Genomic DNA, 72,089 nt, shown 5'->3' with positions numbered 1-72,089 from the left:
AAGTTCCCTTTGTGGTCTCCCAAGTAGATTCACTTATGGGTATCCTTGTTTCCCAAAATAGTTTGCTTTTGGTGACATAAAATTTGATTATAAATAATTCATGGTGGTCAATATGAAGATTCAAGTTCAAAAGCCCCAAAATTCCTTAAGAAATTTAAATACTATTCTGTTATAGTATATGCAAAGGGAAATTTAAGATTTTTGACAACTTTTAAATATTTTTGCCAACAAAAGTTTTCTTTAAGATAATTACTTGCCAAATATTTTACATTTTACATACAATGTAAGTGTAATTGCTAAAAATTAGAGAAATAAAGCTCTGTTATATATAATTAAGTTAAAATACTAAAGATATTTGTTAAATATAAATTTGCATATTCTTTAAAATTTATAAATGATAATATATTTAAATATTATGCATATTTCATAGGTTTTTGGTATATATATCTGATATATATACTAACATAACTAACATAAGCTCAAATATCTAAAAATAGAGCTTTATCAATCTACAGGTCAACTAGTGAAAATGAGCTTAAGAAAATGAGTCTCAAAGTGATCGAGGATTATATCTGTTCATCATTTTTAATTATTTATGTAAGCACAATTTATTTTATATTCTAATAACATTGTTTTTAAATTCATTAAAAAATCATTTGATATAAAGAGTTAATAGCTTTAAATTACCTGGTCTGTTAATAGGTTTGCTCATGCTGACTGATGCTAACAGTTGTAAGAGATAGTGAAAGGCTTGCTTGCTTCTCTATAATCAGTAACGTGCTATTATTTTAGTGTCTATCTTGTCTTTGTTTAAATTAAGTGCTTAAAATGAGTTTTTATTTTTAAGTCTCTTTGATTTTACTAAAACTCCTTATAAGTTCAAAAGGAATGATTTTGGGTGTTTCCAACCTCAAATATGTTATATGTTCTTTTTTAGATATCCAGTGCTTGCATCAATATGTAATAGTTTGAGACACAAATATGATCTAATAACAATTTTAAAATATGATGATCCAGTACCATATTTTATTACATAAAAGTTATATTTTTGTTATAAATTGATCATATATATTAACAGTATAACCTTTGAGTAAAATGTTTCTAGCGACAGTTTGTTATAAAAATATATATTTTAAATTCACAAAAACAATGTGAAAATCTATTTAAAGGAAGATTAAGGTAGAGGTCTGTTCTTTATAAAATTTAAAGTTCATTTTCCTTAAATATTATGCAGGGCAGTTCCTGCTTTGTCTGCAAGTCAGTTTACAATAACTGCTTGCTTTCTGTTTATACAGGAGGAACATGAAACTAACATTTAGCTGCCCACTGTGATTCAGCTACCTCACAAATAAGTTCAAATGATGGTTCAATGCTAACCCCAAACACTGGAGAACTGAGATAGTAGACATTATGTGTTATCTTTAGAAGATTCAACAATTTAGCCTGAAAATGTTGACTTTTTCTCTTAAATTTTCTTAGAACTTTCCCTCTAATTTTGCTAGACTGGCTTCCAGAAGAACTCCTCATGTGAAAGTTAGTGTGAGAACTATATTCTATTGTACCATACAAAGTTTTGCTACTTGCATACACTGAAGACAGTCAGTTTACTAAATAAATGGTACTGAAGAAAATCCTGACCCAAGTGGCACTACATGTGCAAATGTTTCTGACCAAAGAAAATTATACAACAGTATTTATACATGGCTGACATTAAACTGTGCATTTCACAGGCCAAATACATAGTCTAAGGGGTTATAATATAAGTTAATGCATTATCAACTAAAAATATCATGTACAAGATAAATTCCTCATAAGTACTATGACAGCATTACAAGTGGAAGCAGACATATATATAAAAAAAAATCCAGGTTCTCTGCTGTTAAGCATAAAATTTAAAGAAATCTCAGAAAATCTTAGTTCATTCATGAATGATGGAAAATGTTGATTTGTGGGATTTAAAATGTTTCCTTTAAAAAAAACACCAGGAATACATAACCTCTTTACAAAGAAAAATATAAAAACTCTGTATGACCACGTTTGATTACATTACACAGGTTAGAACTGAAAGTCACTGGTTGAAAGTTTTTCTACTTTACTCATTCTCCTGACAACACTGATTTGTGAACTAACATTAATATTTAGTTGGACTGCATTTATGGAACAAGATGTTATTTTCAAAATGGCATAAAGTTTCCTTTAGTGTAAGGACTCTATTTTTAGCAGCCATTATATCTCTAAATGTTAACAATTTATAGAGAGAATGTTCTCACTAATATACACTTTTTCTACTTTGCACTCCCCATTTCTAATATTTGCAAAAAGAGCCGGGGATTTGGCTCAGTGATTCTGCCACCTGCCTCGAAAGCATAAGGGCCCGAGTTCGATCCCTGGTATCAAAAAAAAAATTTACTTTGTAATATTTGCAAAAGAGTAAAATCAATGTAAAATTTTTTTCACTCTCCCAAACCCACATCTTAGTCAAAAGTGTTTCCTCCTCATTCATCTCTGATCTAATTGAGGAAGTGTGGGAATTCCAGACAGGGTATGTACACACTTTAGAGGGGACACCTGACTTTAAGTGGGTATAAAGACAAGTAAAAAATGAGATCATTCTTAATTCAGGCATGTTCCAGTGCCTCAAAAGTTATTTGGCAAACTGTACTCACTGGCAATCTAAAAAGGATAAGACATTCAAAGATGCTCTAACAATCTTAGGCCTGTAACAGCTGAACAGCAAGAAAGCCGTTTTACTCCACTGTGACAGTCATCACTGACTGGCACTGAAGTTTAGACATCAATCCTGTGGTTCCTGGTAAACAAGAAGTTTAAACCAAGAGTGTTGGCACACACCTGTAATCCCAGCACTCAGGAGGCTGAGGCAGGAGGATCTCCATGACTTTGAGGCCAGCCTGAGCTACATAGTGAGTTGAGGGCCAGCCTGAATTACAGAATGAGATTCTTTTTTTAAAAAAAAGTTTAACTGAAGTGGTGTGAAGTGGTGTCCCTAAATTTAAAAACTGAAAAAAAAATAGTCAGGGATTTAGCTCAGTAGCAGCATGCCTGTCTTGCAAGGGAAAGGTTCTGAGTTTGATCCCAGGTACCAAGAAAAAAAAACTGAAAATACATTTTAACAGCATTTTACACTGAGAGAAAATGGTTCTGAGGTATTCTATATAACAGAGATTATAAATAAAAGAATTTTCAAATGAGTATACTAAAGAAATTCCTAGAAATATAATTTTCATGACAATATACCACCTGCACTTTGCTAATAATATTTCCCTAAAAATCAGCAACTCTATAGAGTTATATCTCATGTTAAACTGCTATTGACTTTGGGGGAAATAACTATATCTATTGATTGTGACATAATGCCAGTTGTGAAAATTCAGACAAAGGAGTTGACAAATTCCCCAAACAGCTCATTGAAATTGTCAAAACAGAGGAATGTAAAGAAATAGCCTGAATCTCCAATTTATGAATTAAAAGTTTTCTCCCAGGCAGGGTAAGTGGTGAAAATGAAGTGGGCCTAAGAATTGTGTTTTCTTATAAAGATTCCGCTCATTTCCTCACAGAGCTGACCTGATTGTAGGCAATAATCCTAACAGTATACCAAGCAATAATACAAACTGCAGCATAAATACTTCCTCACAACTTGAAGTTAATGTAAAACTAGCCTGACCAACACCTAACACCAGCGCTAACCCCACAATTCATCCTAGCCTAATCCTAGCTCCTGATTGTGGGTGGCCCTTTTCCAACCAGCCTCCCTGTCCATGCTGGCCTCTCTCCACACATCCAGACCCCTCCTTACTTTCTGAAACTCACTCCTGCTGCTCAGCATGAGGGACACTTAGAGCAGGCTTGGTGGCAAGGTGACGCCTGGGATTGGTGAGGGTGGGGCAGGCTTGAACGGAAGGTAAGGCCTGGAGTTAGAGAGGCCTGGGCATGCTTGGCAAGAAGGTGAGGTCTAGGCCTGGTGAGGCCTGGCACCGCCTGGAAGGAAAGTGAGGCCTGAAGAGGGTTTGGCCAGAAGCTGAGGCCTGTGGTTGGTGAGGTCTGAGGAGGGCTTGGCGGGAAGGTGAGGCCTGGGGTTGGCAAGGTCTGAGGAGGGCTTGGCGGGAAGGTGAGACCAGGGGTTGGTGAGGTCTGAGCAGGGCTTAGCGGGAAGGTGAGGCCTGGGGTTGGCAAGATCTGAGGAAGGCTTGGTGGGAAGGTGAGGCCTGGGGTTGGTGAGGCCCACGGGTGCTTACGCCTCAATCTGCCCAGGGGGGAGGGCCAGGTTATGGTAGGACGCTCCTCAGCTGCTGAGGAGAGACAAGCATTACTCTGTGGTGACCCCTCTAGAAGGCTCTCTGCTTGACACACAGCATGGCTAAAATTTTTCAATATTTAAAATGCTGCTGTAACCTATCACATAAAACTTGACATCATAGAAGGCACGAGTGGGAGCTGTTAGAGAACTGGGCTTACTTTTGGTCTCGTGGTCATGCTTGGTCACCACTTTTTGGAAATAAGGTCTCTGTTAGGGAATTGATCATATTAAAGTATTTTGTGACACCACCATTTTGGGCTGGATTTCCGGGTTCTTCTACCCCTAAACCCTTGTCTTTAGTCTCCTTTTCCCAAGACCACGTCAGTATATAGAATTGAAACTTAGGGCTTCTGCAAGGCCAAACTTTAAAAGACAGCATGGCTTGCAATAGGTTAAGGACAGCCTACCCCACCCTAATAGGAAGGTCATTAGCTTCAAGCCCCATAAATAGGCCAGCGCTCCCTTATTGGGGTCTCTGCTCTTTCCCTCTGCTCCACTCCCCTGAACAAAATCTCCAGTCGGACCCCTAGTTGTTGATCGTCTTGTTCCCTTTCGGTCTCCTATTCAGCATGTGTGACTGTTGTTCTCAGGATTTAAAGCTTCCAAAAGACATCAAGATGCTTTCCACTCAAAGTGGCTGCCAAGGATACCTTTGAGCTCATTGACACCAAGTAAAACTTCAGTGGGAGAAGTCTGAACTACAGAGAATTACTTAAATATTCCTTTGTTCTTTTCCCATGGATATGTTACCTAAGTTTTGAGCCATAATCCAGACCAGCTTCACTTGGTCCTGTGGATTCAATTTTTACCTAGTTGAATCTTGCTTTATCAGCTTGGCATCAATACATTTTAATGACACAATATTATGATACACAAGGCTGCATTTGCGGTAAGAACACTGTGATGCTTTTAGGAAAAGCTAAGAGGAAAGTTTCTCCCTCACAGCTTTAATTTTCTGATTTCCTCGAACTCTATTTTTTCTGTTTATTTGTTCATTTCTCTCTCCTGCACCCTTCACTATATAGTATTTATATCCATCCTCCCTTGTACCTCATGTAACTTTGCCTTTCTTTCTGTGATGATTTGATCTTTCCCTGAGCTTGCGATTTTTGCTGGGTTACAGTTCACGTCTTGTTTTCTTAAGTTGAGTTCTCCGAACTTTTGGATCTCTTCACTATTCATGCCTGTCAGAAGTGATTTTTCCATTGTGTTTAAAATTATCACTTTGTCCTTATTAATACTTTTCCTAACATTCCTTTACTCCTTAGCAACCTTTGTTATATGTTTTAGGTATCTGTAATTTATATTTTCTCATTTTCAGATCATATTTTTCTTCTGACATTTTTGTGTAGGTTCTCTGTTACTTCCTTTTGGTTACCTCATCATTGAAGGGGGTGTGTTTTTCTTTAATAACTACTTGCATGAATTTTGTCACAGGGACCTTCAGAGCTTCCAAAAAGATACCTTTTTTTTTCTTATGGTCTAGGATTTTCTGTTTCTTTAGCTTTTACTTTTCCTAGCCAAAACAGATATGTTTCAGAGCTTATTAAATATAAAGATTGTCTTTTCTTCACCTGGTACAAAGACAGACAAACACTCCTTATAAATATGATATCTCTGTATTGTCATGAAGAAATCTCTTGTCAAAATAAGCTTTTAGGGCCAGGGATTTAGCTCAGTGGTTTGGTGGCCTGCCTTGCAAGTGGAAGGACCCAAGTTCAATCCCGGGTACAAAAAAAAAAAAAAAAAAAAAAAAAGGCTTTTCCAAGGAAAGTTTATTCAAGTAAACAAAGACTAAAACTTAGGAGATTCTAGCAGCTACCTGGGAAAATCCAAGTTTATCACATGTGTGCATGGATGGCCTGACATTGGGAGAGATATAGTGGCAGCTAGCTGGGAGAGATTTCACCCTGAGTGGAAGGGGTGACACCAGGGGAGAGAGAGATCAGCAATAAACTGGGAAAGGAATTAGGCTTCTATAGGTGTTGAAAGAGCTAAGTAATCTGGGGTGAACTGCTATGACTTGGATGCCCAAGGATGGTCTACTCAGGTGTGTACACAATTACTGAACTTCTTGGCTTGGGGTGAGGGTATATACTGCATTTTCAGCACATTTGCTCTCTTTACTAGGCAGCTGCTGTTGTTTACTGAGATCAGCCTGTTTACTCTGTCCTGTTTGTTTGTGAAGGACTCACTTAAGTCAGACCTGACATGTATGATCCTGTATTGGGCCCATTTGTTGGCTTTACAAAACCAAACTTTGTCACCACCCTGTACGTGCCCTCACTTCCACTGAAATAAAGCTTTTGGACCTATGAGTGTACTTCTCACATTTGAAAAATAGCTTTTGCTGCCTCTTTCTAAGTATGCAGATACAAAATATTCTCTTCACACTTCATTATGCTCAGCACTCATTGCCACCGTATTTGGCAGTCCTTGTCCACATCTTGTAGCTCACAAATTTAGCTTATGCTCAGTTTCTCTGAAAATGAGCATTCAAATTCAGTTTCTCCTGTAGACTTTGAATGACTTTTTCTACAGAAAGAGAAAAATGTTGGTTTTAAGCTGCAGTTTCAGCTATATTTATTGAGGTAAATTTGTAGTGCTCATTTGTTTTCAGCTTCAAGTTCTTCTTCTGAATTTCTGCCCTCTGTGAGATGGCAGACCAGAGGTGAGAGTGCCCTTTGTGCTGGAACAAATTTCAGTGGCGTCATTTTTCCATTATAAACCTTATTGACCTAAATGGCATTCCAGCCTTCAATTTTGTTTTTATTAGAACCATGTCTAAACATCTAGAAAAAAGTTAATGATAAAATAACATTTTCATATATGAATATATGGGAAATTTTAAAATCATACTTTAATAGGTTAAAATGTTAATCTATTAAACTATATTTAATTCCATTTGATTTCTTTGTAATCAGTAAACATTTTTCACACCTCATGTGTATATGTCCTATGCAAATGTGTGCATAAATATATAAACACAATGTGTGTAGAAATGCTCTTAAGTATCTGTGAATAGTTAGCTCATTAGGCTGCTGTCAATTTGCACTGTGAGATGAAGGAGTAGGGACTTGGAAGCCTAGGGCTGATAAGCTATGCAAACCAGGGATTGTTCAGATCCTAGGAGTGTGCCATCAACTGCTTCATTACTTTCTCAACACTGTAAGATCTCTATCATAATTCTTCATCAATCTTCAAATTAAGTATTTCGCTAAGGAAACACTTTAATATTTCTTAACTGAATGGCTACTCCATGAAAGAAACATTAATGAGTAGTCAGAGCAAGTAAAACTTGTTTTTTTTTTTTTTTGCTACTAAGGATTGAACCAGGCCCTTAGCACTTGCAAGGCAGGCACGGTGCCATTGAGCTAAATCCCCAGCCAAAAAGTAAAATTTCTGACAGTGATTCTTGAAGTGTCCTGAATGAGACCAGTGTCTCATGAGTCCCAATTCAGCAGCACCAGCAGCACCTGGGATCTTGTTAAAAGCAAATTCTTGAGCCCCAGATGAAACCTGTTAAGCAAGGACTCTGGGGTGAGAACCTGCAATATGTGATTTAACATGGCTTCCTGGTAATATTAATGCATGTCTGTGAGAATCACTGATATCATGCAAATTCCCTGAACTTTTCTCCTCATAAAAAAGTGAATCACGGTGAGTATTGAATGAATTTCCGATGCAAAGTTTACAAAGTATAAATTAGTATAAAATTTAAGGCATTTTGCCAAAATAAAAGGAGATAAACTGAAATAGAAATTGCTAAGAGATCAATCTTATTTTACACAATTAGGACAATCATGAATTAACCTTAATATAAAAATCAACACCTAAACCTAAGCCTAAAACCTAAACCCTAATGCTAACCATAAAACCTAACACTAACCCTAACCCTTAATCCTTAACACTGAGTATCCTACTGCTATCCCTAACCCTAACCCTCTAGCCCTAACTCTACACTTAACAACCCTAACCCTAACAACCCTTAGGCTAACCCCTAACCCTTACTACCTAATTTGCAACAGGAAAACCATCCACAGCAAGTGTTGTTGGAAAGTCAACAGACCAAAATCCTTGTCCCCAGTTCTGTTTATGTCTATTGGTAACAATCTTCAGGTGGATCCTCCATCCTCAGAATATACTGATTCATTTCAGCTGGATGGTACAAGTTGACCAATAGTCAATCAACTACACCAACCCTAAACCTAACCCAGGCACCTGCATTCCTACACCATTCCTAACCCTAATCCTAACACTAACGTTAACCTTCAAACCCACACTCCTGTATGTATTTAATTAAATTCTGATACTATCCTAACCCTAGGACTAACCCTAACCCTATCTCTAACCCAAACATTACCCATCATAGCTACACTACAATGCTCAGATACTTGAAATCCAACACTTTTCCTCATCCTCATAAAAATCCTTACCTTTACCTAACCTATATACTAACTTACATACTTACCCTAAACTACATACTCACTCTCCATTTATCAGGTACTTGAATTCCATCCATATCCCTAACCCCAATCCTAAACCTCACCCTAACCCTAAATGTTATTCCCAGGTCCAGTATAGAGTAACTAGAAATCCTACAATTCCTAACCCTAAAGCCAAATCTAATGCTGATATTATCAAACCCACTCTCCAATACACAGGAACTTAAATCCCAAGACTATCACTTGACCCAACCTATGGTAGTTAGCAGGATTGGCAAAGGAATACTTTAAATGCAGGGCACATAACTTATCAAGTTATTTTATGATAATTACCCAAGCATCAAATGCAAAGGAGTTCAACAGATTAACCACACACTAGAAGCCCAAAACTGTTATGCCCAAGTCACGAAGTCCCAAAGACCACCAAGTAGTCAGGTCCGATGCAATTACAAGAGGAGTTTATTGCAAGCTGGAGCCTGGACCCTTGGGTGTCGCCATCACAGCGGCTTCAGACCAAGAGTCCAGATCCATCTTTGAAGTAGGATTATATAGGGTTAGGGAGACTCTTCCTTTTTATAGGTTCTATTTTTAGCTCTCACTTACTATTGGATATTTGAGGGGTACTGGGAGGGCACTTAGTGGAAAATTACTAATACCTACGTTCACAGAATCAATTCCTCTTTTTAAAGAACATCAGATTAAACAAATTCTATAATTAACAAAGACTACATGTATAAACAATGATATCAGCAGGTGGCTGCCTATGTCAGCTATGATTAATACCTATGTTGGCTAAATCAATTATCTTAGGCAGGGAGAATTCATCTTCGGATCATAAAAAGAGGAACAGAAACAGGGTGGAGATGCCCTAAGACAGCTTGCCCTAAAAAGAGGAACAGAACACAGGGAAACTGTCATACAGAATGGAATTTTTGCAGCTGTGTTCTGGGCAAGGGGCACAGAGGTGGGCAAAGGGCACAGAGGGAGCCCACCTCTACCTGAAAACTCGGTTCTTACAAGTTCATCCAAGGGTCTATATCCCAGAAGTTTCCCACATAAGTCCAGCTAAAGGCTTAGAGTCTGAGGCAATATCCTCCTCAAGGCCAGCCAGTGTCCTCGAGCCCATGGCAATGACTCATGCTTATCTATATAGAGGATCTGCACCTGGGAGGCCCAAAGGCCAGTCATAGAAGCCAAAAAACCTATGCTTGTGAGATGAAGAATCTGTGCCATCAGGCTGAGGGATCCACATTGGAGCCAGAAACTGATACTCACAGTAAAGATCAGAGCTCCCCAGATGAAAGCAGCAGCGCCATTCTCAGGGACACCAAGGTCCTGAGCATCTCCTCAGATGAGAACAGCCTAATTCAAATCAGGAAAACCATGCACAGCAAGCTTCTCCGAGAAAATCGAAAGGCCCAGAACTTCCTCTGCAGTTCTCTTTTTACAGCTATTGGTAACAATCTTCCAGTGCATCATCCATGTGCTGACTACACTGATTCATTTCAGCTTGGCATTATAAGTTGACCATTGGCAATCCACTACACCAACACTAAGCTTAATGCTAACCCTGACTCTAACCCTAACCCAGGTACCTGAATTACTACACCACTCCTAACTCTAATAATAACACTAACCTTCAAACCCACACTCCTGTACACAGGTGTTAAATTCTGACACAATTTCTAGGCCTAGAACTAACCCAAACATAAATCATAATAACCACACTACAATGCTCAGGTATTTGAAAGCCTACAAAAACAACCTCATAAAAATCCTTACACTAACCTTTATACTCACTCTCCAATTATCATGTATTTGAACATCATCTGTATCCCTAACCCCAAACCTAACCCTCACCATAACCCAAACTATTTTTTCCATGATCCAATAAAGAGGTAATTGAAATCTTACAAGATTCCTAACCCTTTCACCAAATCTAAAGCTGGTATTAACTGTCAAACCCACACTCCAATGCATAGGTACTTAAAATCCAAGACTATCACTTACACCAAAACTAACTCTAAGCCCAACCATGACCCTAGTCCTACTGATGATACCAGCATTCCTACACCATTAATAACCCTAGTCCTAAAACTAACGCTAACACTAACCATTAAAACCACACTCCAGTATACCAGTAGTGAAATTTTAACATTATTCCTAACCATAACCCTAACCCTACATGTAACCCTAATCCTAACCTTGACCTTTAACTCTAACCTAATTCTAACCCTAAACCCTAAGTGAAACAATTTCATTGATTATAGGAACTTTTCTCATTTTAGATTATAGATTCTATATATGCAAATTGTCAACATTTTTATTGTAAATTACCATCTTTTTTATTGATTAGATGGTTAATATACAGTTATTCCATGTTACATGGAAAATATATGTAAAATTCTTCACATCATGTATATTTCTTCATAATAAAAATCTCCATGAAGAGATTTTTGGCTAATTTTTAAATTTCAAGCCACATCAAGAACAAACAGGGATGGGCATTTAGCTCAGTGGTTCCTCTGCCTGTCTTGCAAGTTCAAGGTCCCAAGTTCGATCCCTGGTACCCCCCCCAAAAGAACAAACAACATCTTAATTGTGATGACATTATTATTGAACCATTGAAATTTTTTAGTTATAAAAATATATTTAAATTTTTCTTTCAGTGTAAAATAATTTTTGTCAGTCACCTTTATCTAATTATAATACATAAAGAAAATTTTAATCTAAATATGTTATCTTTCTAGCAAAGTGTATTTTTAGGTATTTAAATATTACAGTTGTCCAGTTTTTCACTTTTAGAGTGATACAGTTTGGACTGCATATTATTTACATATAACCATCATAACATAGCTATATAATAACACTATAACCCTAAACCTGAAAAAAATACATGATCATGAATCACTTTAGCCTGGGGGTCATCAGTATCATGTCTTTTTTAAGTAAGATCTGTACACTTAGGAAACACAAATGCATTTAATATATGAGGTTAGCAATGATTAAATATTTTTAGACCATTTAGAAGTTTAGGAAACAGCCTTACTAATATAAATAGAAATAGGTATAAATAGTATTACTTATATAATTTAACCTTTTAGGGTTAGGGTTATACATAACTATTTAGCTTAACTATTATTTTAGATGTCTCATGAGCACCAAAGCATACCATGGTTAACATTTTTGAGGTATGTATTTTTATTTTAATGAAGGAAAACCTCTTAAATTACTATACACACACAATAGACATTGTATTTATAAAACCAAAAATTGACATACAGAAACACATATATCAAAGCAATGCTATCAAAGTTCAACTTTTCATAAGTCACACATGTATAAATACCAAATAATTTCTCTGGTGTGAAAAACTATAATGGTACATAAGATCCTAATGATAGAATTTACAATGTGAAATAGGGATAAAGGTGTAGGGGAAATGGGAAGGGTAGGGGAAAGGTAATAAGGGAAAAGGAAAAAAATGAGAAAAGAAAAAATGGAAATAAAGTATTTGTAAATAGGGAAGGGAGGAGGGGGTGAAGAGAGGGCAGGGACAAGGGGAAAAATGAGAACCAACACCTGTCATGGAAAGGTACAAGATCCCAATGATGAATGTAACTATACTGTATACCTAAAATGTACCAATAAACTCAATGAGAAAAAAAAACTTTAACTTTTCATTTGTAAGTCCTATAAACCTCGTTTATCTTATAATGTTTTGAGTTTGAAAATCAATATAACTGGTTTTCCATGGAAATCCCCAAATAAAATAACTTCATAACTGCAAAAATGGAAATAAAACCAAATGTTTGAGTTCGAAAAAAAAAATTAATGAAGAGTGCATAAGTTATTTAACCAATCATTTAAACAGATGAATAGTAGAACAACAGACAAAAAGAAGTACATAAAACAACTGTATTAAATAACCATTCCTCACCACAAAGTGACCCCAACAGGAAGCATAGCTGAGCCACTGCCTGTGGGACTGGCTTGCACCAAACCATGCAGTAGACAAATCAAGCGACCAATCCTGTCATTTCTATAATCCCAGCACTCTGGAAGGATTGCAAGTTTGAGCTCAACCTGGGCAACTTATGGGGCACCTGCCTAAGATAAAAAATTAAAGAATTCTGGGGAGGTAGTCAGCATTCCTTGGGTTCAATCCCTCACACTGCAAAAATTAAAGCAAAACCCCAGCTTGTTGGCCAGCCCCTCCATCCCTCCTGGTGTTGTTTATACTTCGGGCTGTGTCTGAACACTAGGAGAAAAAGCTGATGCCTTTCCTTTGTCCCTCTTCCCAGCACCTAGCACAGGGCCAGGTGTGTGGAATCATTCCTCAGAAGTGTGGTCCACAGGGCTGGGGTCAGCAAGATGAATGGCTTTCAGCCATGGACTGCTGGGTAACACCAAGGCCTCTGGAAGGTTCCCTCCAAGTCTGCCCTCCTGCACCTAGCAGGCTCTGAACTGTTACAAGCAGCTTTCTCTGTTACCCCAAGGCCTTGGTGTATTTCACCAAGGACTATTCTGCCCAGAAGTCTCCATGTCCCCCATCCCCCAAATCAAGGCTATGATTTACAGAATCTTCCACCTGCTCCCCAAGGTCAGTGATAGGCAAAGTCCTCTGCATTGTACTAGACTGGAAATCCAGAATCCTTGGCCCAGGATCTGAACATAGGTGTCAACCAGTGGGCATGACCAGTCCTCTCAGATCTGCTAGGGATCTGAAGTCCAGGCCATGGTTTATTTTTAGTTTATGCACACACTGGGGACATTTACCATTTCTGTGATACAGGTAGTTTTCCTTGTGTGTCTCTGGACTTTGCTCTTACCGTTTTTTCCTATACAAAACACTTTTTAGTTAATTTTGTGCTTAAACATTTTTTTTTTTTTGAGACAAAGTTGCACTATGTAATTCAGGCTAGCCTTGGGTTCACTATGTATCTCAGGCTGACCTCAAACTTGTGGCAATTCTCCTGCCTCAGCCTCCTAAGTGCTAGGATTACAGGCATGCACCACCATGCCCAGCCTTATGTGTCTAATTTTTAAACTCTGCATTTTGAGTCATAGTTGAGATGTTTCCTTAGTGCCTTTTTCTCCTGGAGATATTGTGACCTTGTTTCTAAACATTTAGATCTCTCAGTATTTTTTTCAGTTATATAACAGCAGTACAAATCTAGTTTTAATTTTTTCCTAGTTTATATCAATTTCCCAAATTAATTTCTTTTAAAACACTATCTGGGGCTGGGGATTTAGCTCAGTGGCACTGTGTCTGCCTTGAAAGCACAAGATCCTGAGTTCAAGCTCCAGTACAAAAAAAAAAAAAATACAAAACACCATCTGAAAACGCAGCCTTTTTAATTTTACTCACTTCTTTATATACAATGTAATAAAGAATACAATCCACCATATTTCATTTATTTTTAAACATGGGTCAGTTTCTAGGCTTTGTTTATATTAGTTTATCTAGTTTTGCATCACCATTAGTTTATCATAATCTTTTCATATTGGGAGGCTTAAGATTTTCTAATATCTTTTAGAGGTAGCCAGAGCATGTTTACATTTTCTGAATTTCACTAGTTACCCACCCTCCAAACCAGGAATCAAAGTCAGGATTCTGCATGGCAATACTGAGTTAAATCGCATTTTGTTTTTATAAATTAATTGCTAGTTTTAATTTTCACATAAAAACTAATATTAAAATTTAATCTCCTTTGTGAAATATTAAATAGTTACTGTCATGGGAAACTTTAGGAGGTGATCAGGTCATGAATGGATTAATTCAGTAATTGATCACTGTTTATAGACCATGGAGGCTGGTCTCTAAAAAGCCTGTTTGGCTCAGCCTTCACATGCACCTCTATCCACTCTGCTCAAATTGAGTATTGCAGAGTCCCCATCAGCAACAGGGCCTTAACCAGCTGAGGTTCTCCAACCTTGCACTTCCAGAACCCTGGGATGAACAAATCTTTAGTCATTAAAATTTCCCGGCTGTAGTACTCAGCAGCAGTAAAAGAAAACAAAGGCAGGAATTAACATCTCTGCCTCTGGAGAAAACCTGAATCTACTGAATTTTTTTAAAGAATCACATTAAAATTATATATTTGTTGCAGTTGACATTAAAATAATTTTATTTTTGTAATTAGTTGAATTTTGTGTATCTGATGAGTGAAAAAGAAAGCATCCTCAGAAAAATTGCAGTACTGTTTCTAAATAAAGAATAAGGGGAGGAGAGGAGGAGAGGGTGAAGGGAGAGCAGGGACAAGGGGAAAAAATGAGAACCAAGACCTGTCACGTAAAGGCACACGATCCCAATAGTAACTGTAACTGTACTGTATACCTAAAATGTACCAATAAACTCAATTTTAAAAAAAGAATAAGGGTGAATAAGAAACTAGAGACATTTATAGCTAAATGGATGCCCATTAAGGCTATACCCTTAAGTGAAATAAATAGGACACACAAGTAAATACCAAAGAGTTTCTCTGGTGTGAAAAACTAAAACTGTAAATAATGTTTAAATGGTATAATTGATAGTGTGAGACAGGAGGAAAACAGATAAAGGGGAAGTGGGAAGAAGGGGAAAGTAAGGGAAAAGAAAAATTGTGAAAAAATGGAAACAGTCTTTGTAAATAGGAAGGGTAAAGAGGGTGAAGGGAGGGCAGGGGCTTGGGGAAAAAATAAAAACCAAGACATATCATGTAAAGGTACAAGATCCCAATGACAGATGTAACTGTGAGCTTTGCTTTAAATGTACCAATAAACTTAATGGATGAAAAAGGAGTAACAGTTAATTCTACAATGCCAAGTCCCTGAGAACAATATTTTAAGAATATGATTACCTGGATGACCCTATATGCTTGGATCTTTATAGAATTAACACACAAATCAGAACAGGTAGTTTGTTCTTTTTAACTTGACTAGAACATGAAATACGGAGAAGCTGTGCATATAAATACTGAATAAAATTACTGAATGGAATTCAATTCAATTATTTGAGAAAAAGATCACAAAATACAATATTTAATGTGAACAGCTTTATTTACAGATGTATAATAAATCAATTCAAGTACAACACCCATAAAAACGTAGTAAAGTCTGAAAATTACATACCATAATATGTCAATGGTGCTTAGGGTGGAATATTATTTATTTGTGATTTCTGAAGTTTATTATACATACATTTAGGCAGAATTTTTGAAGTGCCAATTATGCTTAGATTTTAAAAAGTCTGATGAACAAACACACACACACATTCAAAGACACATGGGCTTATACTGTGAATAGCTCTAGTGAGAATTTGTATAGATCAATACTTGCTATCTTCCTTTGTTTTTGTTTTTGTTTTTGTTTTGGTAACCCTTAGCTCCTTAACCTCAGAGACAGGGTCCTTCTGGATACTCAATCTCAAGAAAAGGAAAGAAGTTGAAATTTATGGGTATGTACATTATCACTATAATGACCCTGTAATCAGTGTTACCTTCACTTTACAGAAGAGAAAGTGAAGCTTAGAGACATTAAGTTTCCTAAGAAGTGACAGAGCACAAATTCTAACTGGTGACATTGCTAAATGTTGAGTTCTGTTAAATGAAAGAAAGATGACACAAAAAAGCCATGCAGACCTGGGAAAGGATTAAAGTTTAAATATAAAGCAAACATAAAATATACATTAAGTGATTAAAATATATATACAGAAAAATACACAACATGAATAAAATTGTTTTCTCTGGTGGCATATACAGGTGCCAGCTGAAGCTTTTGAAGATATTCCTATGTTGGAGGAGATGCTTTTAAGGTTATATCAGGACATATCCAACATTGTTTTCATATAATTTTAAAGGATCAGTGCTCTGATTTTGGGGGGGCTTTTTTGAGAGGGGGTCTTGCTATGTAGTTCAGGCTGGCACTGATCTCACTATGTTGTGCAGGGTGGCCTTAAACTATTGGTGATCCTCCTGCCTCAGCCTCCTGTGTGCTAGGATTACAGGCACCACCATGCCTGACAATGTTCTAATTTTTAATAAAGGCTCCAGATGATGTAATAGTAGAATCTTGTTTCTTTTGACATTGTCTTTCATTCAGCAATACATTGTAAAGGTACATGAATAAAATAGCAGTCAGATGAGGTTAAGCAATGGTGAAAGATGAATAAATCACAAGAAAAAGGCCCTCTAAAGCATGGATATGAGTGCAGTCCCATGTTTTGCAGATTTTTTGAGACAGAGTCTCACTGTGTAGTTCAGGCTGTCCTTGAATTATGTAGCCCGCATTGGCCTCAAACTCACATCAATCCTGCCACTGCCTCCTGAGTGCTGGTATTAAGGCATATGCCACCATGCATGGCGGTAGAATGTTCCTTAATGAAAAGTTACACCATCAGTAATATCTCTGCAGCATTACGCTTGAGTATATCTTTAATTAAAGATACACCCATAGGCAAATGCTAGGTGTGTATTAAGTAAATACGACAGACTTGGGGGACTACAGTGTAGATGAAGCAGTTTTCCTCTCTGGGACTCATAGCTACAATAAGTTTGATATCAAGTAACTGAGGAGTGTCAATATGAATTACAGAGTTCTTACAAGCATGGAATTGAAATCTATTTATGGTCTATACAGCTCAGATATCATACTTACTTTGGCACTAGAATTCATGAATACGGTTTGGGATGAAAAGTCCAAGGTATTCATTGTTGGAATATTTCCAGGGACATGACTAAAGAACACTGCCCCATTCAGAAAATACAAATCCATTTTACTTTTCTGCATCGTGAATCATGTGTACTACTAGTAGAAGCATCACAGTTAGGATTTAACAAACAAAAATACCATGGCATAATGACTATTAGCTGTTTTGCATTTCTGGAGATTAGATTTCAGAGGCTCATGTATGTTAGGCAAGGAGCTACATCCCCAGCTCAAACTATTACATGTCTTGACATTCCAGTATTTTAAAAAAGGCTTGGATTATCATAAGATATGGAGAAAATACCCTCTCACCTATTTTATGGATGACTTAATCTTTCAAAGCCCAACTTTGAGGCTCAAAGCCTTTAATTCTTACAAGTAGCAAAATAATATGTCTTACAGGATTTGACCACTGCCAAATTCAAAAGGTTCTGGCAAAATGAGTCAAAGATAGTTTTCTCCTGAGAAATGTTTCTGGGAGATGGTGATAAAGAATTCACTAAACTGATATTACAGAAACCATGCTCAGCCTAGAGTTTACAAAGATCCATAAGCAGCTCCTGATCACAAAGAACTCATTTGTGGGAAATATAACCCCATAAATACTTTTTAAAATATGAGGTGGATATCCTGATGGTGATATGATATTGCTATATGAGCAGCAGGGTGTAACCCTTAATTCAGATTATCAGAGTAATTGCTAGGCATTCTGAATTTGTACCAGAATAAAGATTACACTAACTATGGAAAAGGGTGGAGGTGGAATGGAGGAAGGATATGCCAGACACAAAGGGTAGTCTGAGCAAAAGTAATATGCTGACAAAATGTAATGGGGCTATGAAAAGCTCTAAATTGCCAGATTATAAATCATAAAGTAGTGAATTAAAAAGAGCCTGATGTGGTGGTGTCATCTGTAGACTGTAATTTCAGCTATATGGCAAACAGGAAGGAGAATTACAAATTTGAGTATTTTTAAAAATCTTTTTAAATTCAAGGATTTTTCACTGCCAGGAAGTCTACTAATAAGATTTCCTACTAATAATATTGTTTTTTACCCCTAGTCAGATTGTGGGGAGTTGTGTGGCCTCATTTGAGATCTTTCTCCTCCTGTGTTCTGGGCACCATTCTGAAGGATCTGGATATGCTACTCCATTTAGGCACCACAAATACCCATTGTTGTGACCTACTAGTTACTAATTAAATTTTAAAGAAGAATAAACTGTACATTTGTAAATTTCCCAAGTATCTCTAGTTAGTGGCAAAGGAAAACCTAGAAGTCCAGATGATGGGATAATCGAGGAAGAGCCAAGCATAAAACTCAAGTTCTTAACTGGCAGTCCAGTGCTACCACAGCAGATGCAGAGGGTAAAAATGAACATCTAATCCCTTTATACACTTAGAAATTTTAAGTCTTCAAGTAGTATCTGTGGCTCCACTGATAAATGACATTTTCAGTACTGAGGATGCACTATCTTCCTCTTCCTTCTTTGGGTAAACCAAATGTCTTCAAGTATGAAAAACCACACACCAGAGACTGTTGGGAAAACCTGAATGATGGTGTCCAACACAGCATTATCCAAGGCTCATCTCAGCAAACAAATATGAATGCTTATTCCTATTAGGTTTTCATTTTTATCTCTTCCAGGATTCATATAAATTGACTGTACCTGTGGTAACTTCCCAAGCAGCAATCTATCTGCACCAAGATCTGCGTTGCTCTGCTGATCTCAAGCCACTGACAATGCTTGCTGTTCATCACAGGGCCTGGTCATCTCCATGGTAAGTCTCTAGCATTTCATGCCTGTTTCCATCTGTTGCCGCAGTCTCTCTCTGCAGCTACAGGGACCTTCGTAGCACAGTTTATTGAGCTCTTTACCTCTTTTCTTCCTCATGGGCCTAGGGAAGTGATGTACAAGGCACAACAGATATTGGTGTCTTCTGTACCCACAGCACTACATGCATCCTTTTCAATCAGAATAAACTTTAAAGTGATTTTTATCATGCCCACACCCTGTGTTTTGGCTAAATACAGGGCTCATATCACTCAATAATTTTTCAGGTTAAAAATATTAAATAAATATGAAATTCTTAAGCAACCAAAACTAGCTTGTTCATGTCATGTATTCAACTTCAAGAACCAATCTAAACTAGGATTTTGGGGTGTTTTTTTTTGTTGTTGTTGTTTTTGGTTTTTTGAGACAGAGTCTCACTACGTAGTTGAGACTGACCTGGAACTCACTATGTAGCTCAGGCTGGTCTCAAACTCATAGCGATCCTCCTGCCTCAGCCTCCCAAGTGCTGGGATTACAGGAGTGTGCCACCATGCTCGACTATGAACTAGGATTTTTAAAAATTTCCAGAATCCACACTTGTTCTTCGTCAGACTTGACTCCACTCCTGGGGTCTTAGGCATGCCTTCTTCACAATTACAGGCTCCCTCCCCCCTAGCTGTAGCAGTTCCAAGCTCTTTTTCCTAATACTGGAAGAAAATCATTTCCATCATTTCATATAAAATTCTTCATGTTTCTGATTGGACTTTTTTTTTTTTTTTTTTTTTTTTTGCACCAGGGATCAAACTTGGCACCTTGTGCTTGAGAGGCAGGTGGCACTGATTGGACTTTTTTAAATGCTATCTTTATAACAAACCTGTGTACACATGGAAACAACAGTCCTTATTTGGTTTAAACCAAACAGAATCCACCCCTGAAACTACAAATTTGAGTCCTGGCTCGAGGGTGAAGGTGTTCTCCCAAAATGATCTAGAATGTTCCTACCAAGAAGTGCAAGAAGAAGATGGTGGCAATGAGTTGCTGCAGAGTTCCATCCATCCTTAGGCATAGATGTACATGTCCATTTCCACTCCTAAGAGGAAGTGTGTAAATCATCATGTATACAGTCCCGGCTTGGATTCTTTGTTACAAGTCTAATTTAAAATTTTAGGTATAAAACACATCTCATTTATATCCAGATCTAAATGATTCAGTCTGAGTTTAGTTCATCTCTAAAATCCCTGCTATGAACACTATTCTTGACTATCACTATTAAATACCTACATGAAATTTGTGTCTACAGGTGATATCTTTTTGTTAAACAATGCAGGTACATCTGACCTAGAAAGAAATGAGAAGAAACAAAGTTCAGAAACTCTTTTGTGCATGAAATCTGTGGCTATCAATGCTCCAAAGACCAAACTAATACTCCAGAAAAACAGGGAATTTTACCAGAACATTAAAATAAAAAAACTAACCTTCATTATTCCCCTTAGCAACTTGAATAGGTATAAATTTCTGTATCATGTATTCGTAGAGATATCAGAGAAAACATTTTCTGTATCATTTCACTTTTATTCTAAGATATGAGTATCTGGACTTAGTGCCACTGCTTTTAACTAACTGTTTCAGGTATCCAAACCCATGCCTAAGGATGGCTGGAACTCTGCAGTAAATCCAAACATCCTCCAGGCCTTCTTCAGATTTAAACTCTCAGCAGGGAGGTTACACAAAGCCTGAGAGCTACACACACACACACAAAACGGCTAAGCTATTCCACACACTTGTCAGCAGTGTCATCTCAAGACCACATCACCATAGCCCCACCAGGTCACCAGCTGTGCCCTTGCATGGCTACATAATATTCCAGTTAGATAGGTAAATTCTTGCAGAAGCTCATCCTTCTTCTGCTGGCAGACTGAGATGAGAGGGATTCAACTCCATTTCATCTCAGCATGAGGCAGAGAGCAGTGCATGTGTGTCCTAATAGGTGGTATCACTTTTCCAAGGCTGTCAGAACAGTGACATAAGTGATGGCTTTGATGACAGAAATGTATTTTCCCAAAATTCTAGAGCCTATATATATAAAGGCCATTGCTAGAATGATTTCTTCTGAGGCCACCCTGGAATCTCCCAACATTTATGTCTGTGAGGGAGATGGGGTTCCAGTAACTGCTTTTGAAGACAGCCCTTAACACTGTGTCAGGGAAAACAGCTGTGTCACTTCAGTCAGAGAGGTTCCAAGGGGTTTGTCCTATCCACTCTCTTCAATGTGTGCAGGAAAGGAGACTTCCCCAGACTCTTCTGCTCTGCATCAAGAGCAGACCACATGGCAAGCAGCATAGGATGAAGTGCACTCCAAACATGCTATGTGCAGTTCTCACTTCTGATGTGATACTAAGCAGCCTTTTGACATCAGAAACATTTGTTTTCTCATCTTTACAATGGGAATGGTTTTGAGGATTCAGTGCAATAATGTTCCTCAAGCAGGTTTTTAATAAAGCTAGGTGTTGCTACTCCACAGGTAATAAAAATGCCTTAAAGATACCTTGAAGATACTAATTGTCTATCATTATCTGGCCCTCACATTGAATTTTGTGCTGAAAGCTCCAAATCCTTTTCACCTTGGACGATCATGCCCTCCACACAAACTATGAGTTGAATCTTCCTTGTCTGAACTCCAGATCTCAGTCCCCTGGTGGTTCATGGGGTCCCCCCCTTGTTCTTTCTAGTGTGAAAATGAATCCACCCTGAACCAAGAGGAGACCTGAACGATGTGGACTCTCCAGCCAGGCACAAGGGAGAAGCTGGTGGGTTTCCGGGTACCATCCATCTAACATAGACTTATTCCAGGTAGACTTCACCACCTCCTGTGTACACAGCAGTACTCTGACACTGTGCCATATTCCCTGGACAAGCTCTTCAGTGGGTGTCTGTACTCTCCAAAGCACAGTATTGATGCTGCCACATACCATGTTTAGAAATGGCATCATAGCTCTCTGGGCCTCAATGTACTGGTCAGCAAAGAAGGGTGACAAAACAAAAAAAAATCACAGGGTTTTTACAGAAATAAAGTGGCATAAGACATGGCAAGCAGGTACCTAGTACCTGGCTCTGTAGAAAGGGTGCAGAGCAGTCTGCTGTTTTTCATATTTATTTTATCCATTCTTGTATTAAAGAAGTTCTTTGCTTCATGCCTCAATAGCCCATATCCATCTATGCTAAAAAAAATGTAAATAGCAGAAACAATTTCCAATTTTCAAAGCACATCTAGCTAGTGTTTTCCTTGATACAGACTAAACAAGGGATCCTCATGTTGAAGGGAAGCCCCAATCTGTCTCAGGCATCAGGGAAGGGTATGTTTGTGTTTCATGCATTCAACCTATCTCTACATAGCACTTACTTTGTCTGGTAACTTTTTAGACACATGGCATAATCCAGTGGGCAAAACAGACAATTACAGGGCCTCAGATCTATGTGGGAAAGCAAACAGTCATTTTTTACCTCATAAGGCATAGCAGGGATCATTCATACAGTGGGCGGACTTTCAGAATAGAGGAATGGCCATAAACGAGCGATGAACATGAGGACTTTGGTAGAAAAGAGAATGATAAAACTCTGGAGCTCAGATATTTTATGATTCTTATGAGAGAGATATGGTCTTGGGTCTTCTCTTGCAAGAAGTGAGAGTTATAGTGTTATGAATGGAATTTTAGAGTTCCTGCAACAGAGAAGGGAGGATGCGGCTTGGAGCCAGCACCTAAAAGGCTCATGGTCAGCACACCAGCTCTCAGCTCTTCCTAATTTACTCCATTGTTTTGTTTTTGGGTACCAGGAATCGAACTCTGACCCTTGCACTTGTGAGGCAGGTGGTGGAACCACTGAGCCAAATCCCCAGCCCTTACTCCCTGTCAATACACCCATCCCAACTCACAGCAACAGGGACCCTAGACTAGAGCTGTAATGAGTAGACTGCTCTCAAATCTGCTTGGAGCCCAGCTGAGTACACAAGTGCATGGAGTTTTGTGTCTGCTTCTTTCAGGAATGTAATGTCAATACAAATTAGAGACCCATAGTGTTAGAAGTACCCTTGTTGGACATGGCCAGCCTTATCTTGTAGGCATTTGAAGTGCACTAGATTACATAATGAGCACCCAAACAGAGCTCCCAGTCATATCTGTCATTGGACTAGATAAAGGAGCAAGGCCAGGTGAGGTTGGAAATAAAACAATACCTCAGAATTAACAAGACTGAGAACTCCTCTGGTGCTGGAAGTTTGTGAGGATGGCCAGGAGAAAATGCCGCTGATTTCCACGTCAGTGCTAGGTTCTAGGTCATCATGAGTTGAGCATAACTTGCAGGTAGAAAATAAAACCCAGCTATTTTGAAGTGTCTATCCATAGCTAAAGCTTTCTGATCTCCAACTCAGCCCACAGCCATCTGCCTTTTGATGGGTGAAACTATAAACTCTAGCTGGAATGCCATGTCACACTGTCTTCCTCCACAGCTGTCCAAGAAGTGGTGCCCTATGACTCTCTGGGCTCTATCTAAACCCAGAGAAATAAAACAGGTAAAGAATGTGGTGCCCACCATTCAGGCCACCATTGCACAATTCAGTCACGTGGCCAACTGTGTGATCACAACTGGATCGAGGTGGCCAGGGTAAGGTATGAGAAGGCACTGGCAATTTTTTCTGCAGATCTATAGCCTGCTTCTCCCCCTCAGTTCCTATGATTATAGGGTTTTTATAAGATGTTGCAAAATCCCTAGGTCCTCCTTGTTACAGGCACCCTGACCTACATTCACATCATGTGGTGTGATGGGTGCCATTATCTGATCTGAGTTCAACTAAAATCTTCCTCCCTGAGAGCGCTGTCACTGGGGCCCAGTTAGTCCCGTCTATGGTTCCCTGGGCATCATGTCATCCAAGAGAGAAAATGGTAGCCAAGGTAGCTGAAACTGGAACAGGCTGATCTGCAACTCCCCCACCTGAAGTACAAGTTTCTTCCCTTCTCTCCCTAGGAGTACCTAAGGCTCAGGAACTTCTCACTGCACACCATCACCTCATCACCTGTGCTCTGCAGACCACACCAGTACATTGTTTGAACACAATGTGGGGAGAAGTATCCAGGCGAGCATGCTTTTCTCCATGAGGACACCAGGGAACACAAGGGCCAGGTCTGGCCTCTGCTCCCTACATAACCCCAGGAGGGGCTGCAAAGCCAGGAATGTTGAGGCTGAGAGTCACTTTGTAGGTGGGATCCCTACACCTCCCAACTATCTTAGGCCAGGGTTTCTGAGTCAGGACTAAGGTTACTTAACCGCCAGACACAATTGTTAGTAGACTTTCAAGCGTTCACTAGACAACACAACTGTGTCTAGCCAAAAAACTGTCAATACAGCTGCTGAGTTTCAGTGGGGAGAGGACCCAAGTGATCAAATGAAAGCTCCCATCCCAGTCCTTTGGCTCCCATAGGTTTTATATGAATCTTGTTAGAAAACAATCATCCAGGCAGTTTGCATCCTTTGGGTTCCTAAAGGAATTTGAACTCGCATACCTCCTATTATTCTTCAATTCCTCCTTGCTGTTTTCCCTCTCAGAGGAAAAAGTTTCAAAAAATTCAAAAAGCTGTAGGCAAAGGGCACTTCAGAGAGCAAGAATCTGATCATTAATGTAAATTGGAGGCTGGAGTCTAGGGGAAGTGTTTTGATGAGAAAGGAGTGAATTTGGAAGTGCTGGGCCAGTTTTGTTTTTTCCTCTCAAAATTTGAGAAATTCCAGTTGTATCTTCTAGAATCATAGAAAGGTGGATATATTTATCCTTGGTTAGGGTGAAGGCTTGGGGGCACATGAGGCTCTCATGTCAATGGACTCTCCAGGAAGGACTGATAAGCTGGCAGAATTAGGTCTCCTTCATGCTGCTGGGTGGATGTGGTAAGGCATCCCTGTTAAAGCACCTTAGCCCCAGATTTTTTTAGGAAACCAACAAGCATTTTTCTTCAGTTTTTAATAAAACTCTGATCATAACAGAAATCCATTGGGACAAGTGGTCAAAGAGAAGCTCAGCACTCAACTTATGTTCCAGTGGGTGCACTTGGGACTGGTGCACTTGGGACTGATTCATGGGTGTACTGTCATTCTTTTTCTCTACCCCATTGCACACATTGATGTGCCTTTAGAGTCCTACTTCAGTGCCCAGTTGGTAGCAACATTAATATCAGATGGATATTAGAGTTACATTGAGGGCTCATGTATTTATTAGTGGATCCAAACTGAGTAGATCTCAGATTCCATTACCCAGGGAATTTCTTGCCTTGTCGTTCAGAGTTGGCATCTTCATAAAAACCACATTCTAAATGGCTGAGCAAAGACTTTGTCAAAATAACTCCCTTGGGGTATTCATAGGAGGAGGTAAAGTGTTGGGCATGGCCTCCAACCTAGCTGTAGGACTGAAGTTCTGGAGGGGGTAGGACAGGCAGGAGTTTCTCAAGCATATTGTCTGACATACACACAGTTCTATTCTGATGGGCTTGGCAGGGTATCTAGACATTCATCAAGAGCTCAGAGGAAGGGAGAGTGGTCAGTAGTGGTGTTGGGGGGTGGTTGGGGTGAAAGCAGTTGAGATTTTACTTCTAGCTGGCAGGAGCAGCTGGCATTTCTTGCACAGCTCTTGGAAAGGCATTCCTCTGTAACCTCAGATTCCTCCTCTAGAGAAAAAAAGATGAATTCACAGAAGAAAAATGGCAGAGCTCTAGGTTACCTATAGTTAAAGGCTTCTAAAGTCATGTTCACTAGCTGTATACAATATTATGTACATTTTCACAGACATGTTCTATTTGTACATGACAATATTCTTCATATTTATTTTTTAAAAATTGGGCTGAATGCAAATGGTATCTCATTGATTACAGTTTTTCTATTTTGTCTCTGTTCTTTCTAGTACTGGGGATCGAATCCAGTTGCTTTCCATTAAGCAACATGCCCAGCCCTTTTATTTTTGAGACAGGATCTTGTAAAGTCACTTAAGTTGTCCAGGTCTTGTTCGAATATATGACCATCCTGCCTCCGCCTTGTAGAGTGCTGGAATTACAGGTGTGTGTCAACATGTCCAGCTTATACTGGTATTTCCTGCATTAAAGGGACTTTTTGTATTTCAAAAACATTTTCTTAGGACTTGTAAGTTTTCCTCTACTTTAGTATAGGAAATACTTATTTGCCAAGCATTAAAAACGTTTAACAGGTCACTGCCTCTTTTAAATATTTTTTTTGTACAAGTGTGCTTAAGGTGGAAAGGTGCATCGACATTACATAAAAATCTAAAAAAGTGTGTTCTATTCAACAATAAACTCATCATCCATGCATAGAGGTGAGTGCCATCATGATTCAAAGTTCTACCTCTGAACAGATGAAATTACTGGGGGCACATTTCAATCTAAACCCTAATATATAGACAATCTGCTTCCTTTCGATGTGCACCATTAAAGTAAAATTTTGGAAATGGATATGGGTTGATTCTAGTTATTTTCCTTCAGAAACTACTTATAGCATGTGGAATTTATTTTGCATCAAGTATATATGACTTACATTGTCACAATGGCTTTTAAAATTACATAATTATTTCTGTACTGCTTATCAATAACAAGTGTTGTAAGAATCATTTTTATATACACCCAGCTTATTTCTCTATAGCCTATTCATTTCCACTGATGTATATATATTGTCTGGTGTTACTACAAACCTGCTTTAAAATATTGCAGACAACCACTAGCTCCAATTATTGTTTTGGGAAAGCTACATTTTCTCACTGTCCTTCCTATTTCCAACTATTTCCTAAACTTTACATGTTCCTAGGAAACCTACATTATTTTTATTACCATGAAAGGATTGTCCTTACAATTCATGTTATTATGTGTTTTGTTTATATGTTGTTCATATTTATACACAGCATCTATCTTACTGGCATGTACTTATATATATTTACAGGGGTACAAAGTGCTATTTCAGTATGTGTACGTATACTTATCAGAGCAAAGTGAAATATCCATGATCTCAAAACATGTATTACTTCCTTCTATTGGAAACATGCAAAACCCTGTCACACCTAAACACTTTCAAATATACAATTACAACAGCCAACCACTTTGGCCTGTGCTGTGGAATATTAGACATTGTTTCTCCTACCCAACTTTACTCCTGAACATATTCATTGCCCTTCCCTCACTCCTGCCCCCATTCTTCCCAGGTGTGGAACGAAGTCCACATTTCGGGCATTCTGCTTTAATGCTAAGTTATCTGATGATTCTGCGCTGTTTGTTATGCTGATCTGGTTTCACTTATTTTATTATTTCCATTTTCTGGACATCATTCATTGGTCTAAAACCAATGAACAAAGGTATTTCCCACATTGATCAGAAACATGTCTACTCCTTCAAATTACCTAAATGTAACTGTAGACTAAAGCTGAGTTGCAAGGTATTTAAAACTCCTGTAAGACCCTGAGATGGACTCTCCTATCAGTATATTGGCTTGAATCTAGATGTCCCCATAAAGCCTCATGCACTCATTGGTGGGGCTTTTTGGGGGTGGTTGAATCTAGGGGGTGTGAATATGTTAATTAAACTGATTTAGCATAGTTCTTAAGTGTGGATAATGGAAGCCCCACCATGGATGTGGATGGTGCCAATCAACAGGGTTGTAGTTTAGAATAAAAAGGGAAAGAAGGCAGGCTGCTTGCTGCCTCCTACAGTTCTGCCATGGACTGTTCCTCCTCTGCAAAGGTCCTCTGCCATGCTGCCCTGTGCTGGAGCCAGCCAACTGGACTGAAACCACTACAAACTGTTAACTGAAATAAAACTTTCCTCCTTTAATTTGTTGAATATTTGTTTCAGCAACAACAAAAAAGACAGTATATATTTTGCTCTCTAAAAAATAATTTACTCTATGATCAACTCTAAAATACAGATGTCATTATTTTCTATAAAATGTTCAAAATGAAGTTTTTTCCTTACAAATCACTGTACATACTGATAGTTGAAATTTTCACTTTGCAATTAGCAATTCTGAGATGGCCATGGGAACACACCATGACCAGTGGGAGCTGTCTCTAGTGGGAAGCAGCAGAAAAGGCAGAGGAGACTCCAGACTCTCAGAAACTGGGATAATGAATGAATGCTATCTTTTAGTTGAGTTGGTGCTCTATGCTTATGCACAAATAGAAGTCTGATACTCTCTATAATGACCCTGGAAATGAAAGCTCCCAAGTAGGACGCTTCAGTAGTAATTCACATATGTTACCATTCACTCCAGTTCTACAGCTTTCTGCCTGACCAGTATGTTACCACATGAAAGCCAAACTATGCAATCAGAAAATATGTGCACAAAGACCAGTATCTTGCAAAACAAGTCCCAACTCTTTCATGTCTCTTTCTTTGTGGGAATATTCCCAGACATGCCATAAAATCCTTAAGTGTGTCAACATATGGGCCCAGCCCAAAACAACTATCAGAGGAAAGACCGGTACCAAGTAATTACTTAAAACCTCAAACATGATAAAAGAATGAATAACTGTGAAATCAGGAGACAAAACCAAATGGATACACACAAAAAGTGAGATGGCTGCCAAACAATATTCTGTTGCAGTCACCAATTTTTAAGAGTAAATTTATAAAGTGTGATAATGGCCACTATCACAGCAGTTTACCACATACCAGGTAATATTCAAAATACTTTGTTTAATTTACTACTTAATAATAACCCTCTGTGACAGGTTCCATTATTATGCTTTTTTCTTTTTTTTTTTTTTTTGTACCGGGGATTGAACTCGGGTCCTTGTGCTTGCAAGGCAGGCCGCCGAACTGCTGAGCTAAATCCCTGGCCCTATGCTTTTTTCTTTACAAAGGAAGAAAATCCCAGTGAGGTCTGCATCTAAAATCATTGTACGCTGCCAATTCACTGGCAAGGTATAGTCACAGCACTCTATCACAGGAAAGAGAAATGCATATACTCATCATTTAGACAGCATTCAGTCCACATACTCACACCTCTGCTGCTACCTTATTGAAAGGTATGCGGACGAAAGGGTAAATATTCTTCCAGAGACTGCTTTCACTGAGATGTTCACTGTTGATTAAATTAACTTAGATTTCAGTTAAGAACAATTACATGCTTGATTTGTATAGTTCCACATAAATGTTTTTTAGCTTTATACATTAGGCAAAAAAAAACCTGTCACAAGATATTTAAAATGTCCACACACTTATAAACATGAGGAGAAAAGGAAATAATAGTATAATATCTGAGACAATATAAAACAAAATATAAATGGCCTACAGTGACACTTAATGCAGGACCTTTTAACGTAAGTCAAAATATTTGCCTTCTTTATGCTAAGAATTGAAAACAGGCCCTCATGCAGAGCAAGCATATACCCCACCAAAGAAGTATATTCCGAGCTCCAGTCATTATATTACAAGAACTATACATATGCTGTGCAGTTGTTCTGGGTCCCAAAGAAGAAAGTGTTAATACAAAATACTAAAATGTGTGTGTGTGTGTGTGTGTGTGTGTGTGTGTGCGTGTGTGTTATGGGACAGTTGGTGAACAGTAGGCTGGTAAACAGCATGTCTGGCCTGCACTGGATACCAACAGCAATGCCCAAAAATCCAACTTCAACAATCATAAATGTCCGTTTATTCTTAACAGCAAATACTACCATTCGTATTTATATACATCAGTATAGTGAAATATTTGGAAATGATTTCTAATATTATATTTAACACTTCCATTTGAAAAACATTCATTATGTAAGCTGACAGTTTTCCTTCCTTCATGACTACTTCCTGATACATAACATTTGGAAGGTTTGTCAGAAATTTTTACACGTGAAACAAATGTATGAATAGATACCTTATTCAAAGTGTTCTGTGAATTTTCCTGCCTACAAAACCATTCTCCATTTGCAACAACTTCTCAACATGTTTTTCCTGTAAATTGACATGAAAATAACAGGTGCCAGCAGAGGATTCTCATGTATGAATTCTGCAATATCAAGACAGGTATCATTTCTCAAAAAGCTTATAAAATGAATTATCTATAGTAGGTTTGCATTATAATGCAAACAGAACAAACACATGATTCAACAAAGTATCTCTCACTCATGTAAACTAAACATGGAATACTTGGGAATAAAGGTGGAAAGAGCACTGTTCTTTTAGATCAATTATCTTTGTATTAAATGCAGTTACCTATGGCTCCCAAGAACAGCCTGGCCAGGCAGGTTTACTTCAGGTCTAAAGTGCATAAGAACACAGAGAAAGAACTTAGAATTCGAATGTTAACAGATTTGGGTGAGCAGGGGCTAGGCTTGAAGTATCCATAGCCTACTGTACAGTTCCTATATATGGTGAGGTTTGACATTTTGTAAACGGACTTTTCATATTGCTGACATTCATATTGTTCCTCTGATGTATAATGAGGGATGCCTTATGGAAGAAAGTTTTCCCACACTTTTTACATTCAAATTGTTTCTCAGTTTCATGTGTTAACTGATGCCTGCTGAGGTGTGACTTCTTGTGAAAGGATTTCTTACATTCTTGACACTCATAGGGCTTCTCACCTGTATGAGTTCGCTGGTGCATAGTGAAATGTGACTTACAGCAGAAAGCCTTCCTACATTCTTCACATGCATGTTTGTTACCTGTGTGACTTCTATGATGCACAATGAGAGATGACTTATGGATCAAAGTTTTCTTACATTCTTCACATGCACGCATAGGGTTTGTTTCCTGTGTGAGTTCCCTGATGTACAGTGAGGGCTGCCTTATGTTTGAATGTTTTGTTACACTCTTTACATTCATATGGTTTATCACCTCTGTGTGTTCTCTGGTGTGTACTAAGGTTTGATTTCCGGTAAAAGGATTTTTCACACACATTACATTCATAGGCTTTCTCACCTGTATGAGTTCTCTTATGTTCAGTGAGGTTAGACTTATGACAGAAAGTTTTCCCGCATTCTTCACATGCATATGATTTCCCACCTGTGTGAATGCCCTGATGTCTCCTGAGGTGTGACTTAGAGTAGAAAGTTTTCCTACATTCTTCACACTCATATGGTTTCTCACCTGTGTGAATTCTCTGATGTATAATGAAGGATGCCTTATGGTAGAAAGTTTTCCCACACTGTTTACATTCAAATTGTTTCTCAGTTTCATGTGTTAACTGATGCCTGCTGAGGTGTGACTTCTTGTGAAAGGATTTCTTACATTCTTCACACTCATAGGGCTTCTCACCTGTATGAGTTCTCTGGTGCACAGTGAGATGTGACTTACAGTAGAAGGCCTTCCTACATTCTTCACATGCATAAGGTTTGTCACCTGTGTGACTTCTACGATGCACAATGAGAGATGACTTATGGAGGAAAGTTTTCTTACATTCTTCACATGCATATGGTTTGTTTCCTGTGTGAATTCCCTGATGTACAGTGAGGGCTGCCTTATGATTGAATGTTTTGTTACACTCTTTACATTTATATGGTTTATCACCTCTGTGTATTCTCTGGTGTATACGAAGGTTTGATTTCCCGGGAAAGGATTTTCCACATACATTACATTCATACGGTTTCTCACCTGTATGAGTTCTCTTATGTTCAGTGAGGATAGACTTACGATAGAAAGTTTTCATGCATTCTTCACATGCATATGATTTCCCACCTGTGTGAATGACCTGATGTTTCCTGAGGTGTGACTTAGAGTAGAAAGTTTTCCTACATTCTTCACATTCATATGGTTTCTCACCTGTGTGAGTTCTCTGATGTACTATAAGGTAGGATTTACAGCTGAAAGTTTTTCTACATTCTTCACATTCATATGGTTTCTCACCGGTGTGCGTTCTCTGATGTAACGTAAGGAGTGACTTACTGTAGAAAGCTTTTCCACATTTTGTACAGTCATAAGGCCTCTCACCTGTGTGAGTTCTCTGATGTATAATGAGGGATGATTTATGGTAGAAGGTTTTCCTACATTCTTTACATTCATGGGGTTTCTCACCAGTGTGAATTATCTGATGTCTACTGAGGTGTGATTTCTGGTAAAAGGCTTTTTCACACATATTACATTCATATGGCTTCTCATCTGTGTTAATTTTCAGACATCTGCTGAGGTTTTGCTTCTGGTTAAAGTTTTTTTCACATTCAAAATCTTCATAGGATTTTGCTTCTCTGTGGATTCTCTGATGCATATTTAGTTCTGTCTCTCCACCGAAGAATTTATCACATTCATTACATCTATAGGGCTCTTCCCCTGCATGTGTTCTCTGATGTTTTGTAACATATAATTTGCTAATGAAAGGTTCTCCTAAACAACTATGTTCAGAATATTTCTGTCCTTTTTGTTTTTTCTCATGGTTAATGAGTTTAACCTTTTTAAATAGCACTTTATGACAGGCATATTCAATTGATTTCTCCTTTGCTTGGGTCGTCTCTTGGGAAATAAATGCTAACATATCAAAGTCTTTCTCATATTCACTGAACTTACTGGAAGTCTTTACCACATGAATCTTTTTATGTGTCAATATCGCTTTCATGTTGTAGATGTTCTCTTGTCCAAAATACTGAAACTGCTTTTGCATATCTTGAACTTTTTTATGCAGACTAAAGTGTTCAGAATGTCTGAAGGATTTTCCAGTTACATTAAGATCAACAGGCTCGTCTCCAATCTGCACTTCATGTGGTTCACCAGGGAGAAGCACATTCTGCCATATGTTAAGTTCCTCAGGCTTCACTCCTGAATAGTTTCTATTCTTTATATTCAGAACTGAAATATGATTTGAATTAACATTAAATGGTTTTTCCAATTCAACCTTCTCCTCAGCTGATGTGGTTACAACTTGCCAAAAACATTTCTCTTGATTTTCCTGGTTTGTCTGAATAAGACCGTTTACTTTCTGGACATCTAAAATGATATAAAAGTAGTAATCTCCATGAAACAAACATAAGTATTTCTTATGGAAAACAAAGGTAAAGAACTGCCATATCGCATAATATAAGATTTCAAAATAACTTGACTTATGATGTGTGTGGGTTTCAGACCTAATGAATCCAAAAAACTATATTAAAAGACTACAAAAGTTAAATCATGTCATATTGCTTTTATTCCTTTGAAATAAAATTACAATATTCACCTAATGCCTAACTGTGGGTTTCCACAATGGTTTTTATCTTCAATTTTTCTCAGTATTTTTTCCATACTTTTTTCTTACAACAGCTATTTATATAGTATCATCCTCCTTTGCTTTTTTTTCAGATTTGAAATCCAAAATTTTCTTGGATTAGCTAGTTGTAGTAGGATTTAGTCTTGGTTGACTTTCCTTAACCTTGGTTTCCTTAACCTTGGTAGAAATACTATTTAAGAAAAGGATTTATATCTATATGTTTTGTTTTCACTGTTCCATAAGTGTAAACTGTCTTTTCTCTTACACTAGAAGACAAACTTGCTCCAAATCCCTAATCTAATTAAACTTATGATTGTCAAAACCATCAAAGGTTCAGGCTTAATTATTTGGTTCTACAGTTCAACTGTGCTTACCATTGTTGCAAAGTATTTTTCTGAATATTTCTTGGACATATACCTGGGGATCTGGCACATGTATGCCTGCTTGGGAACTCCATGATTCAGATACCTTTTGTGTTTAAAATTCAACTTTCTTCTATTTGAATAGAAAATAGTTTTTATATCATTTATTATGTCTCAGTGTCTTTCATAAAGAAAAGTGTAAAAGCTAACTACGAATTTCATTCCTGAAGAGAAACTAGAGCCCTTCAACATGAAATCATGAGTTCACTTGTCCTTTTTATCAAAGATCTTCTGGTAGTCCTACAAAGTTCAGGATCCCATACTTTCCATGCACATATGCTAGGTACTCCTCACTTTTATAAATTCTGATGTTTTCATATACAGGGCTTGATACTGGAATTCCTTTTTCAGGGGAGACAGAATACTTTGTAGTGCAAGCTTGCCTTGAGCTCATTGTGTAGCCCAGGCTGACCTGGAACTCTCAGCAATCCTCTTGTCCTAGCCTCCTGAATGCTGAGTTTTTAGGCATGCATCACCATGCCTGGCAATACTGGAATTTCCTTGTTTTCTTACCTAGTGACTGCCTGAATAACTAAGATTTAAATACAGGCAATACTGACTTCCCAATTTGTATCTTCTTTATACTCACGATCATTTATGACTCTAAATTTTTCAATCTACCTTTGCATATGCCATTTTTAGAAAGTGGACATCTAAAAATTAAAATAACCATCTTAAAAACTGCTTTTGCTTTCCAGATTTGTCCAACCTGTGGCTCCCTTCCTTCCCATAACCCATACCACTTTGAAGCAAAAGAAAATTGTCCTGGACCACACATAAAATAGGTAACATAGTTAATATATTTAAGTAATAATAGATCATTTTCTAATAATTTTTATTATAGCATTTTTTAAAGCAGTCTACACATTAGACATCATTCCTAAAATAAAATGCCTTATTTTATTTTTAATCTCATCATCATACAACATTCTTTGTGGCTTTCATGTAACTACAAACACTATATATTTGGTTTAATATTATCTTTCAGTAAAATGCATTATAATGCATTTTATTAATCCTAACAGTTAAAAAAATACCAGTGTCTATGAGGTAATCAAAAAGCAAATGGCTGAGGGGGGAAAATCAGGATATGAATGTGGAAGAATTTACAGAAAGGGTCTTAGTAAGAAAAATGTGTAATATCCATTTAAGAATTAACTTTCTGGTAAATCTAACAAAATATACAGGAACAACAAAAAAAGAACATGGATTCATATGTGAGAGATCTCTTTCTAAGCTATGGAAAACAAATCTACAAAGAATGAGACCAGCTGTTTACAAGAGGAAAAATAATGAAAACAGTCCTTCATGGCTAATATCTGATGAGCACTCATCATCCTCATTCCCCTGCCCAGTATACATACCTGGGAAGCTCTGGCTTGGAGCTTCTTCTAGCATGCATGGCCCAGATCCTTGCTCCAACTTGAAGATCACAGCAGGTTTGGTACTGCAGGGTCCTGTTAATAGTGAATCAGTGTGAGATTTGTGCCAAACTATGTTAGAACCTCATCAGAAAGACATCCCCACCTCAAGAAAATGTGACTAGGGAGTGTTGTGGCATTATCAAGAAGTTGTATTGTAGACAGGTGGGTTAACTGGATGTCTTGTGGGCAGTTAAGACAGGGCCGCCCTCAAGAAGCCAACCAACACAGCAAGGAGCCAACATGGAGAAAAATCTAGACACTTTCAAGGAGTTGTAGAAGGGGAGAAACTACTATGCCTTTGTGCCTCCCCCTCACCCGGGAAAAATAGCAGCAATTGATATTTTAAATAGGTTTCAAACATCTGGGTGGGGGGGCTGAGATCTTAACCCAGCCTTTCCAGGAAATATCCCTGACTCCCACCCTTAATGAAAATCCTTATATACGCTTGTTATGTGACTTGCTCCCCCATTTGACTCTCATTTAATCAATGTTACCTGGGTGACTTTACTTGTAATCTTATTGGTTGGTCATGGTCTTGCTCCACCTCATGTCCACCTTGTAATTTTCCACTGGGTCTTATAGTTTTGTCCCATTTTGTACCCACCTCACCACATGGCTTTGCTGAATAAAACATCTTTGAAAATTAGGGTGAACAGGCAACCCACTTTCTAGTCCACCTTCTACCTTAGACAGAAGCTTTCTTTCCCTCAATAAATTTTTCCTACTCTTGACTTCTGTTGTTCCTGCCAGAACATGGCCAGAAATCAAGCATCTCTAAAACACACAAAATCACTCTGAGGAAGAAGCCAAGAGGTTGGTTACAGCTGGCCACTTAACTATGTAGTCACTCCACTACCAAACAGCCCAGAATCTGTGATAAAAATAGTCCCAACTGACTGGTTCTGTTTCCATAGTAGGTCCAACCACTATGCCATCCTCAGGGGAGTGAGTCAGGACTAGAAGCACTGAACAATGACCCCTATTTTGGCTTGGGCTTCTGCCTTGTTGGCACTGGGCCTAGAGAGAAACAATTGACAATGAACTGAGAGATCAGGGGCAGCTGGGACCCAAAGCCAATGGAGGTGGAAAGAAACAATCTAGCTGAAAAAAATCTTCTCCTTAACTCTGGACACCAGTGAAATCACAGAGACAGAGAGACAAGGATGGGGTGGAAATCCTCCAAGGTTTTGGTTGGCTGAGAACTGTGGCTGAGACTCACTTTGAGGAGGGGGAAATTCCCTACCACTGACCCTGAGAATACTAGAGGGGCCCTGATCATAGCAGACTAAAAACAGCAGCAGAAAAAATGGCAGAGGGATGCTCATCCCAATCTACAAAACAGGACAAATGCCCCTTTATTCTCTCCCTCTCTTGCGTTTTGCCTTTTTACTCTATCAGTAGTTTGTGTGAAAATGGCTAGTCTTTATATGGGTATATGTGAGCATGGCTGTATTGGTTTTCGACTTTACCTTCATAATACTCCACACCGTTTTGTCATATTACCCCACACACAGTTCACTAGAATATATAAATTTTTTTTACTGATAATGAATTTGATACAAATCACTTTCTCTTTATCTCACAGCTCATTTATATTCCCTTCCTTTCTCTACTCCTTCCTACCCTCCACATACCAGGTTCTGTCTAGCCTCCTTTCTCTTTTTTTTAAGGGGGGTAATAATTTTTATTCTCTACTTTTTGCCCCTCCCTCATATTTCTCTTCTCCTTTACCTATATACTCTTGGAAATACGATTACCACTACTTAATTTGATCTACCTGCTATGATGTATTAGTACACTGTATCTCATCCTGGATTACTATAATACTGCAGACATTTTGCCAAGTTCTTAAGTATTAAATAATCTATGGTTAGCTTCTCAAGTGATGATGTTGCTGGTAGTTACTCTCTACTTTCAAAGAAGATCTAGGGGCAGGACCTAGCACACAGAAAAGACTGGGTACAAACACAAACAGATATACTCACAATGCAAATACACAACAGAGAAAAGCACTTACAAAACAAACAAACAAACAAAAAACCCACACAAGAGTAGTGAGACATTCTAGCCAACTGTTCTATAAACCTTAATAAAGAAGCACAATTAAAATGAGAAAACAAGGCAACAATATACCTCCAAAAATATGTAAGCCCAGTACTTGGGAGGCTGAGGCACGAGGATCACCATATATTTGAGCCCAACCTGGACTACATAGTGAGACCCTGTCTCAATCAATCAGTCAATCAATCCCCAAAAGATGATCCCACAGATAATGAAGTGGATCAAATTAGACACAAAGAATTTCAAAAACTGATAGTAAAAATCAGAGATCAAAGAAAAGACAAATAGGTAAATGTATTATCAGAATAACGAATGAGTTCAAATAACCAGCTGATGGAATATAAGAAGATAATGCAAGACGTGAAAGATTGTATCAGTAAAGCAACAGAACATGTGGAAGAGAACCAAGTGGAAATCCTAGAAAAATAACTAAACAGAGGTATTCATGGAAAAAGGACAAAAAGAGAAAAAAAGGACAGCAATAAAACAAAATAATTTAAAATAATCACTGGGTTCATAGTACCTCACAAAAGTAATATAACTTCAGTGTTTTCATGTGTGTGGGTTTTTTGCCTGCTTGAATTCATACACACTGTGCTGAAACATGAATTCATGAAAAAAAATTCATGTGAGGTAAAACACTTGTCAATTACCCTAATTTAATCAATTTAGGTTGCATTGATGTGCTGAAACCCATGCTCTACCCTATAAATGTGCAAATGGTACACGATGGCTAAAAACACATAAAAGTAGCACTAAAACTCACACACAGTTCCTACATTTGCTAACCAAAAACAAAATAATCCCTACCAGAGTTATTGGGGTAGGGGGTTTCACTCACCCAAGGCCAACAGATTATCGTAGGTCTCCAGCATCACTTCTCTGTAGAGGTTCTTCTGGCCATCACTGAGATCCTTCCACTCCTCCCATGTGAAGTCCACAGACACATCCTCAAATGACACCAGCCCCTGTAAGTGGGCTCATCAACCCAAATCTTCAGCAGTAGGGCCAGAAGAACAGGAATGTAGAGTTTCCCTCTTCTATGTGAAACTGTGTCTTAAATGTATTTTTTTGTAAGATGCAGCGTGATTTGTACTTTACATTGTAGGAGAAAAAAAAACAAAAAAAACAGAAATATCTTTCCTCTATGCTAATTTAGTAGTCAAAAATGATCCCAGAGAAGCTCAGGCAGGAAGATTCCAAGTTGGAGCCTAGCCTGCACAACTTAGTGACTTAGCAAGACCCACTCTAGAAATAAAAAATTTTGAAAAGGGGCTGCAGATAGAGCTCAGTGCAATGGCCCTGGGTTGAATCTCCAGAATCCAACCCCTGCCCCAAAATCAACCAAACAAACAAACAAAAAAACCTATAGAATTTCATTTATAGATTTTTGTTTTGAGACAAGGTCACTCTACATAGTTCAAGCTGAGTTGAGCTTACTATGTACCCATGGCTGGCCCCAAACTCACACCAACTCTCATACCTCAGCCTCTTGAATTCTGGAATTACAGGAGTATGCCATCACACCTAGCTCTCCTTTTTAGGTATAGAGCTGTCCTTGTTCTTAGCAAGAATGGGATAAATTACATTCTGCTCCAAAAAAGAGCTAACATTCCATTGTAAAGATTTAAGTATAAGCACACACTGGTAATAATGAGTTCAATAACCTGCAGCATCTGTTTAATGTAGAAAAAAGCACTAATGAGGCAGAAAAAAACAGCTTTGTGTTATCAGGTTGTGCATCACTAAAATTACAGCTCAGATCTTTACCTATCACAATCATGGCAATACTTATTTTTCCTTTCAAAATACAAACAATCACTAGTATTCATGTAGAAGTGACCATCAGGGTCAGGTATCTAGCCCAGGGGCCCTGTGTCTACCTCACAAGCACAAGGTCCTACATTCAATCCCCGGTATGGGGGGAAAAAGTGCCTACTAAAAGTGAACATCACCTACTTCCTAAGACAGAAAATAAATAATGAGGGGCCAATAAAAAGTGGTAAGTTACTTGAACAGATATGCATTCTGCAAGTCAGCCCATAAGAGAATGGTGAAGAACTTAAGACAGAGTCTTTTAAAGGAGGACAAAAACAGCATTATACATTACTGCTTACATGAGGAGATACAGCATTAAGATTACAGAACAGGAGGCTCATCTTAAAAAAAAAAAGCAGGACTACAATTTCATACTAACTGGTTCTGTGCACAGGTTGAAAATGAGAATGTACTTCAAAACTGTTTGCATGGCCAGCTATGTAGAAACTTGTCCTAAAAACTAAAATTGGCAGAAAGAACAATGAATACAATGGGAAGACATTAGATTGATCTTAAACCATGTTTGAAATGTCTGTAATCAAGTATGCAGGGAAACCAAATAGGCACTAGAATATATGATGTAGAGTTCAGCAGGGAGATTTAAAATGAAGATTCAGAAGCAGCATAACCTCCATGGTTGCTAGAATCATCCCAGTGAGATAAATGGCTGAAAGAGGACCTGAGAGATTGAAAGAAGAATAGAAACAAATATAGAATGCGATGAAATAATATTCAGAGTTTGATATACACAAACAGATAAACATGAAGACTTAAAACATTAATTCTAGGAAGAAAGAAAAGTTCAATATTAAGAAATTAATGCAATTCATTGTATACACAAAGCTATGAAAAAACTGTAATTATGCACACAAACATGAAGGGTTCTTTTATAACATTACCCATTTGTAATAAAGGCCCCCAATACAAGAGAATTCAGGGCATCCTTTCTTAATGAGATAAAATGTCCCTCTCTTAGCCCAAACATAGCATAGCAATTAAAAAGAAAATGGGGAACTATAAGAAATGCAGTGGGACTGCATGCCACCAGCTCCAGCAAGGAAGGCCACCCGGAGATCTCTCCCACCACCTGCTCAAGCCCACCTGGCAGGTCCATGGCCTCCCCGACTGTGCACCACCAGCTCCAGCAAAGAAGGCCACCAGGAGCTCTCTCCTGCCACCTGCTCAGGCCCACCTCGCAGGTTTGCGACCTCCCCGATTGTGTGCCACCAGTTCAAGCAAGGAAAGTAGCCACAAGGGCACCCTTGAAACACCCCCATGACCTGTACCCCTGTTCTCAAACCTCCTGATTGGGCCAGTCCTTGGACCCACTCTTCAGAAGCATAGGTGGTCATAAAGAGTATTTTTCTGAATACCCAACTTTGAACATCTTTAAAGAAAGGGCAGGGGAAACCTGTAATAGAACTGAGTGGAGCTCAACCCTGCAGGTTGGGAAACTCAATTTAGGCCTTGTGGCCTGACGTCAGTCTGAGACCTGGGGATCTGCCATTGGCTAGCTGAGATCAGGGGTCTTGGTTCTGCACATGGCTGTACACGTGGTATAATATGACAACAGAGGCATAGTCTGAAAGAAGCCCTTCAAATTATTTTTTTCTTTTCCACATTGCACCCTGCAATTTCGTTCTTTTTTCTGTCCTCTTTCTGCAACTCAGTCTCTTGCTCCACCATATTATCCCTCATCTCCCTTTCTATTCCTGTTCCTGCCCTGACTCAGACTTCTTCTTTTATCATTTTTTTCTTTATGTTCTTTTCTCCTGTCATTTTGCCTCACTCATGTCTCTGTGGCTTCAAGGGAAGGCGAGCCCGTTACTGTTAAGGGAATATATTATTGTCCTTATTCCTGCACTCTGTTTATCCCCTTTGAAGTTCATAGTTTTGTAAAGATTCTATGGCCATTCTACATCCCCTGCCTTCACTTGAAACCTTCTCCAATTCTTTCACTTATCTACTCCTCTTGTTTTAATTCAGTCTAAGCCCCCATCCTAAATGGTAAAGGTGCTATATTGAAAAGTGTATTCACTGCAAACATATTTTGGGCTGCTTCTTGATATTAATTTATTTCACATGGTTTAAAGGTAGTAGATTAATGACTACCACAAGTGGTCAATTTGCAAGCTGTGCTTGATCTTATTGGGCTGCTCAAAGTATCAATTGGGAAAAGGATTGTGATTTATTTAATGAGTTGTTCTCTCCGATATTATGAAAATGAGGATGTCTACGAGTCATTAGAGGATCAAAAGCTAAAGTGTAACCTATCAGAAAGATTTAAGTAATAACCCAGAAATTAAACCAAAGACAACACAACAACAAAAATAAAAATGAGAAAACACTTAAGCAACACAGAAAGACATACTTCCAGTTCACCAATGGCAAACAGTAGGGCAAATGAGAATGAAAAGTCTGATAGTGAACCAGCAGGACACCCTGGACCCATAGCACAGGAGGTAACAAAACAGATCAATCAGGCTCTAGAAAAATTAAAAACAGAAATAATTTTCCAGATAACCATAGAGATGATGAGCAAAATGGAAGTCATGATTCGAGACGCTAGAACAGAAACTGACAAAAAAAATAGATGAGCTCAAGACCATGATAGAAACCATGAAGGCTCAGCATAAGAAATGGAAACAATGAATGCCTAACAGAGGAAAGAAATGGAATCCATAAAATAGATTCAAACAGATATCCAGGAGATTAAAAACTCTATTGAAAGTGTACACAACAGAATAAAAGATTGCAAAGATAGAATTTTGGATATAGAAGATAGGATTGCAGTCAGTGACCATGAATATAGAGGTCTCTTAAAAAACAGCAAGGAATCATGAGAAATCAATCCAACAACTTCTAGATGATGGAAAGAAAAATAATATAAAACTGATAAGAATCCATGAAATAGCAGGAGAAAACACAAATGACTTAAAAAAGATCTTCACAGAATGACAGAAAACTTCCCAAACAGAAGGGAAGAATTAGACATACAGATAAGTGAGGCATATAGAACTCCAACTAGCCATGATAAAAAAAAAAAATCTACACCTACACATCAAGATCCTAGAAATCCAACAGAAGAACCAAATACTACAAGCAGTAAGAGAAAAGAAACAAATCACATGCAAAGGAAAGCCAATTAGAATCACAGAAGACTTTCAACACAAACCCTTAGCTCAAGGAGAGCCTGGAGTGAGGTATTTCAAGTCCTAAAAGAAAACAACCTCCAACCTAGTCTGATGTATCCTGCAAAACTCTCTTTCAAAATGGACGGGGAAATAAGATACTTCCATGACAAAGAACACCTGAGAAACTTCATGAACACCAAACCAGCACTGCAAGGAATTCTAAACAATACCCTAGAAAAGGACAATGAAGGTCACAACACCATGAGGCACAACAGACCAAATCAAATAGGCAAGGCAAGAAACTAAAAGGAGAGGGGAGAAAAAGTAAAAAGAGTCAACAAAAGGAAAGTAACATGACAATAATAAGTCAGAGCATATCAGTTATAACCATCCATGTTAATGGTCTCAATTCACCAATCAAGAGAAAAAGACTGGCAGAATGGATCAAGAAGCAAAATCCAACAATATGTTGTATACAAGAAACACACCTAGTGCAAAAAGAAGCCCACAGACTGCAAGTGAAAGGATGGAAAACAATTTTCCATGCATCAGGAGCCCAGAGAAAAAGCAGGGGTAGCAATTTTATTCACAAAGTAATTTTTAAACCAAAACTCAGTAAGAGAGGCAAAGAAGGTCACTACATCCTTGTAAAGGGAACAATTCAAGAGGAAGAGATGACAATCATAAACATATATGCACCAAATATAAATGCCCCAACTATATGAAACAAATATTAAGTAACATGAAAAACCAAATAAGCATGTATACAATTGTAGTTGGGGATTTAAATAACCCACGATCACAAACTGACAGATCATCTAGGCAGAAAATCAACAATGAAATACTAGAACTGAACCAAGCTTTGGAACACATGAACTTAATAGATGTCTATAGAGTAATCCACCCCACAAAATCAGAATATACATTCTTTTTGGCTGCGCATGGATCATTCTCCAAGATAGACCACATGTTGGCTCACAGAACAGGTCTGAATAAATGCAAAAGAATAGAAGTTATCCCGTGTATATTATCAGATCATAGTGCAATCAAGCTGGAGATCAATAGCACAAGAAACTGTAGGAACTTCACAAGCACATGGAAACTGAACAACACTCTCCTGAACAATCAATGGATTACAGAGGAAATTAAAGAAGAAATTAGACAGTTTTTACAAATAAATAAAAATGCCAACACAACATACGGGAATCTATGGGACACAATGAAAGCAGTTCTATGGGGGAAAATTCATAGCACCAAATGCCCACACTAGGAAAACAGAGCGAGCTCAAATAAACAACCTAATGATGAATCTTACACTCCTAGAAAAACAAGAGCAAAAAAAACCCAAAGATCGAACAAGAGAGGAAATTATAAAGATCGGAGCAGAAATCAATGCAATGGAAACTAAGAAAATGATACAAAATATAAATGAAACAAAGCTGGTTTTTTTGAAAGAATAAATAAAATCGACAAACCCTTAGCTAATCTTATCGAAAAAAGGAAAGGAAAGGCTCTGATCCATGTAATAGGAATGAAAAAGGTGAAGTCACAACAGATCCAAAAGAAATCCAGAGGATCATTAATACCTACTTTGAGAACCTGTACTCCAATAAAATGGAAGACACAGAAGAAATGGACAGATTTTTAGATACTTATGAATTACCAAAGTGGAACAAAGAAGAAAAAAACATTTTAAAGAGTTACAGTCAGTGAAACTGAAAATGTAATGAAAAATTTACCAACAAAGAAAAGCTCAGGTCCTGATGGATTCACTGCTGAATTTTACAAGAAATTTAGAGAAGAACTACTGCCTTTACTCTTCTAACTTTTCAATGAAACTGAAAGGGAAGCTATACTTCCAAATTCATTCCTGTAAACAAGTATCACTTTGATTCCCAAACCAGGGAAAGATGCAACTAAAAAGGAGAACTACAGGCCAATCTCCTTAATGAATATAGATGCAAAAATCTTTAATAAGATACTAGCAAACAGAATACAGAGGATTATCAAGAAGATCATATATCCTGACCAAGTTGGATTTATTCCAGGGATGCAAGGATGGTTCAACATACGTAAGTCAATAAATGTAATACACTATATTAACAGAGTCAAGGACAAAAACTATATGATCCTCTCAATAGATGCAGAAAAAGCATTTGACAAAATGCAACACCCATTTATGATGAAAAAAACCCTGCAAAAAATTGGAATAGATGGTCTATATCTCAACTTAATAAAGCCTATCTATGAAAAACCAATAGCCAATATCATATTAAATGGCCAAAAATTGAAAATCTTCACGTTAAAATCAGAAACAAGACAAGGATGCCAACTATCACTACTCCTCTTCTACACAGTTCTGGAAACCTTAGCAAAAGCAATTAGACAAGAGAAAGAAATTAAAGCAATAAAGATAGGAAAAGGAAGAAGTTAAACTGTCATTATTTGCTGATAATATGATACGCTACATTGAAGACCCAAAAAACTCCACCAAAAGACTTCTAGACTTAATTGACAGATTCAGTAGAGTAGCTGGATAGAAGGTGAACACCCAAAAATCAATAGCTTTTCTGTACACAAATAGCAGACTCACAGAGAGAAATAAGGGAAAAAATTCCTTTTACAATAGCATCCAAAAAAACGAAGTATCTAGGAATCAATCTGACAAAAGAAGCAAAAGATCTCTACACTGAAAACTATAGCACTCTGAAAAAAGAAATTGAAGAGGATATAAAAAAATGGAAAGATATCCCCTGCTCCTGGGTAGGAAGAATCAACATAGTGAAAATGTTCATACTACCAAAACTGCTATACAGATTCAGTGCAATGCAAATTGAAATTCCAACACTATATTTCACAGTACTAGAAAAAAGAATCGAAAAATTCACTCGGAACAATAAGAGACCTAGAATAGCAAAGTCCATCCTAGGCAACAGACACATTTCAGCGGGTATAACAATTCCCAATTTGAAACTATACTACAAAGCCAATGTGATAAAAACAGCATGGTACTGGCAAAGAAACAGATCTGAGGATCAGTGGAACAGACTGGAAGACACAAAAACAAATCCATATGTACTCAGCTACCTCATCTTTGACAAAGGAACTGACGACCATCCTCAGCGGAGGAAAGGTAGCCCCTTCAATAAATGGTGTTAGAAAAACTGGATTTCAACCTGCCAAAGATTAAAACTGGATCCTTATCTTTCACCATGCACTAAATTAAAATCCAAGTGGATTAAAGATCTAAATATTAAAACAGAAACACTAAACTTGCTGGAAGATAAGTTAGGCAGAACTCTCGAAGACATTGGCATAGAAAAAGACTTCATGAACAAATGCTCAGTAGCAGGGAAACTAGCAGAAAGAATCAACAACTGGGATCTCATCTTATTAAAAAGCTTCTGTACTGCAAAAGAAACCAGAACTAAGAGACAACCTACAATGTGGGAAAAAAATTTTACCAGCTGCTCCTCAGACAAAGGACTATTATCTAGAATATATAAAGAACACAAAACAATCAGCCTCCCAAAATATAAAGACCCGATTCAAAGATGGGCATCCAAAATGAACAGACATTTCTCAGACAAAGAAGTAAAAGCAGCAAGTAAATATATTAAAAAATGTTCCACATCACTGGTTATTCGAGAGATGCTGCTGAAAACAACACTGAGATTCCACCTCACCCCACAAAGAATGGCTGCTATCAAGAAATCAACTAATAACAAATGTTGGCGGGGATGTGTGGAGAAAGTGGTTTTTCTATAAAATGGAGTATTACTCAGCCATAAAGAACGAGAAAATAGATTCATTCATAGGAAAATGCATACATATTGAAGATATACTCCTAAGTGAAATAAATAAATCACACATGTGTAAATACTGAATAGTTTCTCTGGTGTGAATAAACTGTAATAATGCATAAGATCCTAATAAGATTACAGACATTGTGAAATGGGAAGAAAGGGGCTAAAGTTGTAGGGAAGGTGGGATGGGTAGGGGAAGGGTAATAAGGGAAAAGCAAAACATGTGAGATAGTGAAAAGATGGAAATAAAGTGTTTGTAGATGGGGAGGGGAGGAGGGGGTGAAGGGAGGGTAGGGACAACGGGAAAAAATGAGAACCAAGACCTGTCATATAGAGGTACAAGATCCCAACAATGAATGTAACTATACTGTATCCCTAAGATGTACCAATAAACTCAATTAAAGCTGGAGAAAAAAAAAAGAAATGCAGTGGACAGAGGTATTAGTCAATCCAAATGTAAAGAAAAAAAATGAGAAAGATTATGACTTGCATTGTAATTATACCTATAAAACACAAGAGAATCTCAGCACTGCTCCAAATAAGAATTCAGCAAGTTAACAAGCTATGAAAATAACTATATATACATGGCTCCTCATATATATGAGAACATTCATATAACAAAAACACCAGAGCCAGGGATTTAGCTTAGTATCACTGTGCCTGCCTCACAAGTGCAAGGTCCTAAGTTCAATCCCTGGTTCCAAAAGAACAAAAAACAAAAACAAAAACATAAACACCTAAAATAAGAAATATCTCACAGTCACTAAATTGCCCAGGCTGGGCTCAGACCCAGAGTCCTGGGATTACAGGTGTGAACCACTGTGCCCAGCTTACTTTCTTTCCTTTTTTGAAGCAAAACCTTTATTACTAATTTTAGATAATGTATACCTGTACATGAAGTATCTTGGTTCTTTTTTTTTAAGTTTATTGGTAAATTTTAGGTATACAATAGTTACAGTCATCATTGGGATCTTATACCTTTACATGCCATATCTTGGTTAATTTTTCCCCATTCCCCAGCCCTCCCTTCACCCCTCCACCATTCCTTGTTTATAAAGATAGTTTCCATGTTTTTCCTTTTATGTTTTTCTTTTGCCTTATCTTTCCCCTACCCCTCCCCCTTCCCCTACTCTTTTAGACCTCTTTTTCCTATTACACAGTATCAATTATACATTATGATCCTTATTTACATTTTTAGTTTTTCATACCAGAGAAACTATTCGGTATTTACACATATCTTATTAATTTCTCTAGAGTATGGCCTCAATGCATATCCACCTAGCTCTAAATGACTCAAGTTGCTCATTCTTTATGACTAATACTCCATTTTATACTAAAAAAACAAAACAAAACACATCTTTATCTAGTCTCCAGGTGATGGTTAATTGGGTATTTCCAAGTTTTAGCGATTAGAAACTGTGCTGCTATAAACAAAATCAAGCATTTATTACTGTGGTATGACTCTTTTTATTTTATGGGGGAAGATACCCAGCAGAGGAATAGCTGAGTCAAATGGGACTTCTAATCCTAATTGAGATATCTCCATAATGATTTCTGCAGTGGTTGCACCAGTCTGCACTCCCACCAACAATGAGGAAGTGTTCCTTCCTTCCCACAATCCCATCAGCATTAGTTATTGGTTGACATCTTGATAGTAGCCATTCTTTTTGGGGTGAGGTAGCATCTCAGTATTGCTTTCATCTGCGTCTCGCAAATGACAAGTGATGTTGAATATTTTTCTGTTTATGTGCTGCTTTTACTTCTTTGAAAAATGTCCGTTCATTTCAGATGCCCATTTTTGAATCAGTTCTTTATATTTGGGGGGGCCCAATTTCTTTGAGTTCTTTATATATTTTAGATAGCACACTTTGTCTGAGGAACAACTGGTAAAATTTTTTTCCCATGTTGTAGGTTGTCTCTTAGCTCTGTTGGTGATTTCTCTTGCAGGGGAGAAGCTTTTTTAAAAGATGAGATCCCAATTGTTGATTCTGTGTGCTACTTTCTGTGCTATCGGGGATGTGTCCATCAAGTCTTTTCCTATGCCAATACCTTAAAGTGTTCTACATATCTTCCAGCAAGTTTAGTGCTTCTGTTTTAATATTTAGATCTTTAATCCACTTAGATTTTAGTTTAGTGCATGGTGAAAGATAGGGGTCTAGTTTTGATCTTTGGCAAGCTGAAATCCAGTTTTCCCAACACCATTTATTAAAGAGGCTATCTTCAGTAAGGATGGTTGGCTCCTTTGTCAAGGATGAGGTAGCTGAGTACGTCTGAAGTTGTTTCTGCATCTTCTAATCTATTCCACTGATTCTCAGGTCTCTTTCTTTGCCAGTACCATGCTGTCTTTATCACAGTACCTTTGCAATATCTGGAAATACATTAAACAACAAAACATCTTATGTACATACAGGGAAAAAGAAGTGAAGGATGCAAAAAAGAATAAGCAAATAAAAAGACTACAATATTCAGGGCAGTAACATTTTCCATCATAAACACATTGTCAGTAAACTAAAGTAACAAAATCTTCATGGAAGCCTCACATTCTTAGACATACACAAGCTGATCATAAAGTTCTAATGAAAAAATGATCCAGCTCCTTGCCTAAGTTAATGAGCTTGGACGGTCATAATAAATCCCATAGACTGAACAGCTTAAACAAAAATTTTGTTTTTCAAAATTCCGCAGGCTGGAAAGTCCAAGATCAAGGTGCGAGACAATTCAGATCCCAGGAGTGATGAGGTCTCTCTTCCTGGCTTAACAATGGCAATTTTCTTGACGTCTCCTTGAATAATGAATAGAGGGAGAAAAGAAATGCCTTCCTCTTCTTTTAACATCATCAATTCTGTGAGAAAAGGGACCAACACTTATGCCTCATTCAAACATAATTATCTTCTATAAGTCCTATCTCAGTCATCTTAGGATGCAGGGATAGGTTTCAACATTTAAATTCTTTGAGGACACAATTCACCCACAGCACTGTGTTGCTCTTCACTAATGAAAGAATACCCCACGCAGTGAAACTCATACTAACTTGTAATTCCTCATTTGCCTATGTGAACAAAGTCACTGCAATGGAAGAAGTAAGTATTCTTCTAAGCAGTAGTTAGAGGAGCCAATACACAGGTCATCATATTCTCCTTATTCCATGAAGAATATAAAGAATTTATCTTTGGGCCGGGATGTAGCTCAGTGGCACTGCACCTGCCTCACTAAGCACAAAGTCCTAAATTCAATCCCTGGTAGCAAAAAAAAAAAAAACTTAATCGTCCTCTCTCTGGGGCTATGTACCAGAGAGCAGCAAACCCTCACCTGATCCTTCATGAAGAGGATATATGAGTCTAAAAGAAACATTTGCTTTTCATCTACTTGGAAACTTAATCAGCACCATCACACAACAAAACAAACTTCATGCACCATCACTAGAATGATAACTACTACTGCAAAAATGGTGATCTATGTTATCCTAAATACTAAATGACTAAAATAGTATAAATTCTAAAGACCTGAAATAGTTATCAAGTGACTAATTAACAATGACTAATTATCAATGTTACCTAAATTGTTATTTAGGCATTTATTTAGGACAACAAGGTAACTCTTATGCAGTACAAGCCCTATTTTTACATCTCTGTAGATTTACAGCTTAAGGAAAATAGAATGAAAAACAGAATGACAATAGTACATTTCAGTTATTGTTAAGTTCAGAAAACAAAAACAGAGGGCTGGGGATTTAGCTCAGTGGTTCCACTGCCTGCCTTACAAGTGTAAAGACCTGAGTTCAATCCCTAGTGCAAAAAAAAAAAAAAAAGAAGAAGAAGAAGAAAGAAAGACAACAAAAACAGGACACAGGCCAGAATAAAAAAGAATAGGGCGCTACTAGAAATTTGAGGACATGTAAGACTGCAAAAGTTGGAAAGAAATTACATCATCTTTCATTACTGAAAACATTTAGTTTTTCTCACAGAATATACAATAAAAATGCATTTAAAATGAAAAATAAATCCCTTCATGACAAGTAATAATCTTATAACATTAAGATCTATGAATTTAGGTTATCTTGACAAATTATTTAAGTTGCTTACAATGGACCAGAAAGAAGACTACAAAAGTCTCCTAAGAAAAATGTAAGATGCAAAAAAATACATAAGCATGGAAAAAAACTATAAAGGCAAGCCTCAAAAAATTTAGAGGTAAGTAGAATGATAAAGATGTTAATTTAGCTGGATGTGGTAGCATAAACCTGTAATCCCAACACTCAGACTAGCTGAGACAGGAGAATTTCAAGTTTGAGCCCAGCCTAGGCATCTAAGCAATCTGGCAACATCATCTCAAAATAAAAATAAAAAAGGAGCTGGAGATGTAGTAGTTCAGTGGAAAGGAATTAGGTTCCATTCCAGCACCAAAACAAAACAAACTCATGTATATTTTTGAGTATTAAAACATGATAAAACCATCAACCTTAAGAAAAACTAGATGGGTTAGGATTATAAGAAGCTTTCCAAAGCTATGAACAATAAATGTACCTAAAGTGGTCCATAGCATTTTAGAATACATCTTGAAATACATTCATCCAACAAAATCAAATTTGTCAAATTTATTTTATTACTGAGATGGCTGTTTCTAATTGTTGCACTGATATGGTGATTGTTGGTTGACAACCCATCTTGTATTACTAGGATGAATCTAACTTGGTGACAGAGTAGGATTACTTTTATATGCTGCTAAATTCCATTTCTTTTTATTTTTGAAGGATTTTGTATGTATATGTTTAAGATAACACTGGTCTAAATTTTTATTTCCTTGTGATATCTTTGTATCTTTGCAGTTTTTGCTATCATTGTAATACTGCTTCATAAAATTGTCTCTACCATTTCTATTTTTTGGACAACTAGGAATGAACTGATATTAAATCTCCAAATGTTTAGAAGAATTGGCCAGGGAATTTAGGAACACAAGATTTTGTTTGTATTACTAACAAAAATAAACTACACACCATCTCCTCACTTGAGATAGAGCTATTCAGATTATTTTCTCAGTCAGTAGTAGTGGTTTGCATTTCTAGAAATTTAACCATTTTATTATGTGAATTATGTAAGGTATTGGCATATAATTGTATTGTTCTTCAAAAAAAAATTTTTAAGTTGGCAGCAATGTTGCCTCCTTAATATCTGATTTTAGTTGTTTGAATCTTTTGTTTTTTTCCCTGGTCTAATGTTCATTAACAAAGCTGAAATAGATATATTTACAAGCTTTGTTACTTTAATCTTATTTATCCTTCATGTTTTTTGTCATTTGATTTCATTTACCATATGTAGTCATTTCCAAGACCCTTGCATGAGCAGAACAAGAGGGCTAATCGTAGTCACTGAATCAGTTCCAAAACACAGAAGTACCAGTGTCCAACCTCAATCTAGATGTAGAAACTGTAAGATGGTGATACCAACCAGCCTGGGCTGAGTCACTCTGGAGCATCATGCACACACCTAGTTAATGTGCCTGAGAGGTGAGAGATTTGTCCTCTGATGCCACTGAGATAAAGTCATTTTTTAGTCAAGTAAGATGGATTTTAACAATTCCCCACATTCCCAAACACATAGAACGAGCAGGGAGACAGACTTGAAATGACAAAAGTTTGGGGTTCAGAAAGATAACACAACAAATATTTTCAGGGCAGAGTCTTGGAGGTGTAACACTGCCTGAGAGGTGAGAGATTTGTCCTCTGATGCCACTGAGATAAAGTCATTTTTTAGTCAAGTAAGATGTTTTTTAACAATTCCCCACATTCCCAAACACATAGAACGAGCAGGGAGACAGACTTGAAATGACAAAAGTTTGGGGTTCAGAAAGATAACACAACAAATATTTTCAGGGCAGAGTCTTGGAGGTGTAACACACACACACACACACACACACACACACACACACACACAAGGTGCACATATCCCAGAATATAAAGGTAAATACAGTGCCCCACATATATTGTGGAAAAAAGACTAAGCACTGCAAAGATAAAGAGAGTACCAATTGGAAAGATTTAGGGCCCTGTTAAGGGGGAAAGCTTTCCAGATTCTGTGTCCAAAACACAGGTGAGGGCCTCCATCCTCTGCACTCCATCTGGATTCAGCTTTCTCCAGGGAGCTCATCTGGGTTTGGTGATATCCAAATCTTTTCTTTTCAGAATATCAAGATAGTGTCTTACTGTCTTCTCTGTTGTTTTATTTTTGTGACTCTTCCACCACCTGTCCCAGTCTGCAGGCCTAGGGCTCCCCTCCCTCATTCTCCTGTGCACAGAGCTGCCTTTTCCAAATTCTGGCAAAGTCCAAGTCTCATTGGAGGATCTGCCATCTCCTGTGTTGTGAATGCCCAGATCCTGTTGGATACCATCATCAGTAGAAGGAGGGTCTCACCTATGTTCTTCCTTTTGAAGACTCCACCAAAATATAGAGAAGTAAAGCATTTGTGACCACAGCTCAAGGATTACCAGCAGCCACCAGAAGCTAGAATAATTCTGCCCTAGAGTCTCTTCAGGGGAGTGTGACCTTAATAACTCTTCGATGCTAGCCCATTATCACTGATCTTAGATTTAACTCATCCACAAGTATGATAAAATTAAACTCCTATTATTTTTAAACCATTAAGTTTGAGATTATTTCTTTCAGCAGGAAATAGGAAATCAGGCTTTCTAGTAATTTAAGTCTATGTGACCAAATTTTCATTATGCAAATGTAGCCAATATTAAATGTTGGCTGTCAAAGCTGTGCAACCTTCTAGAAAACAATAAGTGAAGGGTGATTGACTATCGTAATATCAGCAGGCAATTAAACATGCAACTTCTTCAGACTGGCTAAAGTAATGAGATTCTTTTCTTATTACCAGAGTCTTCAGAATGTGAGAGGTAGTTTGCCTTAAGGAACTATTCCCTTCAAATTAGTCACAGAGATGTCCCTTTTGCTATAAAATACTTCTGATAACTTAAACCTTAACAAATCTTTCCTTTTAAAGCTAATTTGGATACATTTCACTATTGTGGTTAACCCTGTTTTATACATGGGGAGGGTTTCTCCACTAGAAACTTCCAGATCACTGTCTTTAGTTCTGGAAATTGGGCAGTATCTTTGCGGCTCCTAGCTTCTATATTAACTGGGCATTTTGCTGGCTCATATTTTATCATCTCTGGTGCTGCATGAATGTAGTAGTATCAGCCCTGGAGTCCTATCCTGTTGTTTTCTGGTTTGTTGGGACTGGTCCCACCAATGTCTTTGACTTGATTCAAATATGGGGTGTTGTGACTTGCTTGAGTCTCTTAGTATCTCAGTTTTGTTTTTTCCATCAGAGACATGAAATAGAAATGTATGTAAAGAGGGTATTTTCAAAATACCTCCAGAAGTAAAGTGTGAGGAAGTAGAAAAAATGAGATATTGCACAGAGGTAAAGCCAACAAAGGATGTGCTGTCAAGCTGCTGAGCACTGTGGAGAACCCCAGGTCTTGGCTTTAGATTATCTCTTAAGGAGCCAGACTCTATGCTTCTTAACAATCCACTGAGCCATGGGAAGCAGACTCTGATTTGTCAAGTTAACAGCTGGCCATCAGTACCTGACCTTCCCTATAAATGAGCTGAGTGTGCTGTCATACTGTGCTCACAACAGTGCATGAAAAACTTGAGCATGAAGGCTTAAACTGAGTTTGACGCTCTGGCTCTGTCTGGGACTGTTCTCCATATGAGTAACTTAACTGCAGGGTAGAGGCAGGAGAATCTGTGCACTTGAAATGGAAGAAAAGAAAGCTCCTGATATTGGTGGAGCAAGAGCTTTTGGTTGGGCATCTGAATTGGTCCTAGTTGCCCCTGTCAGGTACCTAAGTCACCTCTGTCATTCAACTCTGTTAAATTTATTCAGGGCAACTCAACTCCATGACACCAACTCTATTTGACTAACATATAGAGGTGCATGTGACCAAGATCTTTACTCAGGACTTTAGCCATGAAGAAGTGAATAACTGCATTATTTGAACATCACACACAAACACACACAGGCGCAGGAAGGACTGAAACTAACACCAGCACTTTCCCTTCTAGAAGGCACATATATGTGGCAATTATAAATGAGATGCAACTTGATGAAGACATTTAATATGTAAGATGAGCAAGAGTAATGCTTGGTTTACAAACAGTTTTAGAATTCAGCCCATGGTTAAAGAAAATTATATTACATCCAGTACACACCTCCACAGTTGAAAAATTAAAACAGAAGTAAACAAAACTTAAGTTTAAAAAATGCAATACTCTCGTATGTATTATTTTATATAATGTTCTATCTAAATTTTAGCTAAATTTATCAGGTTCCTCAGAATTTACTCTGCTTGCAATTTAACAATACCAAGCTAGGACAATTAACATGTAATTGTTGGGCATAGCCTCTTTCAACTCTAACAGCCCTGGTACTTGATGGTGAACTCACTGGAGCAGGTCATCTTTTAATGTGCTGGGATGGGCAATGTAACATTTTCCACTGGGATGGTTTTCCACTTGAGTAACTCATACTCTGCTTTCTCTTGCTTTCTGTGGCAGAGTTTAATTTTTATGACCTGGGAGTGATTCTCCCACTTTGTTACACACTTCCATTTGACTTGAGAATTTCATTCTCAAGCCAATCTTATTTCAGAGTTCTTGGAACTTAGCTGTTATGCCTCAATTTTTCTCTATTAATATTAATACTTGCTGTTGACGTAAGTTTTTTCAGCATTTATTACATGTTTTGACTTTACTTAATATTTGCTCAGGAAAAGGTAACCTTCACAATGGAAGCAAAATCCCCAGGGAAATAAACCGAGCTCACTATGGGTCACTGAGTCTCAGGCTCTTTTGATTAGTAATGGTTAATGCTGAGGTACTAGAATATCATTTCCCTTCTAAATTAAAGTACTCATAAGTACTCATACTAAAGTACAATGTTGTAAGGAGAATAAAACGTTTATGAGATACAATAAAAAATTAGTGATTTTTAAAATTTTAACATATATTACAGTAAAAGACACATTAATATTAATCCCTATCAAAATAAGCCCTCCTCCGCTTCAAATACACCTATCCCATCATTTTTCCACTTTTCAAAGCAGTTCTGAAAGTCCTCCTTCACAAATATTTTTGGTTGCACTGTAATGATTGCCTCAATGTCCTGAACCAATTAAAATTATTTACCTTTTGACTTTAGTCACTTTCTCCATCACTGGGACAGAATATCTGTCACCCAGAACACAAAGGAGAAGTTTACATACCTCACAGTGTTTAGAGGTTTTAGTCCACAGTCAGCTGACTCCAAGGCAAGAAAACACAGCAGTAGAGAATAGCATATAAAGTTGATCAAATCAGAGCTACCAGAAAGCAGAGAGAAGGGAGGAGCCAAGGAGGGAGGCCACCTCCAGTGACCCACTTCTTACCACCAGGCTCCACCTCCTAACATCACATTTAGCTATACTACTCCCATGATTCAATCACCCTTCAAAGCCCTTCCAATATAAATTACAGTACCTTTCATGGTATTCTTTGGGAAAGAGTCAGAAGTCATAAGATGCTGAATACAGTGCATAAGGTAAATGAGAAAAAAACATTTTTAAGATAAACTGCCATGCCAGAAGGATGTGTGACACAGAATGTTGCCATGATGGGAGATGAAACTGCCCAATTCCTAGGCCATTTTCTATGCACATAATTTCTCAAACACCCTAAAAAGCCCTTATAATATTAAAAGTTCAATGCAATGTTCCTGAGGACAAACTCAGCTTGCATAATTCCTCCAAGGTCAAAAAGCATAATCAACATCACCTCATTTTGGATCTTGATTGACATGCTCTTTTCACATGAAAAGGGGGTGATTTCCACTGAGAACTATGAACCTTGGTCTCAGGATCATAACTAAGTTTTATCTCCCACAATGACATTTCTTATAAAGCTGGAATATGAGGCAGCACAACTGCACAACTCCAATTAGATTGATAAGCACTGTTGCTTTTGACAATCAAAACTTAGATTTTTTTTTTTTTTTTTTTTTTTGGACCAGGGATCAAACTCGGGTCCTTGCACTTGTAAGGCAGGCAGTGGAACCACTAAGCTAAATCCCAGCCAACAATTAAAACTTATGGGATAAATTTCACACCCACTTGCTTCATGTACAAATGCTCTGAAGGGAACTATGAGATATTCAGATCCTAAGAAACTTCCCCAATAACCAACTGTCAGTTTTATCTAATCATTTTGCTTACCCTTTGGACATTCTCTTGGGGTCTTGATGATGAAGAACATTCTAATCACTCACCTTCAGCTGATTTCTAACCATTATGAAATCACTCAAACCATCTTCATGGACATGACAACATTATCATAAACTAATTTTAATATTTCATGTGTTTCTTTTTCATTTAATGCTAATTTAATGGTAATGCATTATTTGTGATCCATGATTTGTAGCACTTTAAAACACACCTCATTCAACCATAGCTTGCAACTGACTGCTTGCATAAAACTCAATGAAACTTGTCAGTCACACACTAAGTTTCTGCACCACACTTCTTCACCACCCCATCCCCAGTACCAAGGATTAAACTCAGGACTTTGCACTTGTGAGGCAGGTGCGGCACCACACTTCTAATCTTAAAGATCCCTGCCTGTTCGATGGCATGCTGCAGCAGAATTCACTGTTATTTTTTTAATCACATTATCTGACATGGTAGGTATCACAAGAATATACTGTTAGATTTTTTTTTTTTTTTTTTTTTTTTAGTTTCTTACATCATTATCAATTTTTCAACCAATGTTGCTGGGTTAAATGGGTATATATTCTTCTGGTCCAGGGACTGAACCTGGGACCTTGCACTTGCGAGGCAGGCAGCAGCACCACTGAGCTAAATTCTCAGCCCCGGATTTTTTTTTTTTTTTAAGTAATAACATTTAGTCCCTATATCATACTACAGAAAAACATTCACAGATTTAAAAGCAAAAACTAATTTTCAAAGAAAGCTTCACGATTTTATTAAGATAGTGTTCTTACATTAATTCTAAAGAGAAGAGTAATAAAACTTCATTAGAACTAGGGGCTCCAGGTATACCTCAGTGGTAGAATGCTTGCCCAGATTACACATTTCCCCAGTAGCATCAAACAAAAAAAGAGAAAGAAAGAAAGAAAGAAAGAAAGAAAGAAAGAGAATTTCTGTTCATGAAATATTAGGGAAAACATAATGGCAGTGCACATTTCTAGTGAAGGGCTTGTAGTACTTAATAGATGGAGCACTACATATTTCTAAGGAAAAACCAGACATCCCAACAGATAAGAGAACTGCTCAGAGATTTCACAGGAGGCATTCAAATGACAAAGATTTAAACAGGGCTGAGGGTACACCTTAGCAGTGGTGTAATTGCCTAGCATGCACAAATCCCTGCATTGGATCCCCAGAGGCACAAAAACAAAGCCAAATAAACATCTGAATGTGTGTACAAATCAGTACCAACTAGAGGAGTTACAATTAAAAACTGCAGATACTGCATCAGAAAGATGATGACAATGACAACAAAATAAACAGACTAATAATCATAAGTGTGCTGACTGGAACTGTCAAACACTACTGATAGCAGTGTAAGCTGACAGAGATACTTTGGAAAATAGTTTGATCCTAACTTCTCAGGCATTCTACAAGAACCAGCAATTCTATACCTAACCAGGACACAAATTTCACCAAAAACCCTAAAAGAATGCTCTGACTGACTGCAAGCTAGAACAGAGAAATAGTTACCACTAGGGAGAATGGACAGTATAACAAATAGGGAATGAAAGGGTTTGCTGGGCACTGCTAATGTTCTATTTCTTGATATAGGTAGTAGCTTCATGATATATTCCCTTTATAATTATTGACCTTTACAATTTTCATGTTTGCCCTGTTTTTGTTTTACTCAATGAAATAGAAATTTTTAAATAAACACTGGTGGGGAAAAGCAGGGGAGACTGTAAAAGGGTCCCAGTAAAAACTTTGTGTATTGAATATGCAAATTATGTACTGATTTCATGAATGTACACAATAGATAAAAAGATATCCCTTAAATATATACAGATTGTCATTAGTCCTCAATGAAGATGTATGAAAGAAAAAGGTAGGATTCAAAAGATGAAGTTAAAAGGAACAACACTTTTAAATTGGTAAAACAAAACAGAGTTAGAATTCACTAGCTAATTATCTGTCTCAATAGTTCAGAAAAGGCAAATTTTCTAAAAGAATAAAAGCAAAATTTAAAGATATTGAAAATGAACATACCACAGAATATCAACAATGCCAAATGTTGGTTCTTTTAAAAGATTAATAAAATTGAGCCGGGAGTGGTGGTGCACGCCTGTAATCCCAGCACTCAAGAGGCTGAGGCAGGAGGACTGCTGTGAGTTCGAGACCAGCCTGGGCTACACAGTAATTTCCAGGTCAGTCTCAACTACATAGAGAGACTCTGTCTCAAAAAAACAAGCAAAAGATTAATGAAATTGAAAGTGCGCTGGTAAATATGTAAGGTATACATTAATTATCACATGTATATACACAGTCACACCTCTTCATGAGGATACATTCCGGGAAATTAATCTTCAGATAATGCCCCCACTATGGTACTTACACAAATCTGAACATAAAAGCTTCCATAGACCTGGGCTATATGCTATGGCTCTCTCTGCAATCTAAAGTCCATAAATGGCCAAAATCTCACTCTGCAGAGAATGACTAAGTTATAAAGCTACAACAATCAGTGTAGACCTGGCAAAGAGATGAATAATTAAACCTGTGAAATTACAGACAGAATTATCAGACATACTTAAATGACAGAGATCCTACTGCACAAAAATAGAAAAAGATGCCCTTTCCAATAGAAGCTGTGGGGAAAGTGGGGTATCTGTGGCAAAAAAAAGAGTTATTTCAAAACTCGGGTTTCTGTCCTTATTGAAAGGGTTTCGTCATATATGAGGCATTAGTTTCTCAATTATACACATCATGTAGGTAGATTGTAAAAGTCACTACAGAGACCACTTTTCCTCAAATTAATATGTAATACTGCCCCTTCAAAATTTCAATAATGTTTAATGGAAGAGACCAAAACAAAAACTTTTAAAATTCACCTGCAAAATTAAATATAAATATATATGAAATTAGCCAAAAAACTTCTAAATTATAAGAGCAACAGCAGTAGCTACCACTACCTGACACTAAAATACATCATGAAATATAACATGGCAATAATGACCCAAAAAATCATAACAGGAATTACATCAACATATTAATCTACATGGATATATAAGAAATGGTTGCTTTGTTAAGAGCAAAAAAAGGGCAAATAATTACAAATATCTCAGGAGTAACATTAAATGTGAATCGATCAAACAACCTAATCAAAAGGCCAATGTTAGATGTGGTGGTAAATCTCAGAGACAGAGCCCTCAAGAACACGTCAGGCCATGGATTCAGTCCCCGGCACTGAAAAATAAAAGCAGATGTTAAGGATGCTACTGTTGGATAATATTAGAAACCTGGCAGAACAGGAGGTTCCTGGCTTTCCCTCCATATACTGACACACTGAATAATCACCTACTCATGTTTCATCATTAATGAGTTGAGAAATTTCTAGATACTGCTAACTGCTAAAGATCACCCAACACCTAGCAACACATTGAGGGGAAGATTGAGATCATACATACAGCACACTAAGTCTAAGGTTCCCCGGGGCTTGGATCTTAACTATTCCTAGGAAAGGACAAGGCAGTCACAAGTCTCAAGACCACAAAACAAAATGGTGGCTTCATGCAAGTAGTCTCAGACTTCATACCCTGGGACCAGGGAAGAAAAGGGATTAAAACTCAAAGGTTCCACTGTCTCCCTGGAAGGGAGCACACTGTGCCAGGGGCTGCTGCCCACAGCTGCCTTCTATCATCCAGCCTGCAATTAGGGAGTTCACCGGAAAAAAACACTACCCCTTCGCATCAGGCTCCAGCGCACCCCAGCGATAGCTCCAGAGTGACCAATTCCCCCGAAGGAGTCTGTCCGTGCACTAGGTGTCCCGGCTTTAACACCTCCCAAGGGGCCTGGACCACACGACTGGCAGGGGAAGGGCGTCAGGGTCCGGACTGCAGAGCCAGCCCCGCCCCGGCGCCCGCATCCGAGGGGACCAAGAGCCTGGAGTCCGCAAGACACAGCTGTCACCACCGGAGGGGAGGTGGGGCCCAGCTGTCCGGGGCCTCGGGGGACCTAGGTGTGCAGAGGAAGAGGAGGAACACGGCGGCCTGCGGATTCCAGAGCCGACCCGGGAGACCCAGGCCCTCCACAGCCGGTTTCCGCGGGTTCCAAGGCGCCTCCCTTCCTGGTCTCAGGACGCCGAGCCGCGCACTCACCATTTCCAGTTTCCGGCGTTTCTGCACCCTCCCAGCGATCTTCCACCCCTGCAGGTCACCGGGAGACACCGGAGGAGAAGGAGCAATCTGGACCTCTCGGCCGGACAGCACCAGGCCCCTGGACGGCGGGCTTCAACCCGAAAGGACCGCCCAATTGTGGAAGTCCCGCCTTTCTGGCTGTGTGCCTGAGTGGACAGGTCTCATAACCCTGCTTCTGATTGGGTAGCTCTGTCGGCTCCGCCCTCTCAATCCTTGAATGACAGTAGATGCTACCAACCCATGGCTGAAGAAAAAAAATGACAGGTTTTTGTTTGCAGCTTTTTTACGGTTCTCTGATATCTAAGATTGAAGGCGGATGTCTGGCTGACGCTAATCTAAGGCAAAACGTTCTCCATGTGGAGTGAGGTAGTATTACAGGCAGCTAAATTAGATACAAATTAATGTGCAGTCAGAGAGAACTGGGCTGTCAAAGAAGTCAGCAGAGAAAAATAAAAACATCGAAATCGTTGGTGGAAGTGCAACTGAAAAAGGCCAAGCCTCAAGATAAACATGCAAAAAAAAAAAAAAAAAAAAAAAAAAGGCTCAGGTGCCTCCCTAAGGGAAAAGCAATAATTTGGAATTATACTATAACTGGAATCACTTGGTCCAGTACAGTCCAAATAGACGTCAGTTACTCAGGTGGGTGACCAGAGGATCTGGACCCATCCCTTGTCCAAAATACCTTTGTTCTTCGCACATGACCTGCTTCCCTATTGGACCAATATTAGCTAAGCAGCTACTTATACTCCTATAGGTTGCTTGTAGTTTGACCCACGTTGTACCCACATGGTGACTTTGCTGTATAAATTACCCCAAACAAAGGGCCTCGGTGGCAACCCACTTTGGGGTCATCTGCTCCCTCTTAGGAGCTATTCCTAACCCCCAGTAATCCTTTCCTACCCTTCACCTCCTTTGTCCTAATTCATTCTTCAGTTTCAGGGTACACAAACTCAGTATATCTGAAATCTAGCAGGTTGGGAATTACATTTTTCCCTAGATTAGTAGCCCTCCATGGGGACCTTATATTTATTCTTATTTATAAAGTCATATGCTATTTATATGTGTATGCATTATTCACAAATGGAAACATATAACAGCTGCTTTTAAATTTTACTGGATTTTTCTTGAGCTTTGAAATGGGAAGCAATTCTCTAAGGCAGCAATGTCTAATACATATAAAATGTGGGACTTGAGTGTGACTTTTAATTTTCTAGTATTCACTTTAAACATTAAAGGAAATAAGTGATAATGAGGTAGAGCAGGGATTTTTTTTTTGGCCACAGGAGAAGTCCTGTGACCCATTTCCCAGAAGTAGTGAAGACAGGATTTTTCCCTATCCTCCTTTGCCAATAAAGTTTGCAGTATGCACTTCTTTAACTCCTCAGTGTCACTTAGAGGGCCAGGTGTTCTGCAGCTGCCAGGATGATACCCTGATGTCTCCGAGGAGAACTGCCCCTCACCTGTTTCTTACAAAAAGAAAAAAAACCCTTAAAATATGAGGAAGATATTTCTTTAAAATCCCATACCTATCACCTGTCAGAAAAGTTACCAAGCCCTACTGGGTCCAGGAACCCCATAAAGCCTGTCCCTTTCCTTTAAGAGGCCAGCCTGATTTCACTCAGTACCATACCCACTAGCTCTTTTCCTCCAGCTGAAGTCCTGGGTTCCTTGTCCTTCTCACTTGAGAGCTTTGCTTGTGTCCTCATACTACTTGGCCAGGCTTTGCATTTCTTTTATCGCAGGGCCTAAGAGCCCCATGTACAGGATCAATAATTTAGTTCAATGTATCCAAAATATTATCATGTGAACAACATAAAATGATTAATGAAGTATGTATATTTTTGGTACTGAATCTTCAAAACTCACTTTAAGCCTCCAGTACATCTCACTTGAAAGCAGCCCCATTCTGCCTTTGAGAGCTATGACTGAAGTAGGATAAAAGAAATAAATACAGGTAGAAAGGAGACAAGAAAAATCATCCATTTTAAATGTACTTTTAAAAAAGTACTGCAGCTTCAGAATCCTCTACATTGCCAAGGGTTACATTTTTCCTCTTTCCAGGCTACTCACTCCTAAATTCCTATGTCGTAGTGAATCCATTAGACTGAACCTGTGCCTTTCTCCTGTAAAGTGGGCCTTTCACCTATATATGAGTTCTTGCCTTTCATCTGTAAATTGAGTGCCTGCTTTCTCCCTTTATTACAGATTGATAAATTCCACAGATTTCTACCTTGAAAAATACATAAATATACTCAGCCACAGACCACAGGTCACCTCATCCCTCAAGAGGCAGCACCCCTTTCTCAGTGGTAGTGCTGCTTAATAAACTTGTCTATGCTTCTCAATCATACATCCTGAAATGCTTTGCTTTGATATAAGTTGGTGAACCCACAAGCTACTCCATTGGTGCAGTGAGTTAAGGTCTGCATCACCTCTGAGGGACCTCCTCAGACCCCATCCCATGGTATGACTTTCCAGACCCTTGGGAGATGCGCCACTCCTTTTTATCTTAGAAGTGAGGACACATGATTTTCTACTGATACTCATCCTCAAGCCCAAGAAAGAGGAGAGGAAGTGCCCGCAAAAGATCAGGGAGCATGACTTCCTGCCACCTGGAGGTGGGCTCAGGCCTATCCCCTTCCACAGATGGAACAACAAACAACGGAAGATGGGGCCCTAGGTGGAGGGAACCCCAAGCCTTCAAATCCATCCCCGTCCCTGACCTCTAATGTTTAAATAGACAAAAGGCAAACTTCCTATTTTGCGGTTTGGCCTTGGACCTAATGGTCAGGCTGTGGATGTCTGTTTCCACTGTGATGCATGTGGGATGATTGTGAATTAAAGCACCAATTATATTTGTATTTATGTCTACATGCACTTCTCTGTAGCTCTACACTATCTAGCAAAACATCTGACTTTAAATCATAGGCAATGGAAGCAGTGCCTTTAGGACATCTATTGTTTGCTAGGTGATTTGCAGTCAACGTGTCACTGGACCCTGGCATCCCACTGGAGAGCAAGCCACCTGAAAAGCATCTAGCTTATGACTAGGCTGATTAGCAAATTAGGCCACGCTCATCTGGTCTCCTTCTGCTGTGCTATTGATATAGGAGGAACAGATGCAACTCTCAAACCTGCTAGATAGCCAAAACTTGAGTTTGGGGAGCTGGGGTGGTTCTGCTGCCTGCCTTGTAAATGTTCAATCCCTGTACCAAAAAACAAAACAAAACTCAAGTTTGTGTTCTCCAAAATCAAAGAATGAGTTCTAGGATCAACAGAGGTTAGGAGTAAGAAATTTTTATTGAAAGATAGCTTCTGTCTAAGAGAGATAGAAGGGGGGCTGGAAAATGGGTTGCCCACCCACCTGGGTTGCCCACCCACCCTGCTTTTCAAAGGCAATTTATTGAGCAGAGATAAGAGATGAGGCAGGTTCAAGGTAGGGCAAAACTATAAGACCTAATGGAAAATTACAAGCTGGGCATGAGGTGGGACAAAATCATGACCAACTAATAGGATTACAAGTACAGTCACCCAGGTAATATTGGTTAAATGGAAGTCAAGTGGGAAAACAAATCACATACAAGGAATTTCCAGGAAGGAAATGGGCTAGGGAGATTGATGTCCATTTAGAATATCAATCACTGCTATTCATCTCTAGGAGAAGTAGTACCTCTTTCCTTTTTATAATGCTAACCAGTGAATCTGCCTCAATTGTTTTTCTATACTGAGGACCAGCTTTGTCTAACTGTCTTATAATAATTTCTAACTCACTTAGCCATCTGCAGTACTGTCAGCTTATAGTTGACTTGGTGACAGTTTCAGGGACTGAGCTGGCAGTCAGCTAAGGCAACTTGATTCTCCTCCTGTGATATCTCATCCTCCAAGAGGCTAATAAGGGCTTGTTTTCAGGGAGGTGGCAGAGTTCTAAAAGGAAAGGTGTTAGGAACCTGACGCTGCCATCACAGGCTGCATTTTCCTGGTGCTTCTTGGCTCTTAAAAAGACCTCACACTCTTATCTTTAGTTTCCCTGCCCGCCAAGGCCACAGCAGTCTGGAGAGGTTAAACCTGTTTTTGCAGGACCAAACCCATAAAGGGCAACCTGGCCTGTGATGGGTTAAAAGTAGCTCACTCTTCATAAATAAGCAATAGCCCAGCCCAAAACCATAAAAGGACCTTCCTTTCTTTGTTCCTCTCTCTCCGGTCTCTCTCCTGTCCCTATTCTGCCCGCACTTCCTTCTCTCCTCTCTCCCTAACCTACCTTCCCTAATAAAATCTCCTCCATGTGTGGCCTAGTAGAGCATTGCTGTGCCTCTACAAAAAGGTACTCAAGATCTTTTGAGTCTAGGTTTCAAATGAATACACCTTCATAGTGTAAGACTTGAATAGGCTAAAGTGACTCCATGCTAATAGACCAGACTGTGCTTCTTCATATGCTAATTGCTACCTTGGTTAACAGCCCGCCCAGGGGCAAATGGTTTGACAAAAGGTGACCCTAGAACATTTCCTGCATAAGATAAGCAATGTGTTTGCAGTCTTGTTCTGTGAATTCCCTGACTCTTTGTTTAGAAAAACCTTATAAAAAGTACCTCAGCCCCTGAGCAGTTGCCTCTCTGAGCCACCTGGCTCCGGGAGTGCCGTCTGGCCAGACTAATAAAGGTCTCTTTTACCATCTAGCCTGGTGTGTTCCTTCCTGGGTTTCTCGGTTCTCTGTCGTGTTCCCGGAGCCTCGCTGGGTGTTAGGGCCCAGCATCGTGGAGGCCTTTCGGCTGTTCACGCTCCGTGGAGTGGAAGTGAGACTTTAGGTCTTACATATTGGAGGCCCCAGCGAGATACCCAGGCGGGAACTGTAAATCCGGCCGAGAGTCTCTGTTGCGGGATCCAGCAGGAGATTCTCAGACACAGACCTTTGAAAGCCTCCAGAGGTAAGCTTTGTGCTGGCGGTTGCAACTGTCTTGTTTGTCAGGATCGAGGTGGCTGACGAGCCGGGAAACCTCCCCTGACCCCGGCCCTGACGAGGACTCCGGGTAGTAGAATCAAAGCTTTTCTTTTTGTGTGGCGCCTGTCTGTCTTGTCAGTGTCTCATCTGTTGAGTGTTAAACTAAATTTGTTCCTAGGGACAAGATGGGAGCATCCAGCTCCAAGACCACCCCAATGGATTGCTTTCTAACTAATTTTAAAATTGTTTTTTATCCCTGAGCAGAAGGATGATTACGGGATTAAATTCTCTCATGGAAAGCTTCGCTCCCTGTGTCAATCCGAGTCCCACCTGAGCAAGCGACTGTCTGCCTCCTTGGAAGGGAAAAGGTGCGCCCCCAGAGGATTTCCTGGGTTCCCTTTCTAGGACGCAGAGGCCGGCTCGTCAATAGTTGAACAGAAAGAAGGAAAATGAATAAAATCATCTGTCTGAATGGTGAGATCCCCTGGGTTGCTCCCTAGTTTGTCTTTGGAAGGGGACCCAGGGAGGGAATGTATTAACTTCTTAGGTGACTGTGTGTGAAAGAGAATTGGTTAGGAGAGTGAATGGGAAGAGCTGGGTAGCTTCCCTTGTACATCAAAAGGAAGGGAGGAGGGCTTATGCTTAAAGAGCCCTCCAGGCAAATAAACAAGGCTGTTTTCTGAAACAGAACCCTGGCACCCCACCCTTTGTCTTGCATTGCATCAGGGGACAAGGGAATATCTAATAGTTATGGGAAATGCTGATGCCAAACCAACTGTTCTGAAGTGCATAATTAAAAATTTTGATACAGATTTTGTGGGGGACTATAAGATAAAACTGCAACCAAAGATGCTTAAAAACTTTGTGAGTTATCATGGTCTCAGCTAAGCCAGACTTGGCCCCAAAGGAAAAAAAAAAAAAAACTCTAGACAAAAGAAAAGTTATCTGCCTTTGTTTTACTTACCTGAGACTTTGATAATGTGGAGCCTCTTGTGCTCTAGGAGCTACTCAAGCTTTTCTGCTCTGTGGTAATCAGCTGCTAGTAAGAACTATTTAGTTTTGTTTGTAAAACACCTGCTTGCTAAATCTGCCATTTTCCTGTGGTAAACTTGTCTCTCAGAAAATGTGACATCGTTACAGGCAAATCCCAGTGTTTCCCCTTTGGAGGAGGTCGAGATGTCTCCCCTCCACTTGAGTTGCTAAGATAGAAGGTATGAAGGAGGTAAGGGTAGAACAAAGTTGTTTAACCTTACTGCACTGGAGGATGCAAATGGGAAAGCATGATGGGACTCAGAAAAAAGATGAAACAGGGCTTACACTCAGATTAACAGAACTAAAATGAGAAAATCTCTAATGGATTAAAATCAGGTAGGAAAATTCTGAAAGACAAAAATATAAGGAAAAAAAAACTGCAAGCCAGAGAAACTGCAATTGTGTTTTGGCAGACATCAAGAGATTTTTACAACAAAAATCAAGTTAGAAAATTTTAACTATTTGATAAATGTATCTTTGTTTCAATTAAAATTAAGTTTAATTGGTGTGCTTTAAACATTTATTGTGCATTGCAAATTTTTGAATTTCAATTATAGGGTTAACTTGGTCTTTTATACTTTGTTGATAAAAACTCAAGGTTAATACTGTTCTATAGATAGCCAGTCAAATTTTAAGATGTAACAATCTTGAAAAAAAAAAAGAACACTTTAAGATTTTAATAGCTGAAGTTTGCTATAGAAGGTTAATAGTAAATGAGACAGAAGAAGATAGTAGAAAAGCTATGGGTAAAAGAAATACACTTTTGATATGAAAAGATTTTGTATGTTTGTCTTGTTAGAAAGATATAAAGAAAGATATACAAGACCAGAAGGCTTAAGTATGTAGAGAAGGTATGTGGAAGTGATTTAACAAAATTATATATATTTGCTTGTTGGTTTCAAGTTTGTTACAGAAGGTTTACTTTTATAATAACAGAGCTTTCATTCCTTTTGATTCTAATTCTATGAGATCTGTTAATTGATCTACCAAAGTTTTGACTAGTGTTAACTAAAAGAGGTTAGGGCTGGAGATTTATTTAGCTCAATGGTGCTGCCACCTGCCTTATAATTCAATTGGTCAAAATACATTTGAGTGTATTATAGTTTCACAAATTGTCTTACAAGTTTGTGTCTGTACAATTGTTTGAAAGGTATTTGTCCAATTATACTAGATTGAAATGACAGCAAGGATACTAATAATTTGTTAATTCCTATAACCTGGTTTTATAAGTTAAAATTTTGTCAAGATAATTAGGTATAAACTCAGATCTAGATAAACTGCTAATAGTAAAAAAGACAGCTACTCAGAGAAAATTTATTCTGGTCTATTCACTAATGCCTTCTGAAAAGATATACCCCCAGTAAACATGGCCAAATATGTTGTTATAGAATGTTTACATTGGTTATCATCAAAGGGTTAAATTCTAGATATGCTATTGTGTTATGTTTATAGTGCCCAATTTTCAAAATAGGATTTCTGTAGAAAAAGTTATTAAGAGGTTCTATAAAAATGCTTTTGATACCTAATTAGATTAAAGGTTATGAAGTTTCATACATAAAATTATGATTATTGTTAATTTTTGGATGTACTAAATAGGATATTGAGAGAGTATTAATGCTGCTTCAAGAGGCAGGATATAAAGTTTGTGCTGCTTAGAGATAAAAGGACTTAAATTAAAACATAAAAAATTTTTGAGATAAAAGGTTTTTACAGGATCTAGATTCTCTATATGTATAAATCTTTAAAGGCCCCAGAAAGACAGTGATTATTATAGAGTAAAGAGCAAGAGTCAGCATTTAAACAGCTAAAACTAACTCTTTCTGCTGCCCCCCTGTATCAGGGATCCTAAATGTGATCCAGCCTTTTAGTTTGTACCTGACTAAAAGAAATCATACTGCTTTAGGGGTGCTCCTTGACGGAATAGGGCCATAGAATTAACCAGTGATATATTTATCTTAGAGTTTAGATCCAGCTGTGAAGAGATAGTTCCTTTGTTTATAAAGCCCTGGCAGCTGCAGTAATGGCTAATTGAGAAAGCTGACCAGATAACATTAGGAAAAAGTAAATTATTCAGTTTTCCCATGCCTTTTAGAACTATTGAATAACAGGACATTGATGGCTCTCAAATAATAGAGTCACATAATATCAGGCCCTCATCTGTGAAAATTCCCCCCCTTATATTTTGCTCCAGCTAAAACCTTAAACCCTGCTACTTTTTTGCCCTCGGAACCTGGCCCCCTGACCACGACTGCCTCAGGGTCACTGACGAATTGTTATCCAGTCATCTAGATCTGCAGAAAAGACCCCCTGCCTGAGGTTGATTCCTTCCTGCTCAAGGATGGGAGCAACTTCATAGAAAACTGGGTACGCTATGCTGGCTATGCAGAGATGACTCAAGATGAAGTGGTCCAAGCAGGATCCCTCCCCACTGGATGGTCAGCTCAATGAGCAGAGCTATGGGCACTCATACAGGCTCTCCGATGGGCAAAAGGAAAGAGGGTAAATGTTTATACAGATTCCTGGTTGCCACTCGATATAACTATGGCACAGTCTATAAAACTGTGGGCTTCTCACAGCAGAGGGCACTTATTAAAATTAAACAGGATATAATATAGTTATTTGAGGCAATGTGGAAATCTGACAAAATAGCTATAATATTTTTTTAATTCCAAGGTTTGGTCTGCCTCTCTCCATAGGCAGTGACAATGGGCCAGCATTTATAACAGGTTGTAGAGACTTTAGGGCTTATCCAGTATAAAATCACAGGGGTTAAAATTGTGCAAGTATTTAAAAAAATATTCAAGGGTAAATTAAAAATAAAAAAGACCCTGTGATGTTAAAATTTAGAAAAGGACCCCTTTCTGACCTATATAGAAAGGGCCATATGAGTCACTTGTAGTTACTCCCACAGCTATCAAGGTAGCTGAAACTCAGCTACACCACTCTAGAGTAAAACAGAATTCCAGGGAATCCGACTCTAGGAGGCCAAGAGACAACGCACTCAAAGCCCTGCTCTCACCACACCGGAAGCTGGTGAGTCTACGCACGGCTGAAGAAGGAGAACTACAATCTAGATATAGACTCTTATATTGTGTCATACTGTTAAGAGATGCCTTTACAAATTGCTGTGACCCCTTAGCTAAAAATTTAAACAATGAATCAAGGATTTGATTCTACCTAAAATCAGTGGGGATTGTAAGACTTGAATAGGCTAAAGTGACTCCATGCTAATAGACCAGACTGTGCTTCTTCATATGCTAATTGCTACCTTGGTTAACAGCCCGCCCAGGGGCAAATGGTTTGACAAAAGGTGACCCTAGAACATTTCCTGCATAAGATAAGCAATGTGTTTGCAGTCTTGTTCTGTGAATTCCCTGACTCTTTGTTTAGAAAAACCTTATAAAAAGTACCTCAGCCCCTGAGCAGTTGCCTCTCTGAGCCACCTGGCTCCGGGAGTGCCGTCTGGCCAGACTAATAAAGGTCTCTTTTACCATCTAGCCTGGTGTGTTCCTTCCTGGGTTTCTCGGTTCTCTGTCGTGTTCCCGGAGCCTCGCTGGGTGTTAGGGCCCAGCATCGTGGAGGCCTTTCGGCTGTTCACGCTCCGTGGAGTGGAAGTGAGACTTTAGGTCTTACAATAGCCACAACTTTACATTTGCCACACCAAATAAAGTCTCTAAGTCTTTCTTGAACCCTAATAATTTGAATATTTGCTCTTTTAATACTCTCCCTTACTGGACATGGTGGCACATGCCTGTAATGCTAGCACTCGGGAGGCTGAAGCAGGCTGATCACTGCAGTTTGAGGGCTGCCTGAAATACACAGTGAGGCCCAGTCTCAAAAAAGAAAAAAAAATACTGTCCCAAAATTCTCATAAGCTTTCTTTATTCTTTTTCACTTTTTTTTTTTTTATCTCCTCTGAACAAATTTTCAAACAGTCTTTGAGCCCACTAATTCTTCTGTTTGGTCTATTCTGGTATGGATATCTTCTATCATGTTTTTAATTTTTCTTAGTGTATATTTTAGGTCAAGAATTTCTTTTGCTTTTTTTCAAATTGCTTCCATCTTTTTGTTAAATTTCTCTGAGTATTGAAACGTGCATGTGTTTCCTTCAAACTTATTGAGTTTATTTAAAACAGCTGTTTTAAAACTTTTCCCATATCGATTACTGTCTGATCAGTTTCTGATGACTTGTTAGGTGGGCTCATGATTGGCTGAAATCTCTTAATGTTCACTAGCATGTGATATTATCTGGGAATTGAAGGATTGGGTATTTATTCTATTCTTCCTAACGTGACTCTGTTTGTGGCAGTCTTTTCAGAAATTCTAAGCAGCTGCTTGCTTTCTTTGAGCTTTCCACTATCTCAGTACTAGGTGGCACCCAAGTCCAGCTTTACCAGTACTCGATTGTGGGTGTGCTGTCATTGTTTCAGTACTAGAGGACAATCCAAGTCCAGGTTTTCCCCCAAATACATTGTTGGTATGTTGTTAAAAATGAACCAGGACATCAAAAATGAACTAGTAAGAGTAGTCTGTCCTCACAAGGCTTTTGCTAGGACTGGTATAGCTCCAGTTGTCTTCTCCACAGTGACTAGCCTGTTATCAAGCACTGTAGGATTCTGCTTGGCTCTGGACAGAATCACCATGAATGCATTAGCCCCAGTCTCCTATGTCACACCTGTGGTCAGCAGTGTCACCAGTCTGTCACTGAGACAAGCACAACACTGGGGTAAATCCAGGCACATACTGCTATGGTGAGGTAGACTTGTGGCACCAGATGGTTGTAACCATCCATACATGATGCCAGCTGGAATAGAAGTCCAATAAACTGGGGCCACATATCTTCCTCTGGCACTAGAACTGTTCCAGAGGCTCTGTTCATAGATAGGCTTTGGGATGGCAGAAAGTAGGATCTTCCCAATTCATGTTTCACCAGCCCAGGACAAAGTTTTGTGCTTACTACCCTTTCCTACCCTTTCCTAATTGGATCCTGTTTGCTGTCCAAAGTTAGAGTAGTGCTAGAAAAGGTAATTCCTTGTCCACCTAAGCCAATGCAAGTATGGCTTATGCCTGAGTATGACAGCCATAAACACCTACGGAGTCCTCAGGTTGCACTGACACTCACACCACTGGTGGTGATTCAGGATGAAATGTGTCTGCTCTGCTAGAGCAGAGTAGTTCCAATACATTGTCTGATCATTGGCCTGGTGATAGCTGTGCTGCTTAAGGTTGGAGAATGGGTGATGGAAAGCGTGTGTATACTGACTGCAGCTGTTGGATGGATGAAACTGCACATGTCTCTAGGTCTAATTGGTCCATAGTATAGTTTAACACTGATGTTGCTTTGTTAGTTTTGGTTTTTCGGTTATGGGGGTGGTGTGGATGATTTGTCTGTTGTTGAAAATGGGGTGTTGAAACTTCACACTATTACTATGTTAGAACCAATCTCTTCCTTTAGATCTACTAATATTTCCTTTGTGGTGGTCTAGCATTAGGTGCACATACATATAAATTGGTTACATCTTCTTGTTGAGCTGATCCATTGATTATTATGTGGTGACCTTGTCTCTTTTCATAGTTTTTGTCTTTGAG

At 38.5% G+C, this 72,089-nt stretch overlaps 1 protein-coding gene across 6 annotated transcripts; it reads right to left on the bottom strand.

The window, feature by feature from the left end:
• Positions 1 to 19,743: 19,743 nt before the first annotated feature.
• LOC104864784 (zinc finger protein 260) lies at positions 19,744 to 60,637 on the bottom strand. Of its 6 annotated transcripts, XM_033759929.1 has the most exons (7): positions 60,494 to 60,637; positions 39,527 to 39,826; positions 38,171 to 38,297; positions 35,209 to 35,301; positions 31,337 to 33,163; positions 20,502 to 20,558; positions 19,744 to 20,310 (listed from the first exon to the last, which is right to left on the bottom strand). In XM_033759929.1, exons 2-6 carry the CDS (start codon positions 39,575 to 39,577, stop codon positions 20,515 to 20,517), a joined length of 2,142 nt encoding a protein of 713 aa, XP_033615820.1. In that variant the 5' UTR covers positions 39,578 to 39,826; positions 60,494 to 60,637; the 3' UTR covers positions 19,744 to 20,310; positions 20,502 to 20,514. The 6 variants fall into 6 exon arrangements, 4 of the variants coding, with proteins under 4 accessions (XP_033615820.1, XP_033615819.1, XP_033615818.1 ...); XM_033759928.1 differs by having other exon boundaries at positions 19,744 to 20,558; XR_004515693.1 differs by lacking the exon at positions 19,744 to 20,310 and having other exon boundaries at positions 20,541 to 20,558; positions 30,461 to 33,163.
• Between the last annotated feature and the right edge of the window lie 11,452 nt (positions 60,638 to 72,089).

This window comes from Fukomys damarensis, unplaced genomic scaffold (assembly GCF_012274545.1).
Source record: "Fukomys damarensis isolate Sample0158 unplaced genomic scaffold, DMR_v1.0_HiC HiC_scaffold_38, whole genome shotgun sequence".
In the NCBI taxonomy this organism is placed as follows: Eukaryota; Metazoa; Chordata; class Mammalia; order Rodentia; family Bathyergidae; genus Fukomys; species Fukomys damarensis.
Note: the sequence above shows the minus strand (reverse complement) of the source record. Positions and strands in the feature narration are given on the sequence as shown.

What these genes read in the sequence shown, in the direction of transcription:
- LOC104864784 (XM_033759927.1), bottom strand. Translation starts at nt 39,577, where the DNA reads ATGCAAACAGTTTTGAAGTACATTCTCATTTTCAACCTGTGCACAGAA. An exon ending in CGATAATCTGTTGGCCTTGG is followed by an intron (nt 35,302 to 38,170) that starts GTGAGTGAAACC and finishes CACTATTAACAG; the next exon opens with GACCCTGCAGTACCAAACCT. An exon ending in TCCAAGCCAGAGCTTCCCAG is followed by an intron (nt 33,164 to 35,208) that starts GTATGTATACTG and finishes ATATCATTTTAG; the next exon opens with ATGTCCAGAAAGTAAACGGT.